Raw genomic sequence first — 72,089 nt, 5'->3', positions numbered from 1 at the left:
GGTGCAGCAAAGTGGCCCAATCCCTTTTGTAGCAAGGGACAAGCATGGACAAAGTCTTATAGGAGGAAAAACGCTCCCGAGGACACACGGGAATTTCTGTCATGCTAGTTTTTATCATGTTCATATGATTCATGTTCATTACTTTGATAGTTTGATATGTGGGTGGACCGACGCTTGGGTACTCCCCTTACTTATACAAGCATCCCACTTATGATTAACCCCTCTCGCAAGCATCCGCAACTACGAAAGCAGAATTAAGACAAAGTCTAACCATAGCATTAAACTAGTGGATCCAAATCATCCCCTTACGAAGCAACGCATAAACTAGGGTTTAAGCTTCTGTCACTCTAGCAACCCATCATCTACTTACTACTTCCCAATGCCTTCCTCTAGGCCCAAATAATGGTGAAGTGTTATGTAGTCGACATTCACATAACACCACTAGAGGAAAAACAACATACAACACTGTTGGAATTATGCCCTAGAGGCAATAATAAATATAGTTATTATTATAATTCCTGTATCAAGATAATCGTTTATTATCCATGCTATAATTGTATTGAATGAAGACTTATATGCATGTGTGGATACATAGACAAAACACTGTCCCTAGCAAGCCTCTAGTTGGCTAGCCAGTTGATCAAAGATAGTCAGGGTCTCCTGATTATGAACAAGGTGTTGTTGCTTGATAACTGGATCACGTCATTAGGAGAATCACATGATGGACTAGACCCAAACTAATAGACGTAGCATATTGATCATGTCATTTTGTTTCTACTGTTTTCTGCGTGTCAAGTATTTGTTCCTATGACCATGAGATCATATAACTCACTGACACCGGAGGAATGTTTGTGTGTATCAAACGTCGTAACGTAATTGGGTGACTATAAAGATGCTCTACAGGTATCTCCAAAGGTGTTCGTTGAGTTAGTATGGACCGATACTGGGATTTGTCACTCCGTGTGATGGAGAGGTATCTCGGGGCCCACTCGGTAATACAACATCACACACAAGCCTTGCAAGCAATGTGACTTAGTGTAAGTTGCGGGATCTTGTATTACGGAACGAGTAAAGAGACTTGCCGGTAAACGAGATTGAAATAGGTATGCGGATACTGACGATCGAATCTCGGGCAAGTAACATACCGAAGGACAAAGGGAATGACATACGGGATTATATGAATCCTTGGCACTGAGGTTCAAATGATAAGATCTTCGTAGAATATGTAGGATCCAATATGGGCATCCAGGTCCCGCTATTGGATATTGACCGAGGAGTTTCTCGGGTCATGTCTACATAGTTCTCGAACCCGCAGGATCTGCACACTTAAGGTTTGACGTTGTTTTATGCGTATTTGAGTTATATGGTTGGTTACCGAATGTTGTTCAGAGTCCCGGATGAGATCACGGACGTCACGAGGGTTTCCGGAATGGTCCGGAAACGAAGATTGATATATAGGATGACCTCATTAGATTACCGGAAGGTTTACGGAGTTACCGGGAATGACGAATGGGTTCCGGGTGTTCACCGGGGGGGGGGGGCAACCGACCCCGGGGAAGCCCATAGGCCTTGGGGGTGGCACACCAGCCCTTAGTGGGCTGGTGGGACAGCCCAAGAAGGCCCTATGCGCCATAGGAAGAAAATCAAAGAGAAAAGAAAAAAAGGAGAGGAGGTGGGAAAAGGGGGAAGGACTCCTCCTTCCAAACCAAGTTGGACTCGGTTTGGAAGGGGAGGGTTGCCCTACTTGGCTCGGCCGAACCCCTTGGGGGTCCTTGGACCCTAAGGCAAGGCTCCCCCTCTTCCCCCTATATATACGGAGGTTTTATGGCTGATTTGAGACAACTTTTGCCACGGCAGCCCGACCACATATCTCCACGGTTTCACCTCTAGATCACGTTTCTGCGGAGCTCGGGCGGAGCCCTGCTGAGATAAGATCATCACCAACCTCCGGAGCGCCGTCACGTTGCCGGAGAACTCATCTACCTATCCGTCTCTCTTGCTGGATCAAGAAGGCCGAGATCATCGTCGAGCTGTACGTGTGCTGAACGCGGAGGTGCCGTCCGTTCGGCACTAGATCGTGGGACTGATCGCGGGACGGTTTGCGGGGCGGATGAGGGACGTGAGGACGTTCCACTACATCAACCGCGTTACTTAACGCTTCTGCTGTGCGGTCTACAAGGGTACATAGATCGAATATCCCCTCTCGTAGATGGACATCACCATGATAGGTCTTCGTGCGCGTAGGAATTTTTTTGTCCCATGCGACATTCCCCAACAGTGGCATCATGAGCTAGGTTCATGCGTAGATGTCTTCTCGAGTCGAACACAAAAGTTTTTGTGGGCGGTGATGTGCGTTTTGCTGCCCTCCTTAGTCTTTTCTTGATTCCGCGGTATTGTTGGATTGAAGCCGCTTGGACCGACATTACTCGTACGCTTACGAGAGACTGGTTTCATCGCTACAAGTAACCCCGTTGCTCAAAGATGACTGGCAAGTGTCAGTTTCTCCAACTTTAGTTGAATCGGATTTGACCGAGGAGGTCCTTGTATAAGGTTAAATAGCAATTCATATATCTCCATTGTGGTGTTTGCGTAAGTAAGATGCGATCCTACTAGATACCCATGGTCACCACGTAAAACATGCAACAACAAAATTAGAGGACGTCTAACTTGTTTTTGCAGGGTATGCTTCTGATGTGATATGGCCAACGATGTGATGTGATATATTGGATGTATGAGATGATCATGTTGTAATAGATAATATCGACTTGCACGTCGATGGTACGGCAACCGGCAGGAGCCATAGGGTTGTCTTTAAACTAACGTTTGTGCTTGCAGATGTGTTTACTATTTTGCTAGGATGTAGCTTTAGTAGTAATAGCATGAGTAGCACGACAACCCCAATGGCGACACGTTGATGGAGATCATGGTGTGGCGCCGGTGACAAGAAGATCGTGCCGGTGCTTTGGTGATGGAGATCAAGGAGCACGTGATGATGGCCATATCATGTCACTTATGAATTGCATGTGATGTTAATCCTTTTATGCACCTTATTTTGCTTAGAACGACGGTAGCATTATAAGGTGATCTCTCACTAAAATTTCAAGACGAAATTGTGTTCTCCCCGACTGTGCACCGTTGCTACAGTTCGTCGTTTCGAGACACCACGTGATGATCGGGTGTGATAGACTCAACGTTCACATACAACGGGTGCAAAACAGTTGCACACGCGGAACACTCGGGTTAAGCTTGACGAGCCTAGCATGTGCAGACATGGCCTCAGAACACATGAGACCGAAAGGTCGATCATGAATCATATAGATGATATGATTAGCATAGGGATGCTTACCACTGAAACCATACTCAACTCACGTGATGATCGGACTTGAGCTAGTGTAAGTGGATCATGAACCACTTAAATGACTAGAGAGATGTACTTTTTGAGTGGGAGTTTAGCGAGTAATTTGATTAAGTTAAACTCTAATTATCTTGAACATAGTCTAAGTCCACTTTGAATATATTTGTGTTGTAGATCATGGCTCACGCGACAGTCACCCTGAATTTTAATACGTTCCTAGAGAAAGCTAAGTTGAAAGATGATGGAAGCAACTTTGTAGACTGGGCTCGTAATCTTAAGCTAATCTTACAAGCTGGGAAGAAGGATTATGTCCTTAATGCTGCGCTAGGAGATGAACCACCCGCTACGGCTGACCAGGATGTTAAGAACGCTTGGTTAACACGTAAGGAGGACTACTCCGTAGTTCAATGTGCAGTCTTGTATGGCTTAGAACCGGGACTTCAACGTTGCTTTGAGCGTCATGGAGCATTTGAGATGTTCCAGGAGTTGAAGTTCATCTTTCAGAAGAACGCCCGGATCGAGAGGTATGAGACCTCCGATAAATTCTATGCTTGCAAGATGGAGGAGAACTCGTCTGTCAGTGAACATGTGCTCAAAATGTCTGGGTACTCAAACCGTCTAGCTGAGCTCGGGATTGAACTCCCGCAAGAGGCTATCACTGACAGAATCCTTCAATCACTGCCGCCAAGCTATAAAGGCTTTGTGTTGAGCTACAACATGCAAGGGATGAACAAGTCACCCGGCGAGTTGTTTGCGATGCTGAAAGTCGCAGAGTCTGAACTCCGTAAAGAGCATCAAGTGTTGATGGTGAATAAGACCACTAGTTTCAAGAGAAACGGCAAAGGCAAGAAGGGTAATTCAAAGAAGAGCGGCAAGCCTATTGCCAATCCGACGAAAAAACCCAAAGTTGGACCTAAGCCTGAAACAGAGTGTTACTATTGCAAGGGTATGGGTCACTGGAAGTGCAACTGCCCCAAGTATCTGGCTGATAAGAAGGCGGCCAAAGAAAAATCAGGTATATTTGATATACATGTTATTGATGTGTACTTAACCGGCTCTCGTAGTAGTGCCTGGGTATTCGATACCGGTTCTGTTGCTCATATTTGCAACTCGAAACAGGAACTGCGGAATAGACGAAGGCTGGCGAAAGATGAAGTGACGATGCGCGTGGGAAATGGTTCCAATGTTGATGCAATCGCAGTCGGCACAGTTTCACTTTAGTTACCATCAGGATTAGTTATGAACTTGAATCATTGTTATTTAGTGCCTGCGTTGAGCATGAACATTATATCTGGATCTTGTTTATTGCGAGACAGTTACTCTTTTAAGTCAGAGAATAATGGTTGTTCTATTTCTATGAGTAACATCTTTTATGGTCATGCACCCAATGTGAGAGGATTGTTCATATTGAATCTTGATAGTGATACACACATACATAACATTAAGACCAAAAGAGTTAGAGTTAACAATGATAGCACCATATTTTTGTGGCACTGCCGCTTAGGTCATATTGGTGTAAAGCGCATGAAGAAACTCCATGCCGATGGACTTTTGGAGTCACTTGACTTTGATTCACTTGACACGTGCGAACCATGCCTCATGGGCAAGATGACTAAAACTCCATTCTCCGGAACAATGGAGCGTGCAAGTGACTTGTTGGAAATCATACATACCGATGTGTGCGGTCCGATGAGCGTAGAGGCACGCGGTGGATATCGTTATTTTCTCACCTTCACTGACGATTTCAGTAGATATGTTTATGTCTACTTGATGAAGCACAAGTCTGAAACATTTGAAAGGTTCAAGCAATTTCAGAGTGAAGTTGAAAATCATCGCAAGAAGATCAAGTTCCTACGGTCTGATCGTGGGGGTGAATATCTGAGTTTCGAGTTTGCTGCTCACTTAAGACAATGTGGAATTGTTTCGCAATTGACACCGCCTGGAACACCACAACGTAATGGTGTGTCCGAACGTCGTAATCGTACTTTATTAGAGATGATGCGATCTATGATGTCTCTTACCGATTTGCCGTTATCGTTTTGGGGTTATGCATTAGAAACAGCTGCATTCACTTTAAATAGGGCACCATCAAAATCCGTTGAGACGACACCATACAAACTGTGGTATGGCAAAAGGCCAAATTTGTCGTTTCTTAAAGTTTGGGGATGTGATGCTTATGTCAAAAAGCTTCAGCCTGAAAAGATGTAACCCAAAGCGGAAAAGTGCATCTTCATAGGTTACCCAAAAGAGACAGTTGGGTACACCTTCTATCTCAAATCGGAGGGAAAAGTGTTTGTTGCTAAAAATGGAGCTTTTCTCGAGAAGGAGTTTCTCTCAAGAGAATTGAGTGGGAGGAAGATAGAACTTGATGAGGTTGTCGAACCTCTTGTCCCTCTAGATGGTGGCGCAGGGCAAGGGGAAACCTCTGTCATTGCGACGCCGGTTGAGGAGGAAGTTAATGATGATGATCATGAAACTCTGGTTCAAGTTCCTATCGAACCACGCAGGTCGACGAGACCACGTGCTGCTCCAGAGTGGTACGGTAATCCCGTCATGTCAATCATGTTGTTAGACAACAATGAACCTACAAATTATGAAGAAGCAATGGTGGGCCCAGATTCCAACAAATGGCTAGAGGCCATGAAGTCCGAGATAGGATCCATGTATGAGAACAAAGTATGGACTTTGGAAGTACTACATGAGGGCTGCAAGGCTATTCAGAACAAATGGATCTTTAAGAAGAAGACGGACGCTGACGGCAATGTGACCGTTTATAAAGCTCGACTTGTGGCAAAGGGTTTTTCACAAGTTCAAGGAGTTGACTACGATGAGACATTCTCACCCGTAGCGATGCTTAAGTCCGTCAGAATCATGTTAGCAATAGCTGCATTTTTCGATTATGAAATCTGACAGATGGATGTCAAAACGGCGTTCCTTAACGGTTTCCTTAAGGAAGAGTTGTATATGATGCAACCCGAAGGTTTTGTCGATCCTAAGAATGCTAACAAGTTGTGCAAGCTCCAGCGATCCATTTATGGGCTGGTGCAAGCATCTCGGAGTTGGAACAAACGCTTTGATGAGGTGATCAAAGCATTTGGGTTTATACAAGTGGTTGGAGAATCTTGTATTTACAAGAAAGTGAGTGGGAGCTCTGTGGCGTTTCTAATATTATATGTGGATGACATATTGCTGATTGAAAACAACGTAGAGTTTTTGGAGAGCCTAAAGGATTACTTGAATAAAATTTTCTCTATGAAGGACCTAGGAGAAGCTGCTTACATTCTAGGCATTAAGATCTACAGGGATAGATCGAAACGCCTGATAGGACTTTCACAAAGCACATACCTTGATAAAGTTTTGAAGAGGTTCAAAATGGAACAGTCCAAGAAAGGGTTCTTGCCAATTTTATAAGGTACGAGATTGAGTAAGACTCAGTGCCCAACAACTGATGAGGATAGAGAGCATATGAGCACCGTCCTCTATACTTCAGCCATAGGCTCTATCATGTATGCAATGCTGTGCACTAGACCGGACGTTAGCTTGGCCATAAGTATGGCAGGCAGGTTCCAGAGTAATCCAGGAGCGGATCACTGGACGGCGGTCAAGAATATCCTGAGGTACCTGAAAAGGACTAAGGAGATGTTTCTCGTGTATGGAGGTGACGAAGAGCTCGCCGTAAAGGGTTACGTCGATGCAAGCTTTGACACAAATCCGGACGACTCTAAGTCGCAGACCGGATACGTATTTATTCTTAATGGGGGTGCAGTAAGCTGGTGCAGTTCCAAGCAAAGCGTCATAGCAGATTCTACATGTGAAGCGGAGTACATGGCTGCCTCGGAGGCGGCTAAGGAGGGTGTCTGGATGAAGCAGTTCATGACGGATCTTGGAGTAGTGCCAAGCGCACTGAATCCAATAACCTTGTTCTGTGACAACACGGGTGCCATTGCCCTAGCAAAGGAACCACGGTTTCACAATAAGTCCAGACACATCAAACGACGCTTCAACCTCATCCGCGACTACGTCGAAGGGGAGGATGTAAATATATGCAAAGTGCACACGGATCTGAATGTAGCAGACCCGCTGACTAAACCTCTTCCACGGGCAAAGCATGATCAACACCAGAACTGTATGGGTGTTAGATTTATTACAATGTAATTCACATGATGATGTGAGGGCTAGATTATTGACTCTAGTGCAAGTGGGAGACTGTTGGAATTATGCCCTAGAGGCAATAATAAATATAGTTATTATTATAATTCCTATATCAAGATAATCTTTTATTATCCATGCTATAATTGTATTGAATGAAGACTTATATACATGTGTGGATACATAGACAAAACACTGTCCCTAGCAAGCCTCTAGTTGGCTAGCCAGTTGGTCAAAGATAGTCACGGTCTTCTGATTATGAACAAGGTGTTGTTGCTTGATAACTGGATCACGTCATTAGGAGAATCACGTGATGAACTAGACCCAAACTAATAGATGTAGCATATTGATCGTGTCATTTAGTTGCTACTGTTTTCTGCGTGTCAAGTATTTGCTCCTAGGACCATGAGATCATATAACTCATTGACACCGGAGGAATGCTTTGTGTGTATCAAATGTCGCAACGTAACTGGGTGACTATAAAGATGCTCTACAGGTATCTCCAAAGGTGTTCGTTGAGTTAGTATGGATCGAGACTGGGATTTGTCACTCCGTGTGACGGAGAGGTATCTCGGGGCCCACTCGGTAGTACAACATCACACACAAGCCTTGCAAGCAATGTGACTTTGTGTAAGTTGCGGGATCTTGTATTACGGAACGAGTAAAGAGACTTGCCGGTAAACGAGATTAAAATAGGTATGCGGATACTGACGATCGAATCTCGGGCAAGTAACATACCGAAGGACAAAGGAATGACATACGGGATTATATGAATCCTTGGCACTGAGGTTCAAACGATAAGATCTTCGTAGCATATGTAGGATCCAATATGGGCATCCAGGTCCCGCTATTGGATATTGACCGAGGAGTCTCTTGGGTCATGTCTACATAGTTCTCGAACCCGCAGGGTCTGCACACTTAAGGTTCGACGTTGTTTATGCGTATTTGAGTTATATGGTTGGTTACCGAATGTTGTTCGGAGTCTCGGATGAAATCACGGACGTCACGAGGGTTTCCGGAATGGTCCGGAAACAAAGATTGATATATAGGATGACGTCATTTGATTACCGGAAGGTTTTCGGAGTTACCGGGAATGTACCGGGAATGACGAATGGGTTCCGGGTGTTCACCGGGGGGGGCAACCCACCCCGGGGAATCCCATAGGATTTGGGGGTGGCGCACCAGCCCTTAGTGGGCTGGTGGGACAGCCCAAGAAGGCCCTATGCGCCATAGGAAGAAAATCAAAGAGAAAAGAAAAGAAAAAAGGAGAGGAGGTGGGAAAAGGGGGAAGGACTTCTCCTTCCAAACCTAGTTGGACTCGGTTTGGAAGGGGAGGGTTGCCCTCCTTGGCTCGGCCGAACCCCTTGGGGGTCCTTGGACCCCAAGGCAAGGCTCCCCCTCTTCCCCCTATATATACGGAGGTTTTAGGGCTGATTTGAGACAACTTTTGCCACGGCAGCCCGACCACATATCTCCACGGTTTCACCTCTAGATCATGTTTCTGCGGAGCTCGGGTGGAGCCCTGCTGAGATAAGATCATCACCAACCTCCGGAGCGCCGTCACGCTACCAGAGAACTCATCTACCTCTCCGTCTCTCTTGCTGGATCAAGAAGGCCGAGATCATCGTCGAGCTGTACGTGTGCTGAACGCGGAGGTGCCGTCCGTTCAGCACTAGATCGTGGGACTGATCGAGGGACGGTTCGCGGGGCGGATGGAGGGATGTGAGGACGTTCCACTACATCAACCGCGTTACTTAACGCTTCTGCTGTGCGGTCTACAAGGGTACGTAGATCGAATATCCCCTCTCGTAGATGGACATCACCATGATAGGTCTTCGTGCGCGTAGGAAATTTTTTGTTTCCCATGCGACATTCCCCAACAAACACATCAAAATATCGAACGAATACCAAATTCATATCACTACTATTAGCATGACTTATCCCATGTCCTCAGGAACAAAAGTAACAACTCACAAAGCATAATCATATTCATGACAAGAGAGGAAATGAGTAGCATCAAGGATCTGAACATAAACTCTTCCACCAAATAATTCCAACTAGCATCAACTACAAAGAGTAATTAACACTACTAGCAACCTTACAAGTACCAATCAGAGTCGCGAGACGGAGATTGGTGCTACGCCAACAAAAGTCCTTCCCCGGCAACGCCAGGAATTCTTCTTGCTACTTCTCTTGTTTGTGTCGGTTTTCCCTTGCAGAGGAAAGGGTGATGCAGCACATGAGCAGTAAGTATTTCCTTCAGTTTGAGAACTAAGGTATCAATCCAGTAGGAGAATCTCGTCAAGTCCAGAGTACCTGCGCAAACACAAAAGAGCTTGCACCCAACGCTTTAAAGGGGTTGTCAATCCCTTCAAGATTGATTGCAAAGTGAGATCTGAAGGCGGAAAGTGCAACGAAGTAAAAAGTGTAAGGCTGAAAATATGGTGTGGAGTAGACCCGGGGGCCATAGTGTTCACTAGAGGCTTCTCTCAAAATAGCAAGTATTACGGTGGGTGAACAAATTACTGTCGAGCAATTGATAGAACCGCACAAAGTCATGACGATATCTAAGGTAATGATCATGCATATAGGCATCACGTTTGAGACAAGTAGACCGATACTTTCTGCATCTACTACTATTACTCCACACTTCGACGGCTATCCAACATGCATCTAGTGTATTGAGTTCATGACGAACAGAGTAACGCCTTAAGCAAGATGACATGATGTAGAGGGATAATCTCAAACCAATGATGAAAACCCCATCTTTTTACCCTTGATGGCAACAACACGGTGCGTGCCTCGCTACCCCTTCTGTCACTGGGTGAGGTCATCGCACGGTATGAACCCAAAACCAAGCACTTCTCCCATTGCAAGAATCATAGATCTAGTTGGCCAAACAAAACCCACAACTCGAAGAGAATTACAAGGATACGAAATCATGCATAAGAGAGACCAGAACAAACTCAAATAAGATTCATAGATAATCTGATCATAAATCCACAATTCATCAGATCTCGACAAACACACCGCAAAAGAAGATTACATCGGATAGATCTCCATGAAGATCATGGAGAACTTTGTATTGAAGATCCAAGAGAGAGAAGAAACCATCTAGTTACTAGCTATGGACCCGTAGGTCTATGGTGAACTATTCACGCATCATTGGAGAGGTCATGGTGTTGATGAAGAAGCCCTCCGTATCCGAATCCCCCCTCCGGCAGGGCACCAGAACGTGCCCCTGATGGGATCTTGCGGAGACAGAAGCTTGCGGCGGCGGAAAAGTACTTTTGATGATCTCCTGATTTTTTATGGAACTTTAGGGAAAATATAGGCGCAAAACCTAGGGCAAAGGAGCCTCAGGGAGCCCACAAGCCAGGCGGCGCGGGCTCCCCCCTGGCCACGGCATGAGGGCTTGTGGCCTCCCTGGTGTCCCCTACCCTGATTCTCCAGTTTTCCGATCTTTTTCTGTTCCGGAAAAAATGTTTTTGGCAGTTTCATTCCGTTTGGACTCGAGTTAATAAGTTAGTCCCAAAAAAATATATAAAAGGCATACAAAACATCCAAAGTTTGACAAGATAATAGCATGAAACCATCAAAAATTATAGATACGTTGGAGATGTATCAAGCGTCCCCAAGCTTAACTCCTGCTCGTCCTCGAGTAGGGAAGTGATAAAGATTGAATTTTTGATGTGGAATGCTACCTAGCGTAGTTGTCCTTTGCAACTTCTTTCACGTGACATGAATGTTCAGATCCGTAAGATTCAAAACAATAGTTTGCTATTGACATGAAAACAATAATACCTCAAGCAAACTAGCAAGGTAATCATGAACTTTCAAAATAACAAGGCCAAAGAAAGTTATCCCTACAAAATCATATAGTCTGGCTATGCTCCATCATCCTCACACAACTAATGTAAATCATGCACAACCCCGGTATTGGCCAAGTAATTGTTTTCGCACTCTTACTTTCTCAAACTTTTTATAACTATCACGCAATACATGAGCGTGAGCCATGGATATAGCACTATAGGTGGAATAGAGTGTGGTGGTGGTTGTGAGACAAAAAGGAGGAGATGGTCACGTTGACTCGTCGTATCAAAGGGCTATGGAGATGCCCATTAATAGATATCAATGTGAATGAGTAGGTATTGCCATACAAAGGATGCCCTAGAGCTATAAGTATGTGAAAGCTCAAAAGGAGAACTAGTGGGTGTGCATCCAACTTGCTTGCTCATGAAGACCTAGGGCAATTTTGTGGAAGCCCATCATTGGAATATACTAGTCGTGAACCCGTGCAATAGCACGGGCTAATTATATAGTCCATCCATTTCTAAATATAAGTCTTTCTAAAAATTCCAATAAGGACTACATATTGATGTATATATACATGTTTTAGAATGTAAATTCATTAATTCTGTTCCATATGTAGTTTGTAGTAGAGAATCTCTGAAAAAACTTATATTTTTGAATGGAGGGACTAAGAATGTACAGTGCATAATGTACTTTCTCTTATGATTTTGGAAGTTTTTTATTTGAAACGTAGTTCGTGCTACCATACACCGAGATAACATTTTAATTCCCTTTAAAAGCTCGATAGTGTTATTTTGTTGCCCCAAATAACATTTTAATTTAGAAGCTTGATTATTTTATTTGACATGTGTGAAACCCTCACGCGGGAAGAAAAATTATATGTTAAAGTTCAAGTAAGATGTTCCACTGCGGTTATCTTTACTGACGCACCATTGTAACATCCCGCGCATTCACATGCAGGCAACCAACAAAGATTAATAATGAAATTCCATCATTTTTGAATATCCCCGAGAAACAATTTTATAATTCTTATTCCTTGAAATCGTTATAGTCGTACCTCAACTTGAAGATTTGGGCAGTTATCTATTTCATTATAGATAAATAAAAACATCCCGGCTTGACTACGATTTCAGGTGGCCCCAACTACAATTTGAATCAAACAAATGACATCAGCCAACTCAAACCATACGAAATGGCTCACACCATGCCAGAGGGCTAACCTAAGATCATCAAGACTGATGCTGGAGCTGAGTAGGGCATGCGACCAACTGTGAGAGGTAGGTGACTATGCGTTCCCTTGCCCTAGGAGTCTCGCTTCTCCATGATACGCTGGCATAACACAGACCAATTCGGGCAGGTCGGGCCCCGAGAGGACAGTAGTCTCATCCCCGTCAGATTAAGGAGGAAGCATAGATGTTACAGGAGGACAACGTAGTGGCATTCTGACAAAGGGATAATAACTATGCCACATTACTGGGCTAAATCTGTTTCTGCCAGCCATGTTGCATCACTGACGGGTGTTTACAGCAGGGCATAATTTGTCCCTATTAAAAAGCAAAAATGTATATTTTAAATAGCACTAAACAGATATTACACTTAAATTAATCAATTACAAATTAACTATATTCTTTTGCTGAATGCAGCCTCACCTTGCAAAAATGAAAAGACGGCAACCTCGCCTATAAAATATAACGACTTCCATTGAAATCGAGTCATGACATCATGGAACAGAAACTGCACCTTAATGGTTTGTAGCACTTAATTTGTTGACTTATGAACATTGATCATGCTGTTAATTTGGTACTTACAAAGGGAAAAGTTTAAGATTATACTGTCTATGGAAAAGTTCTGGAAAAAATAAAGGGAAACTAACATTGTTTCATATAAGAATAATACTCCCTCCGTGAACTAATATAAGAGCATTTAGAACACTATTTTAGTAATCTAAACGCTCTTATATTAGTTTACACAGGGAGTACATCGCAGCATAATAGTGCAGTATTGGAGTTAAATTTATAAATTTGGGCACATGGTTTTTATTTGCTGCTCCCTAATCGTCTGTAGTGCACCTTGTGTCGTATAAACAATCATGTTTTGATAAAATAGTTGTATAAAAGGTAATAGATTAGTGGGCTAATGAATAACTGCACCATAGTTTTCCGTATTCATCAGTAAGCCTAGTCGCAGGCCTATAGCAAGCAACTTTAGATGCCAGAGAATCAACTTATCAAGTACCTGGCGTGAAGCAAACAACCACGATCCATCTAACTGAACATTATTGCCAACAGTCGTGTATAGGGCAGCTACAGAACTGGATCTTGACCAAAGACTGATGGATGCGGCTGTTGTACACAGAGCCAGACCCTTTCTTATCATACTTGCATATCATGGCCACATACCATTTACTGTTACAACCCGCGACCTTTATTTGGCTGCTGCAGGTATTGCATCTTCATTGGATTTCCTCGATGACGCTTTTTCTTTCGGCTTCTTTTAGTCTGAATTGTGAGGCTGTAAAGGGAGGCTTGGGAGGGGGAAGATAGATAGCAATCCAAAATCGTTCCCTTTGTGCATACGTTTTTAGGTTTATATGCACATGGGGCAAGGAGGATTGATCTCGTTTTGTGCGTCTGCAGCCAAAGAGAATTGTTCAAGCTAGCTCTATGCACTTGCAGGTCTTGCCGAAAGATGTATCAATTGTGTCTCGCCCGAGAGTAATCGGCAATAACATCACGAGCGCGTCCCACGGTTTGAATCCGATTGAGGGTGGAGCTGGAGAGCATACTTGAGAGGAGGGCCAGATTAAGAAGATTTTCATAGAATTAGGGATATCGTAGTTTTTTCCTTTTATACAGAGAGATTTAATGATGTGAGATTTATATTGTTTTTTATTAGAAGATTGTTACATGTTAGTTGTTTTAGGTACGTAGCTTTTTTTCTAGGGACTATATGCCATGGTTTTTTAGGGGAGTGTATATACCAAGGTAATGTTTCTCAACGTGTGTTTTGATTCTGCGCTTCTTCTATGGGCTACCGTATGCAAGAGGCCCATGTCAAAGGCTAAATGGGAGAGTGGTTTCTGTTTGTACTACCGTGATAGGATTGTAGGCCTATGTTTTCTTTGCTTAGGATTATAAGAATCAATCTACACCGTAATAATTTGGTCCCACTGAATTAACGGTTAGTATTTTCTGATTAACGTGGGAATTTTCTCGGAGTCTCTAATTAGTATAAGTATAGACAAGCCAAGTTATATAATGAAGATTCCCACTAGCATATGGTAGTGACAAAGCAACACTAGTGGAATGGGCCTTTGGCCGGGACCATTTAGTCCCGGCCTGCCTCTGGGCCGGGACTAAAGGCCCGGCCACGTCGCCCCAATTCTCAATGCCTCCCTCGAGGCTTTAGTCCCGGCCCATAAGGAGCCTTTAGTCCCGGTTCGTGTCCCAAACCGGGACTAAAGGGCTACGCGGTGGGCAGTGGTGGTGGCAACCGTTCGTATCCCCCTTTAGTCCCGGTTGGTGGCTCAACCCAGGACTAAAGGACTAACACGTGGCACGCCGTAGTGGTGGCGACCGTTGGTATACCTCTTTAGTCCCGGTTGGTGGCTCAACCCAGGACTAAAGACCCAAACGGTTTGCATCCCGCGTCGTTTCGGGCGATGAAAAGCACGAACCGAAGCGTACAGTCGCCATTTCTCTGCTTCTTCTTCTCTCTCGCTCTCCCTCTCTGTTCTTCTCCTCTCTTCTTCCCTTCTCTTCTTCCACCATGCCAACTAGCTTTCATGAGGTGCTCGCACATGGCACGACCAAGCTCCATGTCGTGTACACGAACCTGAGCAGGGAGGTGCCGTTTTTTCTTCAACAGTTGAAGGGACGATGGTTTGACAACGCAGTGGATCATGAAAAGTTCTTGGGGCTTGATCTGGAGTACACGACCGATCAACGCGGTGTTGCCGTCATCCAACTATGCTTCGCACGCCATGTCTTGATCTTCCAATGGGCGAGGTAAGTTTTGAGGCTTTCTTTGATCCAAGATAATGACATTGTAAGTTTATTTGTTTCAATCATAGTTGGTTCCCTTCAAATAGTTGTAGTGAAACAATTTTGATTAGTTGAAGGGGAGCACAATCTAATTGGAATAGTGTTCCATAATCTGAAAAATCGTATTAGAATCAACTAGTGTTTAATATGTTCCATTGGAATCATAGTTGGTTCCCTTCAAATAGTTGTAGTGAAACAATTTTGATTAGTTGAAGGAGAACACAATCTGATTGGAATAGTGTTCCATAATCTGAAAAATCGTATTAGAATCAACTAGTGTTTAATATGTTCCATTGGAATCATAGTTGGTTCGCTTCAAATAGTTGTAGTGAAACAATTTTGATTAGTTGAAGGGAACACAATCTGATTGGAATAGTGTTCCACAATCTGAAAAATCGTATTAGAATCAACTAGTGTTTAATATGTTCCATTGGAATCATAGTTGGTTCGCTTCAAATAGTTGTAGTGAAACAATTTTGATTAGTTGAAGGGAACACAATCTGATTGGAATAGTGTTCCACAATCTGAAAAATCTGATTGGTTCAATATGTTCCATTGACATCATAGTTGTAGTGATACAATTTTATGCGGTGTTCTTTGATCCAAGGTTATGAAAATTGAATATAGCTAGTGATCTCTCTAGGTTCCATTGGATAGCAATATGATATGTCATAGTCATGAAAATTGCATATAGCTAGTGATCTCTCTAGGTTCCAGTGGATAGCTATAGTGATCTCTCTAGGTTCCATTGCATATGTTCTATTTGAATCCTAAAGATAATTTTCTCTTTAGTTGTAGTGAAACATGTTTCCTTATTGCAGCAGTATGTAACATTTGTTCCATTTTAATTTGTTTCTGTTGCAGGAGTGACAAGCATTGTCGAGAACTCATGGACTTCCTTCGCAGCGGCATCACTTTTGCTTCCGTTGACATAAGGAACGACAAGCTGAAGATGAGGCACAGCTTCAGTATTGAGATACCACCTGGTTGCCTCGTTGATCTCCAAACGATATTCAGGCTTCGACATGACAGGACTTCGATGGCTCATATGGCAGTTGCCTTGGTCGACGATTCATATGCTGATATGAAGACCAGTTTCCCAAAGTCTCAGCACAAACTTTGGGAGAAGGGCCCACTTGATGATATCAACATTGAGTATGCAGCAAAAGATGCATACATTTCATACGAGTTGTACCGCAAGATTCGAGTCGTCCACTATGGCCAGCGTCACCTCGAGGAAGGTGGAAATTCTGATTTAGATGATTCAGACGAGTAGTGTTCTGAACGTCGAACACTTGTATATATATATATCTATGGTAGCTATTATTATGTACTGTTTGGACTAGTATCATGTACTTCTTGGACCAATTTATATATGTCTAGTTTCTGTTTGTGCCATTCTAGTTTCCAAATTTGAATGGTTTAGCCCTTTCTAACTTCATTTGCTACTTTTGAATGGTTTAGCCCTTTCTAACTTCATGGTATCATGCATTTCGACCACATATATATACAAAAAGTCTTCAGTTCTAATAAGTTCAAAAAATGAAATCCCTTTTGTAACAGATCTGTTTTTGATAAAAACAGTCATTTAAAAATGAAAGACCATTAGTCCCACGTGGCGTGCAGCGGAACCACGTGGCGTGCAGCGGAACCACGTGGCGTGCCGCGGAACCACTTTTGTTGTGGGGGTCGCTTCTCCTTCTTTTCCTTGTGCTAGATATTGGTTATGCACTAGGAGAAGTAGGAGTAGCGACCATCATCGACGGTTGAAAAATCAGGTGAGCTAGTGTCCACCATATATGAGAGAAGAAGAATGTCGTCTCTTATTGTGGGGGTCGCTTCTACTTCGAGAGAGATTGTACATTTTGTGATGTGCCTTTGAATGGTGCATTTTGAACACACAAAAAGTATGGCGTTCAAATAAGTTCAAAAAAATGAAATCCCTTTGTAAGAGATGAGTTCTCGTTCGAAACCCTGCTACTTCGAGAGAGATTGTCCGTTCTGTACACAAACTGCATCCAGTTTTTGTCGTAGCCCTCTCAACTTTTTAACACATGCTATGTGGGTGAAATGATGATAGCATGCCAACTTTCAACATTTTCAGAGTTCATTTGTAGTACTTTTCAATTTCAGGTTCAACTAGCTCAAAAAAAATAAGTAAATGCACGAAATATACCAAATGAAGTCAGAAATTGTTGAAATTTTGTGATGTGCCTTTGAATGGTGCATTTTGAACACACAAAAACTATGGAGTTCAAATAAGTTCAAAAAAATGAAATCCCTTTGTAAGAGATGAGTTCTCGTTCGAAACGCTGCTACTTCGAGAGAGATTGTTCGTTTTGTACACGAACTGCATCCAGTTTTTGTCGTAGGCCTCTCAACTTTTTAACACATGCTATGTGGGTGAAATGATGATAGCATGCCAACTTTCAACATTTTCAGAGTTCATTTGTAGTGCTTTTCAATTTCAGGATCAACTAGCTCAAAAAAAATAAGTAAATGCACGAAGAATACCAAATGAAGTCAGAAATTGTTGAAATTTTGTGATGTGCCTTTGAATGGTGCATTTTGAACACACAAAAAGTATGGAGTTCAAATAAGTTCAAAAAAATGAAATCCCTTTGTAAGAGATGAGTTCTCGTTCGAAATGCTGCTACTTCGAGAGAGATTGTCCGTTTTGTACACGAACAGCATCCAGTTTTTGTCGTAGGCCTCTCAACTTTTTAAAACATGCTACGTGGGTGAATTGATGATAGCATGCCAACTTTCAACATTTTCAGAGTTCATTTGTAGTGCTTTTCAATTTCAGAGTCAACTAGCTCAAAAAAAATAAGTAAATGCACGAAATATACCAAATGAAGTCAGAAATTGTTGAAATTTTGTGATGTGCCTTTGAATGGTGCATTTTGAACACACAAAAAGTATGGAGTTCAAATAAGTTCAGAAAAATGAAATCCCTTTGTAAGAGATGAGTTCTCGTTCGAAACGCTGCTACTTCGAGAGAGATTGTCCGTTTTGTACACGAACTGCATCCAGTTTTTGTCGTAGCCCTCTCAACTTTTTAACACATGCTATGTGGGTTAAATGATGATAGCATGCCAACTTTCAACATTTTCAGAGTTCATTTGTAGTGCTTTTCAATTTCAGGGTCAACTAGCTCCAAAAAAATAAGTAAATGCACGAAATATACCAAACGTAGTCAGATATTGTTGAAATTTTGTGATGTGCCTTTGAATGGTGCATTTTGAACACACAAAAAGTATGGAGTTCAAATAAGTTCAAAAAAATGAAATCCCTTTGTAAGAGATGAGTTCTCGTTCGAAACGCTGCTACTTCGAGAGAGATTGTCCGTTTTGTACACGGACTGCATCCAGTTTTTGTCGTAGCCCTCTCAACTTTTTAACACGTTCTATGTGGGTGAAATGATGATAGCATGCGAACTTCCAATATTTTCAGAGTTCATTTGTAGTGCTTTTCAATTTCAGGGTCAACTAGCTCAAAAAAAATAAGTAAATGCACGAAATAAACCAAATGAAGTCAGAAATTGTTGAAATTTTGTGATGTGCCTTTGAATGGTGCATTTTGAACACACAAAAAGTATGGAGTTCAAATAAGGTCAAAAAAATAAAATCCCTTTGTAAGAGATGAGTTCTCGTTCGAAACGCTGCTACTTCGAGAGAGATTGTCCGTTTTGTACATGAACTGCATCCAGTTTTTGTCATAGCCCTCTCAACTTTTTAACACATGCTATGTGGGTGAAATGATGATAGCATGCCAACTTTCAACATTTTCAAAGTTCATTTGTAGTGCTTTTCAATTTCAGGATCAACTAGCTCAAAAAAAATAAGTAAATGCACGAAATATACCAAATGAAGTCAGAAATTGTTGAAATTTTGTGATGTGCCTTTGAATGGTGCATTTTGAACACACAAAAAGTATGGAGTTCAAATAAGTTAAAAAAATGAAATCCCTTTGTAAGAGATGAGTTCTCGTTCGAAACGCTGCTACTTCGAGAGAGATTGTCCGTTTTGTACACGAACTGCATCCAGTTTTTGTCGTAGCCCTCTCAACTTTTTAACACATGCTATGTGGGTGAAATGATGATAGCATGCCAACTTTCAACATTTTCAGAGTTCATTTGTAGTGCTTTTCAATTTCAGGGTCAACTAGCTCAAAAAAATAAGTAAATGCACGAAATATACCAAATATAGTGAGAAATTGTTGAAATTTTGTGATGTGCCTTTGAATGGTGCATTTTGAACACACAAAAAGTATGGAGTTCAAATAAGTTCAAGAAAATGAAATCCCTTTGTAAGAGATGAGTTCTCGTTCGAAACGCTGCTACTTCGAGAAAGATTGTCCGTTTTGTACACCAACTACATCCAGTTTTTGTCGTAGCCCTCTAATAAAAGTTTGGATAGTCTAAATTATTAATTATGAAAATAACAAAATAGTTGTTGCTAAGAATTTTTAATACACATAGTTTTTAATTTAAAATAACAAAATTGATAATAGTTCGGATAGTCAAAATTATTAATTATGAAAATAAATAATAGTTTTGCATTATTTATTCAATTTGAAACACTTTTCATTATCATAGTTTTGTCAAATTCTCAAATATGCAAAAAGAATTTTTAATAAACATAGTTTTTAATTGAAAACAACAAAATAGATAATAGTTTGGATAGTCAAAATTATTAATTATGAAAATAAGAAATAGTTTTGCATTATTTATTCAATTTGAAACACTTTTCATTATCATAGTTTTGTCAAATTCTCAAATATGCAAAAAGAATTTTTAATAAACATAGTTTTTAATTGAAAATAACAAAATAGATAATAGTTTGGATAGTCAAAATTATTAATTATCAAAATAAAAAATAGTTTTGCATTATTTATTCAATTTGAAACACTTTTCATTATCATAGTTTTGTCAAATTCTCAAATATGCAAAAAGAATTTTTAATAAACATAGTTTTTAATTGAAAATAACAAAATAGATAATAGTTTGGATAGTCAAAATTATTAATTATGAAAATAGAAAAAATTGAAACTATATTCGAAATCATAGAGAAGATTCAATCTAAATTCTCATTTGTATTTAGATTGAATTCTCCCTATAATTTCTAATATAGTTAAAATTTTCAGTGAGTTTAGGCCCGTAAGCCTGCTTTAGAGAGGAGCTCGATGGAGAAGCTGCGACGGGGCTTATAAACAAGTGTTAGTCCCCCTCGCTGGGCGAGGTGGGACTAAACTTATCATACAGCCGAGGAGGGGCTTTAGTCCCGGTTGGAGCCACGCCCCGGGACTACAGACCACCTTTAGTCCCGGTTGGAGCCACGCCCCGGGACAAGAGACCCCTTTTCGGCAGGCGAGGAGGCGGGAAACGAGGGGCTTTAGTCCCGGGACGTGGCTCTACCCGGGACTAAAGGGGGTCTTTAGTCCCGGTTCGAGCCACGCACCGGGACTAAAGATCCACCTATATAAGTGGGACTTCGAAAAATTCCAACCCAAATCGTCCATTTCTCTTCTTCTGCCCGGCGCGGCACATCGTCGAACTCGACGACGCCGTCAGGCTGCCCGACGTCCTCCTCGCCACCGCCTGCCATCCTCCTCGCCGTCGTCGTCGTCCTCCTCGCCGCCGCCGTCCTCCTTGCCGCACGCCGCCCTCCTCCTCGTCGCGCATCGTCGACACCTCCGGCCGGTAAGCCCCCCGCCCCCTCCTCCCCAACACTCCGGCCAGTAGAAGAAAAGAAGAAAAAGGAGAAGATAAGAAGAAAAAGGAGAAGAAAGGAAGAAAAAGGAGAAGAAAAGAAGAAAAAGGAGAAGAAAAGAAGAAAAAGAAAAAGATTTTTTTGTCATTTAATTCCTATTGTTATTAGGTTTGTGATAGATTATTAGGGTTAGTAATATTTAGAATTAGGTTAGGGTTACAAGAAGAAGAAATATGAACAAAAATAAGAAAATAAGATTAGGAAAAGTGAAAATAAGAAGAGGAGGAGAAGAAAAGAAGAAAAAGGAGAATAAGAAGAGGAGGAGAGGAGAAGAAGAGGAAAAATAGAAGAAGAGGAGAAGTAGAAGAAGAGAAAAAATTAGAAGAGGAGAGGAGAAGTAGAAGAAGAGAAGAGGAGAAGTACTACAAGAAGAGGAGAAGTAGAAGTAGAAGAAGAAGTAGAAGAAGAGGAGAAATAGAAGAAGAGGAAAATTTAGTTTAGGGTTACAAGAAGAAGAAATATTTTGCTATTGTATAGTGTATATGCTTAAGTGTTAATAGTGTTTCTTAGATTATTGCTTAATTTTGCTATTGTATAGTGTATATGCTTAAGTGTTAATAGTGTTTCTTAGATTATTGCTTAACTTTGCTATTGTATATGCTTAAGTGTTAATAGTTTAATTTTGCTATTGTATATGCTTAAGTGTTAATAGTTTATTTTTAGCAAGAAAATTAATAGAACTAGTTTATTTTTTCAGTTCATTTTACGATGCCTATCCCGCATCCTCGTCGTCGACTCGGCGAAGGACACCTGCTTGATCAGAGGGGCCCTGTCCAGGACTGGGCTCCGCCCGGCTGGTATTGGGAGGTGCTACCTTCCAGGGGGCGTAAGTTGGTGAGGAGCCAGCCCGTCGTTGACCCGATCCTTGTTTGGTGGTGGTCGCGTGGGCCAGTGAGGGTGTCGAGGCTTCCGGACACCGCGGAGGTGGTACGTCACCGTGTCAGCGAGGAGGATGAGCACGTCCGTCGCTACATGGTTGCGTTGGAGGGCAGGTTCGAGCATACCTGGCAGGTTCTTCGGGGATCTCACTGGAGCTATGATCCTGTGATGGTTCCTTCTCTTTGGGTGTCCACCGCCCGCGCCGATACCCATCGGGCGCTACGGTTCTAGATGTATTAGTGATGCTATATGTATGATAGTATTCGAGGAGTATTAGTGATAATATTCGACGATGTACGGACAAAAGTGATGATGTATTAGCTTATAATTGAATGCATGCTAATTTGAATACTACTTTATTTTACGATTTGGTTTTGCTTATTGAATGCTCAAATTGGAAAAGTACTCCTACTTTGAATACTATGCAGAAATCTAGGAGTCCCGGGTGGAGCCACGACCCGGGACTTAAGTTGTTTTGGAACGGAGTTCCTGATAGAATAATTCTTTTTTGGTACAAAGGTTAAGAGAATCCGTTTTTTGCAGAACTATGGATCCACATATCAGGAACCTCGAAGAGGAAGAACTTCTCGAAGATATAATCAATGACGGCCCCGACGTTGAACCAGCTGAATCTCCGTCGTCATATCTAAACCAGGACGTTGGAATGGAGGTCGAGCGACACGAAGATGAAGCCGATGGGGAAGGAGATAGGTCCAATGACGGAGAAGGTGATAGCTCCACTGATGGAGAAGCCGGTGAAGAGGAGAAGTCCAGCGAGGTGTACATATGAAGTTCGACAATCAGTTGTAATATGTGAAAAATATTGGAGATAGCTCTATATTTTATACATATACATTCATTTGATGAATGTTTCTCCCTCTTAGGCCTCCACATCGAGCAAAACTACGAAACGAGGCCCGACTAGAAAGTTGGATGCACGGACGCATTACACATTTGAGGTGATATTTCCTACGGGCGAACCCAAGCTTCCTAAGAATGCTGCTGACACATTCAAGAAGCAATGCGGAGTTCTCGTTAGGGATCACGTCCCGATCAGCGTTCGGGAGTGGAACAAGCGCAAAGGGGGCAGCCGATAGTGACTATGTCGCCGAAAGGTACAAAGATAATCTTTGGAATGATCTCATGTCACATTTCAACCTGCCAGAATGTGAGAATGAAGACGCCGCAGACAAACTCAGGGCCAAAGTCAAGCAGTGACTCTGAAGAAGATGGTCGAACTGTTCCGTAGCTGGAAGAAGAAGCTATGGAAAAACTATGTGAAGACAAAGAAAGTGCCAGTATTCGAGGGGTATCTAGCCAAGCAGGCGAATCACTGGAAGGCATTTCAAGAGTACAAGGAGGCAGAAGATGCCCAGACATTATCAGAAAAGAACAAGATGAATGCCTACAAGAAGAAATATCACCACAAGCTGGGGCCAGGGGGCTATGAGACTGCCATCCCAAAGTGGGATAAGAAAGAGCAAGATCTGATAGATAAAGGCATCGTACCTGAACCACTCCGTGATGAGTGGGAATTGAGAGCAAGAAATTGGTTCCTTGCGCATGGTGGGTCGTACGACGAAACAACAGGGGACCTCATCTGCAATGACGATCTTAGGATACCCAGGGAGAATTGGAAAAGGATAGTGAAAGAAATTAAGGAGGGACAAAGAAAGTTCACTGCAGATAGAGATAAAGATTTTCTCACACTGGTCCTCGGCAATGACGAACATGGAGGACGAACGCGAGGCTTCGGTCCTTCTTACCCGTGGTGGCTTGGGTTTGCCAGAGACCAAGACACTTACAGAAGCCGAGAGAGAGCAAAGAAGCGGCAGCAGGATGAGGAGAATGACAAGTTCAACCAGTTTCTTGCCAGGATTAACGAGCAACAGAAGCAGATTGATGAGCTTAGAGGAGTACCGCGCCAGGAAGATCCTGCACTTGATATTACCAGCGCCCCATCTAAGCGGAAAAGTAGCATGGCTGAATCTGAGGCCCCGCCCAATGATGAACGAAGAATGATAGAGGGCGGTCCCGGCTACCCCGTGGATGGAATCAAGGAGTCAACATCATGTGAACTCCATCAGAAATTCAAGAACATATCCATGAAGGTGCCGTCGGACAAGCTTTACCTTCTGGCCCTGATGCACGCTGGCATGGCCGTGAGATTCTAGCTGGCTTTGCTAAAGTCGGGGTGGATGAAATCATGACGGGGTTTAATGATATGGAGCTCGACATAGCTGGACCCGAAGATGAGAGGACACTCGGAGAAGTACTGGGTGGAGTCATCCTATGGGACAAGAACTACATCAAGCTTCCAGGCTCGGCCCCAAGGACAACACCGCCTCCGAGTCATCGCAGGTCACCTACACCTCCATTACCTCCAAGCCCTCCACATGACGTCGGCCAGCACAACACGAGTCCATCTCGATCACCGCCGCCGGACTTGGGTCGTCCGTCTCCGCCGCCGCCCGCACATGATACTAAGCGGAAGCGTGCCAGCAAGAACGCTCCGTCAATGATTTCTCAGCGACGGAGCTCCCCAAAGCGCAAACTGTCGCCCCTCCCAAAGGTACCTCATGCTAATCTTCCTATCAGACCTTATGATCGTACCCCCGAGGAAAACGCCAGGATAGCAAAGGAACAACATGATGCGCAGATGAAAAAGAAGGAACCCGAGCCCTGCCCGGAATACACCGAGATGCAAATAGCATGGGCAAAATACTTCATAACCCTTCCATCACAGTATGACTTACACCATAAGCCTGATGACTATACACGCACATTGCAGAAGGAAGTGAAAAAGAGGAACTCACGTGCAAGTGCAAGTGGGAGCAAATCAAGTTCAACTACAAGCAAGAAAAAATCAGACGTTCCTCAGCTTGGACAACAGGCCAAACAGTCGATCCCACCCCTCAAGGTGTTAACCGAGAACGTTCCCCCTCCGGTGCAGGGGCAAGCTTTTTAAAGAGCAAAGGAGTTGGCGGATGAATGTGGTATCTCGGTTGAAGATTTGCTGGCTTCCCAAGACGACAGGATACCCAAGGCTGTGGTAGCCCCTAAGCCACAGTTTGTCATGGGAGAGCCTTTGGTCAGCAAAGATGATCTCCCAACAAATATGCGTTACTTGCATAAATGGTACTTAAGTGAATCAAAGAATGGGAGAACGATGATCGTGGTGAGTGTCCCATGGGAGTACTTCGGCCGCCCCGAAGAAATCCATATCGACTTTGATGAACTCTTCCAGATGTACAATGGCGACGCCCTCGACAAATCGCTTATGAGTTGCTATTGTCTGTAAGTTTTTCAATTCGTTGTCTACATATAACTTGTTTAGTTATTTCAATTCATTGTCTATATATAACTTGTACTCTATTATGCAGAATGAAGATTCTGGATTGTAAAACTAAGAGCATCCTAAATATTGGGTTTATTGACCCAGATAAAATACATATAGCGACGCTAACTGACCAACCCAAGGAGACGGAGGAAAACCTTCTAAGGTTTCTAATAGATCAAAATTTCTGTGACCACATACTGTTTCCATCCAACTTCAGGTGAGGGTCTTTACTCTGTTGTGTCCATTCACTTATAAGTGTAATTGATAAGTTACTGGCACACACAGACACACAGACACACACACACACACACACACACACACACACACACACACATATATATATATATATATATACACATGTGCAGCTTCCATTGGATTCTGTTGGACATTCAAATTGATAAGGGAAGAGTTGATGCCTTCGACCCATTATCGAGACCCTTGGAATAGTTCCAAAGCGGTTCAAGTGCGTGACTCCCGGTAACTTTCCTGAGAAGCTCACCTTTAGAGCGGCTCAGGTAAGTAGTAGTATGATGTACTTCTATTAATTTTCAATACATTTATGATGCTAGATTATTATTTTGATTATATATATTCTATTCTCGTAAAGTGCGACCAGCAGCCACAGGGAACGCATCTATGCGGATACTATGTTTGCGAGACCATTCGCATGTTTACCTCTGAGTTCAAGGATCATAGATTCGACGTAAGCAATGAACATTCACACCTCTATATTTACCCGTCATTCTTTGTTATCATGATTGATATTCATATTCATCCCCTCTTCTTATATAGCACACGGCCATGAGGACGAAGGTCCTACCAGAGCAACGCGTGATTGCTGTTGCAGAGGAGATTGCGGGATTTCTGAGGACGGAAGCTATAGAAGACAAAGGACGATTTAGTGTAGCTAAGGGCCATTACTGATGTTCTTCCATGTAATCGAATAGACGGGCTCTAGTCCCGATTATTCAGATCTCCATATAATTGTATATATATGATCGCTTGTAAGATAAGTTAATCTTATATATATATATATATATATATATATATATATATATATATATGCATAATTATTTCTATTTAAATTATATGAAAACTAATTCCCGAACACCAAATGAGGCATCACGTTAATCTCCCGAACACCTAAACCCTAAAACCCAAAAATAATTTCATTCAAAAAAAACCCAAAAACCAGCAAAATCTAAAAATCTGTAGTCCCGGTCCGTGTAACGAACCGGGACTAAAGGGCCTGCCCCTGGGGCGCTACGAGGCGCCCACGTGGAGCACCTTTAGTCCCGGCTTGTAAGAGGGTCGGGACGAAAGGTTAGGCCTTTAGTCCCGCCCCTTTAGTCCCGGTTGGCGAACCGGAACTAAAGCCCCTTACGGGCCGGGGCTAAAGGCCCCGTCCCCACTAGTGCAAGAAGCTCTCAATCATGAAGAACATGGTGGTATTATGAAGCACAAGTGTGGAAAAAGATAGTAGCATTGTCCCTTCTCTCTTTTTCTCTCTTCTTTTTTTTATTTGGGCTCTTAGGCCTCTTTTTTTCTCTCTTTTTTGGGCTATTTGGCCTCTTTTTTTCCGCACATGGGACAATGCTCTAATAATGATGATCATCACACTTTTATTTACTCATAGCTCAAAGCTTAGAACGATGATGACTCTATAGGAAATGCCTCCGGTAGTGTACCGGGATGTGCAACGATCTAGCTTGGCATATGACGTTGAAACATCTTGCTAGCTATCTTACGATCATGCAATGGCAATATGAGAGTGACGGCACAAGTCATGAGACTGAACGGTGGGAGTTGCATGTCAATATATCTCGGAATGGCTATGAAAATGCCATAGTAGGTAGGTATGGTGGCAGTTTTGAGGAAGGCATATGGTGGGTTTGTGTACCGGCGAAAGTTGCGCGGCACTAGAGAGGCTAGCAAAGGTGGAAGGTGAAAGTGCATCTATACCATGGAATAACATTAGTCATGAAGAACTCACATACTTGTTCCGAAAGTTTTTATTAGTAATTGAAACAAAGTGCTAGACACATACTCCTAGGGGACGATTTGGTAGGTGTTAACCATCGCGCGATCCCGACCTCAACACAAAGGATGACAATTAATAGATCAATTATGCTCCGACTTCCTAACATAGTGGTTCACCATACGTGAATGCTACGGGAATCACTAACTTCAACACAAGTATTTCTAGATTGACAATACCCTACTAGAATAACTCTTAATATTACCAAATCCATGTCTCAAAACTAATTGAAAGGAATCAAGACTTCTCTTTCTACTCAATGCACATGAAGATGGAGGTTTTTGTATCCTCTTGGGGTACCTATCACCTTTGGGACTACTTTCATAGCATAAGCCAACTACCAAGTCACGCACCGCCGTGATCTAAAAGATATAAGTGAAGCACATAGAGCAAAATTATCTAGCTCAAAAGATATAAGTGAAGCACTATGAGCATTCTAGCAAAATCACAATGAGTGCATGGCTCTCTCTTTGAAAAAGGTGTGCAGCAAGGATGATTGTGACACAACAAAAAGAAAAGACTCCTACGATACAAGACGCTCTAAGCAAAACACATATCATGTGGTGAATAAAAATATAGCTCCAAGTAATGTTACCGATGGATTGAAGACGAAAGAGGGGATGCCTTCCCGGGGCATCCCCAAGCTTAGGCTTTTTGGTGTCCTTGAATTTGGCTTGGGATGCCTTGGGCATCCCCAAGATTGATATCTTTCCACTCCTTATCTCTTTGTCCATGAGAACATCACCCAAAACTGTAAAACTTCACAACACAAAACTTAAACAGAAACTCGTGATGACATTAGCACAAGAAAACAAACTACCACCTCTTTTGGTACTGTAGAAAACTTGAATTCTATTTATATTGGTGTTGGGCTAATGTATTCTCACTTTTCCATGGCTAGTACCCCCCTATACTAAGCATAGTTTCATCAAAACAAGCAACCAACTCAACAAAAACAGAATCTGTCAAAAACAAACCAGTCTGTAGCAATCTGCATACTTTGTATACTTCTCGTACCTCAAAAATTCTGAACAATTACAACTGCGTGGGAAAAATGCATATCAACCAGCAGCAAAAAGAATAAACTCAAAAGCTATTTCTGAATAAAAATGAAAACTCATCTCGTGAGCGAAAAGTTTCTTTCTTTTTCCAGCAGGATCAAACAACCATTACCAAGACTAATCATAAAGGTTTTGCTTGGCTAAAACACAAAAAGAAACACACAAAAGACAACCACAACAGAATTGTGATGGTGTGGACGCAACAAAACAGAAAAAAAAGAAGATAAATTCATTGGGTTGCCTCCGAACAAGCGCTATTGTTTAACGCCCTTAGCTAGGCATTGATAATTCAATGATGCTCACATAAAAGATAGCAATCGGACACGAAGAGAGCATCATGAAACATGTGACAAACATATCTAAGTGTAACATACTTACTATGCATAGGCATTCTATAGGACAACAAATTGGCAAGACAACCAATAGTTACCAAATGCAAGGAAGAAGAAAGAGACAATAGCAATCTCAACATAACGAGACGTAATTTGGTAACATGAAAGTTTCTACCACAATATCTTCCTCTCTCATAGCAATTACATGTGGGATCAAATTCAACAATATAGCTATCACAAAGGATATTCTTTTCATGATCCACATGCATGCAAAGTTGACGCTCTTCAAAAATAGTGGGATTATCATCAACTAAAGTCATGACTTCTCCAAACCCACTTTCAATATTATTGCAAATATCATATTCATCATGAGGCTTAAAAAAAAATTCAAGATCATAAGAAAAATCATCGCCCCAATCATGATTATTGCAACAAGTAGTGGACAAAGCAAAACTAGCATCCCCAAGCTTAGGGTTTTGCATATTTTTAGCATGATTGTCATTAATAGAATTTATAATGAAATCATTTCAATCATGATTTTCATTCAAGGAGCCCTCGTGAATCACTTCATAAATTTCTTCATCACGATTTTCAGATTCACGCATCTCAAGCAAAACTCCATATAGAAAGTCAAGTGCACTCAACTCACTAGCAATTGGATCAACATAATTGGATCTCTTAAAGAGATTAGCAAGTGGATGAGGATCCATTTCACTAGATTTTCAGCAAGCGAATATGCAAGCATATTGAAGGCACATAGCACACAAGCGAAGGAAAGGCAAGCGAAAGAAAAGGGTGAACCAAAAAGGCAAACGAAAAAGGGAAACAAAAAGGCAAATATTTTTGTAAATTTTTGTTTTTCAGAAGTGGGGGAGAGGAAAACGGGAGGTAAAAAAGGTAAATGCAAGAGATAAGTTTGTGACACTTACTTGGATGAGTTCTTGACTTGATCCTCCCCGGCAACGGCGCCAGAAATTCTTCTGCTACGGCAACAAAAGTCCTTCCCCGGAAACGCCAGGAATTCTTCTTGCTACTTGTCTTGTTTGCGTCGGTTTTTCCCTTGAAGAGGAAAGGGTGATGCAGCACAGGAGCAGTAAGTATTTCCCACAGTTTGAGAACCAAGGTATCAATCCAGTAGGAGAATCTCGTCAAGTCCAGAGTACCTGCGCAAACACAAAAGAGCTTGCACCCAACGCTTTAAAGGGGTTGTCAATCCCTTCAAGATTGATTGCAAAGTGAGATCTGAAGGCGGAAAGTGCAACGAAGTAAAAAGTGTAAGGCTGAAAATATGGTGTGGAGTAGACCCGCGGGCCATAGTGTTCACTAGAGGCTTCTCTCAAAATAGCAAGTATTACGGTGGGTGAACAAATTATTGTCGAGCAATTGATAGAACCACGCAAAGTCATGACGATATCTAAGGCAATGATCATACATATAGGCATCACGTCCGAGACAAGTAGACCGATACTTTCTGCATCTACTACTATTACTCCACACATCGACCGCTATCCAGCATGCATCTAGTGTATTGAGTTCATGACGAATAGAGTAACGCCTTATGCAAGATGACATGATGTAGAGGGATAATCTCAAACCAATGATGAAAACCCCATCTTTTTACCCTTGACGGCAACAACACGATGCGTGCCTCGCTACCCCTTCTGTCACTGGGTGAGGTCACCGCACGGTATGAACCCAAAACCAAGCACTTCTCCCATTGCAAGAATCATAGATCTAGTTGGCCAAACAAAACCCACAACTCGAAGAGAATTACATGGATATGAAATCATGCATAAGAGAGATCAGAAGAAACTCAAATAAGATTCATAGATAATCTGATCATAAATCCACAATTCATCGGATCTCGACAAACACACCGCAAAAGAAGATTACATCAGAAAGATCTCCATGAAGATCATGGAGAACTTTGTATTGAAGATCCAAGAGAGAGAAGAAGCCATCTAGTTACTAGCTATGGACCCGTAGGTCTATGGTGAACTACTCACACATCATCGGAGAGGTCATGGTGTTGATGAAGAAGCCCTCCGTATCCGAATCCCCCTCCGGCAGGGCATCAGAACGTGCCCCAGATGGGATGTTGCGAAGACGGAAGCTTGCGGCGGTGGAAAAGTACTTTCGATGATCTCCTGATTTTTATGGAATGGGTATATATAGGCGCAAAACCTAGGGCAAAGGAGCCTGAGGGAGCCCACAAGCCAGGGGGCGCGGGCTCCCCCTGGCCACGCCATGAGAGCTTGTGGGCTCCCTCGTGGCCCCCTGCCCTGATTCTCCGGCTTTCCGATTATTTTCTGTTCCAAAAAAAACTTTTTGGCAGTTTCATTCCGTTTGGACTCCGTTCAAAATCCTCCTCTGAAAGGGGTCAAAAACATGGAAAAAACAGGAACTGGCACTTGGCACTGAGTCAATAAGTTAGTCCCAAAAAAATAAATAAAAGCCATACAAAACATCCAAAGTTTGACAAGATAATAGCATGAAACCATCAAAAGTTATAGATACGTTGAAGACGTATCAATTGTTTACAAGATATGAACTAGGGTTTGGAGATGAGATGGTGTTGATGAACATGTTGATGGTGATGAGTCCCCTCCGATGAGAGGAGTGTTGGTGATGACGATGGCGATGATTTTCCCCTCCGGGAGGGAAGTTCGCCCGGCACGATCATCCTGCCGGAGCTCTAGATTGGTTTTGCTCAAGTTCCGCCTCGTGGCGGCGGCGAATCCTCCGAAAAGCCTCCTCCTGAATGTTTTCAGAACGAAACCCTTCATATAGCAGAAGAGGGGAGCCAGTGGGCTAGCAGGGAGCCCACAAGCCCCCTAGGCGCGGCTAGGGGGGTGGTCGCGCCTAGCAGGCTTGTGGCCACCTGCTGGCGCCCGTGTGGCAGTTCTTCGGCCCAGTATTTTTTATATATTCCCAAAAAAATCCACGTTGATTTTCACGGCTTTTGCAGTTGCGCAGAATAGGCATCTCAAACTTGCTCCTTTTTCAGGCCAGAATTCCAGCTGCCGGCATTCTCCCTCTTCATGTAAACCTTGCAAAATAAGAGAGAAAAGGCATAAGTATTGTACCGTGAAGTGAAATAACAGCCCAAAAAAAAAATATCAACATGAAAGCCTGATGCAAAATGGACGTATCAACTCCCCCAAGCTTAGACCTCGCTTGTCCTCAAGCGAAAGCTCAGCTCAATAAATATGCCCACATGTTTAGGGAGAGAGGTGTTGACAAAACAAGATACGAACATGCAGGCATCATGATCATGACCAAAACAGCAATACCAACATATAGTCTCTCATGCTAAAGTGACAATTCCTTCACAAAGTAAAGTATGGATCAAGAACCTTACTGAGAATTAGCAATCGATAGCCTTTAGTCATTGAAGCAATTGCAATTTATCACAACATCAGAAAGAGTCAAATAAGAGCTTGTAAAGCAAATCCACATACTCAATCATCTTTTCGTTCTCTACAATTGCTACAACTCACGTGGTACTCATGAGATCGAATTTCAGCTGAACACACAGAAAGATAGGGGATTATAGTTTTGCCTCCCAACTGCTTACCTCAAGGGTAATGTCAACAATAATAATTCATGGATGCTTACCTCCAAGTTGACATATGAATATAGATCTTTCCCTAGCATATGACGTTAGCCAAGATAAAGGCGAGACAAGAAATTGGTGAAGATCACCATGACTCTTTCAAGGGCAAAAAGTAAAGGTACAAGATAGGCCCTTCGCATAGGGAAGCAGAGGTTGTCATGCACTTTTGAGGTTGGGATGCGTGTCCTCTTAGTGCGGAGGAACGTCACTTTATATTACCTCCTGTGATAAAGAACTTTATTATGCAGTCTGTCGCTTTTATGTCTTCCTCATCACAGGTTCGTACAAAGCTTACTTTCCACACACAAATAGATCATACATATTAGGGAGCAATTTTTATTGCTTGCACCGATGACAATTGACTTGAGGGATCTTATTCAATCCATAGGTAGGTATGGTGGACTCTCATGGCAAAACTGAGTTGAAGGTTTATGGATGCACAAGTGGTATCTCTACTTGGTGCGGGAGTTTTGGCTAATATGAGGTGGAAGCAATCGTCACATGCTAAGGGATCTCTAATCATATAACATTTTTCGGAACCAAGCAAACACAATTCATTATGTTGTCTTCCTTGTCCAACGTCTACTTCTAAGCATGCAATAGTTTAGTGAGTGTTCACAATAAGAGATGGTGTTAAAGATGATATATTTATATGTGAACCTCTCCTTCTTTATCACTTCCTATTAATTGCAACAATGACCAAGGTCTACGTTTGTCTACCCTCAAAAAGTTTCAATCAACATTCTTTTTATATGTGAAGCCATCACTTCCCATAAGATCATTACATGATCTTTCATGCATTTGTTCTTTTCTCAATCTTTTGATCATGGCAAGAGGCAAAGCCCTCAACTAAGACACTCTTTATTATATGGCTCACGAGCTCGAATACATCGGGGGTGACACAAAGAAAAACTCAAGCCTAAAACACAAAGACCTTTATTCTACTAGAGAAAGAGAAAACTGAAAAGGAACAAACTAAAACAAAGGTAAAGGCAAAAGATGTGATGGTGATACGATACCGGGGCAACTCCCCCAAGCTTGGCATAAGCCAAGGGGATTGCCCATACCCATGCTTAGTTGTCTTCCTTTGGAGGTGATGGTGGTGGAGTTGTTGCAACATGAGTTTGATCCTCCGTCTTCCAAGGCATAGGTGCTCCATCATGGAAAGATGAACGAGTCTTCGGAATCCTCAAATCTGCAGCCAACCGTATTGATTTAAATCTATACTCATACTCACAGTTTTGGTTCTGCATGTCATAGATCTGGGCTTGGAGGTGATCAATCCTGTCATAGAGCCTGGAGAGGTGCTTCCCAATGTCATTGGCATCGATCCTGTGCTTGCTAGTGAACTCCGTGATCATCATGTGGTTGGCGTTGAGTCCACGCTCCACCATCCCTTGGCACTTGAAGACCTGTTGCTCCATTGCTTCGAGCCTCGCCTCCACGCTTCCGGTCTTCTTGGGCCCCTCAACATCACGGATGTGCAACATCCACTACTGGAAAAACATAATTTGCCGACAGCTTTAAGCTTTGCCGTCAGCAATTTCACGGGGCTAACGGCAAAGAGACTTTGCCCTCAGCCAAAAGATGCTGACGGCATAGGAGGGGCTGACGGCAAAGAAAATCTATGTCGTCCTCTTTATCTAAGTCGGTAGCCAGCTGACGGCAAAGGACAAAAAAGCTGTCGGCATAGGAAGGCTGACGGCATAGGGGGCTAACCCGGTCGCCGCCTCGACCAGTGCTTAACGGGGGTCGTCTTTGCCGACAGCCAGCTGAGGGCAAAGACTAACGGCTGTCTTTGCCGACAGCTGGCTGAGGGCAAAGACTAACGCCTTATCCCCCCGTGCCACGACCTCTTCTCTCTCTCACGTACCTCTCCCACCCTGCTCTCCCGACCCGCCCTGCGCCGCCCCGCCCCGCGCCCGCCCCGCCCTGCGCCGCCCCGCGGCCGCCCCGCCCTGCGCCACCCCGCGCCGCCCCGCCCCGCCGCCGCCCCGCGCCAGCCGTCGGTGGACTCGCCGGTGAGCTCCTGCTCCCCCTTTTTTGTTTTTTTTGTTTATTTTTTCTATGTTAGGGCCTCTTAGATCCTATGAAACGTTTGAAATGGAAACCTTAGTTAGCATTAGTTAGTATTAGCTTTAGTTAGATTTAGTTAGCAATACATGTTAGTACATGTAAGTATTAGTATTAGTTATCATTAGTTAGTATTAGCTTTAGTTAGATTTTTAGTTAGATTTAGTTAGCAATACATGTTAGTACATGTAAGTATTAGCATTAGTTAGCATTAGTTAGTATTAGCTTTAGTTAGATTTAGTTAGCAATACATGTTAGTACATGTAAGTATTAGTATTAGTTAGCATTAGTTAGTATTAGCTTTAGTTAGTATTAGTTAGCATTAGTTAGTATTAGTTAGCATTAGTAAGTATTAGTTAGCATTAGTTAGTATTAGTTAGTAAGTGCAATAGAAAGAAAATAATAAGACGAAAAGAAATAGAAGAAGAGAAGAGTAACAAAACTTGAATAATAAATTATTAATAATAGATATTAGTATTAGTTAGCTTAATTACCGCGAGTGCGTATTTGTGTTGATTGAGTGCATTTAAATGTGCAGTAGCTTCTCCGCGAGGGATTGGTTTTCGACGACCTCCCCTGCATTCGGAAGTGAGCACATTTGTTAACTCCTCCTCCACCCCCTTTATTTTGCTCTGTTCCGGCCTTCGTGCTGATGACACTATCTAGCTAGGTATTTTTAGTATTAAAATGCAAAGGTGTTGCGTAACCAATATGTGTCTCCCATTCGAAAGGGTTCCTGTCATAAATATGCATGCATTTGCATATTTATAATGGTGATTCTTTCGAATTGTCCAACGTTATCCATGGACAGCCCGGGTATGTGTAGATTGGGTCGTTTCCCACGCTTTGCTCCGGATCCCATGCAGAGTTTCGACAGCTCCTCCTTGTTGTTCTCCGGGTACACATCCTCTCGGTTAGTTGCCGAGACGTGTATCAGGAGAACAGCGGGGAGGTGCTGCCGAAATTTTGCGTTGGGTCGGGAGTAGAGCAGTGGGAAATGACCCAATCTACACATACTCGGGTGGGATTAGGACCCATCTTTACCTAGTAGCTGGTAGGTGTGCATGTCGTGCATCCCAATGTATTAACCATGATTAAAAAATGGCCATAATTAATTTAACATACTTGATGAATTGATAATTTATATTGTTTTATATGTGGATACTATGTAGCTAGCTTGCCAGAATGACTGATCGTGAATGGATGTACACCGGTCACCATAGTCAGAGAGATATGACCGATGAATGGTTGAGCAAAACCTATGAATTCATGGAAACGGCGTTTTCTAAAGGCTAGCCAAAAACATGGTGCCCCTGCACTAAGTGCAAGAATTATTCGCGACAGACAAAGAATGTAATGGGTAAACACCTGCAGATGCGTGGTTTTACTCCCGGCTATACCTTGTGGACATTACATGGTGAGTCGGCCCAACGTAACAGAGACGAGGTGTTGCGTCGGCGCACCGATGATCATGGTACAGGGATTGAAGACATGGTGAATGACTTTGATGATGCTCGGAACAAGGACGAAGAGATGGAGGAATCCGCAAAAGCCTTCTATGCCACGTTGGAGTCTTCAAAACGTCCTCTTCACGAGCACACTAAGATTTCTCAGCTAGATGCCATCGCACAAGTAATGTCTTTGAAAGCCCAGTTCAACATTGGAAGAGATCTGTTTGACTCAGTGATGACCCTATTTGGGCGCTTTCTACCAGAAGGTCATATTATGCCTTCAAACCTATATGAGTCAGACAAAATCCTTAGTGCACTAAAGATGCCGTATGAGCAGATACATGCTTGTGAGAAGGGATGTGCCTTATTTAGGAAAGAGTATGCGGACGAAACATATTGTCCATTTTGCAAGTCCTCCAGATATGCTAAGGTAGAAAACGGTGAAGGTGAGAAGAAGCAGAGAAAAATCCCCGTGAGTGTCCTACGGTATCTGCCGATCCTACCAAGACTTCAACGACTTTACATGCTCGAAGAAACAGCAAAACAGATGACATGGCACAAACATGGAATTAGGAAAGAATTAGATGAACACGGAGTTCCGATGTTGGTACACCCTTCAGATGGTGACGCATGGAAGGCATTCGATAGTATACATAAGGAAAAAGCTAAAGAACCAAGGAATTGTCGAATCGCCATCAGCCTCGATGGGTTCAATCCTTTTGGTATGACGGCTACCCAATATAGTTGCTGGCCTGTATTTGTCATTCCCCTCAATCTTCCACCATCATCCATTATGCAAAGAAAGCACATATTTCTGACGTTGATAGTTCCAGGGCCAAAATACCCAGGGAAGAATATGAGTGTGTACATGCAACCGCTGATGGATGACTTGAAAGAAGCTTCGGTGAATGGGGTCAACACATATGACGCAGCTAAGAAAGAGAACTTTCAAATGTATGTTTGGTACCAATACTCGTTGCATGATCTGCCAGCATTTGCGCTTTTCGTTGCCTGGTGTGTGCATGGAAGGTTCCCATGCCCACAATGCAAGGCAGCTCTTAAGTTTCATTGGTTGCCGGCAGGTGGGAAGTATTCTTGCTTTGACTTGCATAGACAGTTCTTGCCTATGGACCATCCATTCAGAAAAGACAAGAAGAATTTCATGAAAGGTAAAGTTGTCAAACACTCTGCACCACCTGCGTTGACGGGGCACAAATTAATGAACAGTTAAAATCTATGGAGCCTGATCCAAACCGTCTAGGGTATTTCTTGGGTTATAATGAGGAACACACCTGGACCCACAAGCCATGCATCTGGGATCTCCCCTACTTCGAAGACCTCTTACTTCCACACAACATTGACATGATGCACACTGAAAAGAATATCGCCGAGGCCCTTCTTGGCACATTTTTCGGCACTGATAAGGGCAAAGATAATACAAAGGCTAGAGTTGACCAGGAGACTCTGTGTGATAGGCCATCACTAAACATGCGAGAATCGAAAGGAAGAAAAAATTGGTCCAAACCACCTGCCTGGTACAATCTTGAGAAGGGAGCAATAAGGGAAATCCTCTTGTGGGTGCAAAATAAGTTGTTGTTCCCCGATGGGTATGCTGCGAATCTAGCGAGGGGAGCGAGCATTGAAAAAATGAAAATTTTTGGGCTCAAGAGTCATGATTGGCACATATGGCTTGAGCGGATAATGCCGGTGATGTTGCGTGGATATATCCCCGAGGCTGAATGGCTAGTATTGGCCGAGTTGAGCTATTTCTTCCGTGTTCTTTGTGCTAAAGAGTTGTCGCGTGCCTTGATAGATGACATGAAAGAGTTGGCGCCTGAGTTGCTCTGCAAGTTAGAGAAGATTTTTCCACCAGGCTTCTTTAATCCGATGCAACACATGATTTTGCATCTCCCAACCGAGGCAAGATTGGGTGGCCCTGTGCAAAATCGTTGGTGCTACACAACTGAAAGAATGCAGAAGACACTTCGAGGAAAATGTAAAAATAAACGTAGAATTGAAGCATCGATGGCCGAGGCGTTCATTACCGAGGAGGCGGCAAACTTCGTAACAGCACACTATGATGCCACTATGCACAACTTGCATAATCCAAAGCCTCGGTACAATCTGGGCGACCCCAAACGACGTGAATCCAATCTCAGCCTTTTCAAAGGGAAGCTCGCACCTTCTGGTGTGGGAAAACCAAAGTTGCTGTGCGTCGAGGAGTGGCACACACTAACGATGTATATATTGAACAATTTAATAGAAGTTCGGCCATACATCGAGTAAGTGCTCTGTACATTGTTTCGCAACTTTTAACAAGTTTTGTGTCTAACAACTATTATTAATTGATACAGTCGATACGTCGAACAATTCTCGAATGTTGTTGCAATCGAAAAAGAATCCATTCTCGAGTATGAACTTCTTGAAAAGACAGGAGGCGGCTATCCCGGTTTCATCTCTTGGTTCAAAAAATCGGTACCTCCCTTATATATAATAAGTGATTTCCTTTGTTGCTATTACTCATGAGTAACACACCAAACTCTATCTTTTCTTAACTTCTAGGCTAATTCAGATGAGCAAGTCGACGATGAATTGAGACAAATAGCTAATGGTTTTGACTTTAAGGTCCGTACATTTCAGAAGTACGACATCAACGGGTATCGCTTTCGTAGTGCTAGCAAAGAGCTTTCCATGCCCTGTCGAAAAACAAACAATTCCGGTGTCTCTGCTATAGGCGAGGGAGGTGTCGAGTATTATGGAAGACTTGAAGAAGTCTACGAACTTCATTATTATGGTGAAAATCCTCCAAACGTTGTTGTGTTCAAATGTCATTGGTTCGATCCTACTAAGACAAGACGGACTCATGAACATCTTGGGATTGTCGAAATTCGACAAGACAGGCAGTTAAGCGGTGTCGATGTCTATATTGTGGCTCAACAGGCCACCCAAGTTTTCTATCTGCCATACTGTCATCAAAGTGTTAAGAACCTAGAAGGTTGGTATGTCGTGTTCGATGTGCCGCCACATCTTAGACCACCTCCCCCAAATGAAGATGATTATGAACCTCAAATTGACCCAATAACATATGATGGAGAATTTTTCCAAGAATCACGTGGTGTCAGACGTCGTACCCGAAACTGCTCTACGTCCACCGTGAACACGGAGGAACAAGACTCACGTGATGATGAGGAAGAAGTGGAAGTAGAAGAAGTTACCAATGCCGATGAGCTATCAATGCTTGATCGGTTACAAAAAGGCCTTCCACATGATGTCCCTGAACCCGATGACGATATCAGTCATGACGACACGTGTGATACTGATGATGGTTTTGCTTCAATTGACCATGGAGAAGAGACAGATGATCCAGACTAATAGTACTTTGTATGCATCCAAACATTGTTGTTTAATTATTCAATTATTAGTTGAATTATTCATTTATTTATTATTGTTCATTTAATTATTGTCCTTGAATTTGTACTAATTATTTAACAATTTATCGTTACAGGTGGTGAGACATGGCAGGCGGGGATAAGTTGAGGATAGCACCTGGGCAGCTACGGAGAACTTTGTTGCAGAGCTTTGCCGAGGAGCCCCGTGGGAGAGGCGTAGGAAAGAAGAGAGGCAGAGGACGTGGTCGTGGGAGAGGGAGGCTGCATGATAGGAGCCAGTCGCCACCACCCTCGGCTACTTCTGTCTCAGCCACTTCACCCTTGCAGACGAGGGTGTCACCGGTGCGGGATCCTACTGTCCAGGAGCAGACACCGATGCAGGGGGCTGAGGCGGAGGCTGAGGCGGAGGGTGCTGAGGCGAAGGCTGAGGCGGAGGGGGCTGAGGCGGAGGGTGCTGAGGCGGAGGGTGCTGAGGCGGAGGCTGAGGCGGAGGCTGAGGCGGAGGGGGCTGAGGCAGAGGCTGAGGGGGCTGCCAGCAAGTCGGTCTACCAACGTGGTATGACACGAGTTCCAGACCGATTCGACTTGCAGCACAGGCCGTTAATTAAGCCAGATGGCGAGAAGTAAGTTGATATATATTGTGTACCTTATATCATTATATTTCACCAAGTAGCTAATGTCTTTGCCTTATCATTATGTAGGGGGTGGGATTACCCGCAGAATACCCGGAATCCAAACTGCCTCCTTGGTGCTTTACTTAGGGAGCACTTCCCCGGGATAGTGCAGTTGCCCAGTGAGGGTATGGTTCCCGAGCCAGGAATCAAGTGGGAGCACTACCAAGCCGCTCTGCTCCCGGAAAACACACATGTCAATGGTGTTGTTTGCGTGAGCGTGGCCGACAAGGTGTTGGCTGATTTTTGGGTAACTATTATTTTACCCAATAAAAAGTATACAATGTTATATATTGTTATTTCCTTCCAAATCATTTCACTATTCATCTGTGCATCTATTTGGCATAATTGCAGAGTTACTTTAGGGTCGAGGAGGGGACGGAGGAGGCGGCCAAGAAGAACCTCGTGAAAGAGTGCAAGAGTTTATTGAATAACACGAGGCACGAGCTGCGTGTTCAGGTTGTTCGAGATTGGTACGCCAAGCAAGGGGAGCCGAAGACAAAGACTGAATGCCGAAAGATTTTCCTTGATAAGACCGAGTACATGGAGGTATGTACATTCCAAAGATCAATTCTTAGGGCTAGTTAGGTCTATTTAGTTATAATACTTAGTTTCATTCTTCATTAACTTACATTCATAGGTGCCCCCGAGATGGTTGGCCGATAAGATGGATTGTTGGGAGATGATAGCGGACAGGTGGTGCACAGAGGCTTGGTTGAGCACCCACACTATGGCCAAGGACCGTCGTGCCCAATTGGTTCGTGTGCCACACCACCAAGGCAATGCCAACATCAAGCAATACGCCAAAAAATGGGTATGTGTGCCTTGTTTTGTTTCATCAATAATTCGTTCGTTCATGATTTTTGTTGTAATAATTCTTTGTCTTTTCATGTAGGCCAAACACAATAACCAGCCCGAGCCTGAGGGATACGCCGCGTTTAGCATGGCCCATAAGGGCTCGTACAAGACGGCGAAGGCATATTCTGAGGGGGACGGGCCGTCGGCGTACACAAGCCTGTCCGCCTACAACAAGATGACGTCTTATTCTGAGGTGGTCAAACAGCTGCGCGGGCCTGACTTTGACCCGAGCCAGAATCCTATCGATCCGGAGGCGTTAATGATCTCTGGTGGCGGTAAGAGTCATGGCACGCTGGCCATGTGTGATGGCTTCGTCCCTATCACTGAGACTCTATCTCAGATCAAGTCGAGGCAAACGAGCTCCGCTCCTGCAATACGGCAACGCGCGAGGCCAGTTGATCTTGCCATCAAGGTTAGTTTTCTTCATTATTTCTTTCGTTCTTTTGTCCCTAGATGGATGATGAAAATTCCTTTTGAGGAGTGGTTGCAGGCCACACTTATGAAGGAGAGGGAGGCCACCAGGCACTTGTTGGAGGAGAGGGACCGGAATACGCAGAGGTTGCTTGACGAGGAGAGGGCACGCAATAATGCCCATGCGAAGGCCATGCATGACTTCGTTGCGGTAAGTCAGTTGTGTGAGAAGCAAGGCTATGTGTGAGACGCAACAAGGCTATTTCTTTGACCCCTCGAAAACTAATTTGCAAGCTATGTGTGAGCAGCAAGGTTTGCCGCCCCCTCCACCGATGCCTTCTCCAGTGGGAACGGTGAGTTCCCTTTCAATGACCAACCTTGCACGGTCTTATACCATTGTTTGTCGCCGTGCTAACCACATATTTTAACTCTTGCCTTGTTGCAGCATCATTCAAGAGTTGAATCCCACGATCCCTTTACTTCTCCTGGTGAGAGCCCTAGCAACCCAGCGACAAACGGAGATGCAGCTTCTCCTTTGTTTCTTGGCATTCGGTAAGTTATTCCTCTCCTTCTTATTCTTCTTATTGTTTAGATCAACTTAGATTATGCCAGGCTTTAGTTAGCTTAGTAAATTCTAGTTGATATTAGCCATGGTTTAGTTAGCTTAGTAAATTCTAGTTGATATTAGAGCTCAAAAATGACATAATTAGTTTAGAAAGTTTTAAAAGAAACCAGAAGAGAAGAACAAACAAGAGATGAAGAAATAAGAGAAGAAGAAAGAGGAGAAAAAGATAACTTCTCTTCTTTCTTTTTCTCTATCTTCTTCTTCTTCTTCTTCCACTTCTTCCACTTCTTCTTGTTCTTCTTCTTCTTCTTCTTCTTCTTCTTCTTCCACTTCTTCTTCTAATTGCTTAGCTTAATTTAGATAACTTATTTCTTATTGTATTCTTCTTCTAAATTCTTTCTCATTATGCAGATTTAGATAAAGCAGCATAGCATATGGATGGATGCTCGAGACTTTGTAATGCACTTGTGTAGTCCTAGATGAACTTTGTAATGCAATTGTATTTGTGGATGCACTTGTCATGCTTTGTAATACTTTGTGATCTTGTTTGCACTTTAATGACATATATTCGTGCTGTTTGCACTTGTGTTGTGCTGTTTGCACTTTGTGATGCACTTGTGGTGCTGTTTAGGGGCAGATTCAATATATATATGTTGCTGTTTGTATCTATGTTTTGCAAATGTAGGGAATTAACAGAAAACAAATATGAAAAAAAAGCAGAGAGGGTCTTTGCCTACAGCTTACTAACGGCAAAGGCTTTGCCGTCGGTGGACTGACGGCAAAGAAGACACGTGGCGGCAGCCTCTGTATTCTGGCAACTCTGGGAATACCAAATTTTCGGCTTTGCCGTCAGCTGGGCTCCAGCTGTCGGCAAAGAGGCGGCCAAGGGGACCCATGGGTTTCGGCTTTGCCGTCAGCTCTGCTACGGCTGTGGGCAAAGAGGGGAGGCTTTGCCGTCAGCTTTGCTACGGCTATGGGCAAAGCCTGCCGCTAACATTCTAACGGAGCTCGGCCTGGGCCGTTGCCGCCACTGCTCTTTGCCGTCAGCCCGTGCCAGAAAGCTGATGGCAAAGTCTTTGCCATCGGTCGAGCTCCGGCTGTCGGCAAAGAAGGTGATTGCCGATAAAATCTTGGCCGGTACCTTTGCCGACAGCACACTGACAGCAAAGCCTTTGCCATCAGTTAAACTGTTCTTTGCCGTCAGCTCTGGCTGTCGGCAAACCAGCAGATTCCAGTAGTGATCCCCTCATGCATCTCGATAGATTGAGGGTGTTGCAGCACTCCCGCGAGGTTGGGATTGATGACCTTCTTGAAGATCTTGTCCTTCGGAGCTTTTGGGGACGTCGTAGCAATCTAGATCTGCAGCAGGAACAAGCTCGAAACGAAAATAGAGGAAATCTGCGTGATACGAGGGTCAGACCTTACGGGATAATATATAATGATTTTTTCCAGACCAGAAGGAGTACTCCGCACGAAAGCGGAGTCCAGGAGGCGCACGAGGTGGCCACAAGCCCCCCAGGCGCAGCCAGGGCATTGGCCCGCGCCTGGCAGGCTTGTCGCCTCGTCGCGCGCTTTCCGGACTATTTCCAATTTTTATATTTTTTCAAAAATTCCAAAACGGAGAAAAATTCCAACTGGAAAAGTTTTGGAGTCTGTTTTCTAACCGAATCACATACCTCTTCGTTTTCGGAGTCTGAAACAGGCTGATAAATATCCCTTAGGTATTCTTCCGGAGTTATGGTATTGATGATATTGCTTTCAATATTTATGGGAGTACCTGAGCTATAATGCTTGATTCTCTGCCCATTTACAACTCTCGGACAATTACCTTCCGTGTTGTTGATCTTGATAGCACCGGAACGATATACTTCCTCAACAATATAAGGACCTTCCCATTTAGAGAGAAGCTTGCCTGCAAAAAATCTAAAACGAGAATTATATAGCAAGACATAATCACCTACATTGAACTCACGCTTTTGTATCCTCTTATCATGCCACCTCTTAACCTTTTCTTTGAACAACTTGGCATTTTCATATGCCTGAGCTCTCCATTCATCAAGCAAGCTATTGTCAAATAATCTCTTCTCACCAGCAAGTTTGAAATCAAAGTTGAGCTCTTTGATTGCCCAATAAGCTTTATGTTCTAGCTCAAGGTAAATGACATGCTTTACCGTACACCATTTTGTACGGATACATGCCCATGGGATTCTTATAGGCAGTTCTATAAGCCCACAGTGCATCAACGAGCTTCTTAGACCAATTCTTTCTAGACCTGTTGACATTCTTTTGCAGAATTAGTTTAATCTCTCTATTGCTTAGCTCTACTTGACGACTGGACTGAGGGTGATAGGGAGACGCAATTCTACGGTTGACATCGTACTTAGCAAGCGTTTTACGTAAAGCACCATGAATGAAGTGTGAACCACCATCGGTCATTAGGTATCTAGGGACTCCAAACCTTGGGAAGATAACTTCTTGCAGCATCTTGATAGAGGTGTTGTGATCAGCACTACTAGTGGGGATAGCTTCTACCCACTTAGTGATGTAATCAACAACAACTAGGATATGAGTATACCCGTTGGATTTTGGAAAAGGTCCCATATAATCAAAGCCCAAAACATCAAATGGTTCAATGACAAGTGAATAGTTCATAGGCATTTCCTGACGTTTACCGATATTACCTACTCTTTGACATTCATCACAAGACAAAACAATTTTACGGGCATCCTTGAAGAGAGTGGGCCAATAGAAACCTGATTGCAATACCTTGTGTGCAGTTCTATCTCCCGCATGGTGTCCTCCATACGCCTCGGAGTGACACTTCTGTAGGATCTGTCCCTGTTCATGTTCAGGTACACAACGTCTAATAACACCATCTACTCCTTACTTATAAAGGTGAGGATCATCCCAAAAGTAATGTCTAAAGTCAAAGAAGAATTTCTTCTTCTGTTGGTATGTGAAACTAGGTGGTATATATTTGGCAACAATATAATTTGCATAATCAGCATACCACCGTGCACTACGTGAAGCATTGATGACATTCAATTGCTCATCGGGAAAGCTATCATTAATAGGTTGTGGGTCATCAAGAACGTTCTCCAACCTAGACAAGTTATCTACTACTGGGTTATCAGCACCCTTCCTATCGACAACATGCAAATCAAACTCTTGTAGCAAGAGAACCCATCTGATAAGTCTAGGTTTAGCGTCCTTCTTCTCCATGAGGTACTTAATAGCAGCGTGATCAGTGTGAATAGTGACTTTGGAATCAACTATGTAAGACCTGAACTTTTCACATGCAAACACGACTGCTAAAAACTCCTTTCCGTAGTAGCATAGTTTCTTTGGGCACTGTCTAGAGTTTTACTAGCATAGTGAATAACGTTCAACTTCTTATCAACTCTTTGCCCTAGGACAGCACCAACAACATAATTGCTAGCATCACACATGATTTAAAAGGTAAGTTCCAATCAGGTGGTTGAACAATAGGAGCAGTTATCAAAGCCTTCGTAAGTATTTCGAAGGCTTCCTCACAATCATCATCAAAGACAAAAGGAATATCCTTTTGCAAGAGATTGATAAGAGGCCTAGAAATCTTAGAGAAGTCTTTAATGACCCTCCTATAGAAACCAACATGACCAAGGAAACTTCTTATACCTTTGATATCTGTGGGGTATGACATTTTCTCGATCACATCAACTTTAGCCTTATCGACTTCAATACCTTATGTCCTAAGACGATGCCTTCATTAACCATAAAGTGGCACTTCTCCCAATTCAAGACAAGATTGGTGTCTTTACATCTCTGCAAGACTCGATCAAGGTGGCTGAGGCAATCATCAAAGGAAGACCCGTAAACAGAGAAGTCATCGATGAAAACCTCAACAATCTTTTCACAAAAGTCAAAGAATATAGCCATCATACATCTTTGAAAGGTGGCAGGTGCATTACATAAGCCAAAAGGCATACGTCTATAAGCAAAGGTACCGAAAGGGCAGGCGGAAGTGGTTTTCTCCTGATCAGATTGTGCAACTGGTATTTGGGAGAAATCATAATAACCGTCTAGAAAGCAGAAGTGTGTGTGTTTAGACAGTCTTTCTAGCATTTGGTCGATAAAAGGAAAGGTAATGATCTTTCCTAGTGGCTTTATTCAATTTCCTAAAATTGATCACCATCCTATAGCGAGTGATAATCCTCTGTGGGATCAATTCATCCTTATCATTAGGGGCTACGGTAATGCCTCCCTTCTTAGGGACGCAATGCACCGGACTCACCCAATCACTATGAGCAACAATATAGATAATACCTGCTTCCAGGAGCTTTAGTACTTCTTTTCTCAGTACTTCTTTCATCTTAGGTTTTAATCTCCGTTGATGGTCAGCAACTGGTTTGGAATCAGGATCAGTTTTAATCTTGTGTTGGCATAGAGTGGGACTAATGCCCTTAATATCATCAAGAGTATATCCAATAGCAGCATAGTGCTTTCTTAGAGTTTTTAGTAACTTCTTTTCTTCATGCTCTGAGAGGCTAGCACTAATAATAACATGATATATCTCTTTTTCATCAAGATAAGCATACTTAAGAGTATCAGGCAACAGTTTAAGCTCGAACACAGGATCACCCTTTGGTGGGGGTGGATCCCCAAGCAGTTCAACATGCAAAATATTCTTAAGGATAGGATATTGTTCTAGGACAACTCTATCTATCTCATCCCTTTCATCCATATGCATATCATTTTCATGCTCAAGCAAGTATTTCTCTAAGGTATAAGTAGGAGGCATGGAAATAGAAGCTAAGGCAATAGTTTCATCCTTACTGGGCAACTCTTTTTCATGAGGTTGTCTACCAAACTTGGAGAAATTGAACTCATGTGACACACCTTCAAAGCCAACAGTGACAGTTTGCTTCTCACAGTCAATATGAGCATTGGCAGTATTGAGAAAAGGTCTACCAAACATGATGGGACAAAAGCTATCTTGAGTGGTAGAAAGAACGAGGAAATCAGCAGGATACTTCGTTTTACCACACAAGACTTCAACATCCCTAACAATTCCCACACGGCAGATAGTATCTCTATTGGCAAGCTGAATATTGACATCAATAGGTTCTATCTCAATAGGTGCAATCTCGTCTTTAATTTCATCATATAAGGATTGAGGTATTGCACTAACACTAGCACCCATGTCACATAAACCATGATAGCAATGATCTCCTATCTTAACAGAAACAACAGGCGTGCCAACAACAGGCCTATGTTTGTCTCTAGCGTGAGGTTTACAAATTCTAGCAGCATCTTCACAGAAGTGAATATTATGTCCCTCAACATCATCGGACAAGAGATCTTTGATAATAGCAATGCTAGGTTCAACTCTAATTTGCTCACAGGGTGTAGGTGTTCTAATCTAGCCTCTACGTATTACAATTGAAGCTTTAGAATGATCCTTTATCCTAACATGGAAAGGTGGTTTCTCAATGTAAGCACCGGGAACAATAGGATCATTATAGGCAATGACTTTCTCTTCAACTAGATTGGGTTTAACTACATTGACTTCTAAGGGAGGATGATATTTAAACCAATTCTCTTTGGGGAGATCAATATGAGCAGCAAATGATTCACACAATGAAGCTACTATCTCAGAGTCAAGTCCATACTTAGCGCTAAAATCACTAAAGGTATCTGTTTCAACAAAGGATTTAACGCAATCAAACTTGAAATTCATACCTGACTCCTTACCTTCATCAAGCTCCCAATCTTCAGAGTTGCGTTTAATTCTCTCTAATAAATTCCATTTGAAGTCAATATCTCTCTTCATAAAAGAACTGGTACAAGAAGTGTCAAGCATGGTTCGATCATCATGAGAAAGCCAAGCATAGAAGTTCTGAATGATAATTTCTCTCGACAGCTCATGGTTGGGGCATGAATACAACATTTATTTAAGCCTCCCCCAAGCTTGAGCGATGCTTTCTCTGTCACGAGGCCAAAAATTATAAATATTATTCCGATCACGATGTACTAGATGCATAAGATAAAACTTTTGATAAAATTCCAATTTCAACCGATTGTAGTTCCATGATCTAGTATCACCACATAGCCTATACCATGTCAATTCCTTATCCCTCAAAGAAAAGGGAAAGACCTTCTTCTTGACCTCGTCCTCGGGCAAACCTGCAAGCTTAAATAAACCACAAACTTCATCTATATAGATTAGATGCAAGTCTGGATGTGATGTTCCATCTCCTGTAAAAGGATTAGCCAACAGTTTCTCAAGCATACCCGAAGGAAATTCAAAGAAAATATTTTCAGTAGGTGCAGAAGGTTGAGGAGAAACTATTCGTGCTTCCGTTCGATGTGAAGATACCCCGAACAAGCCCCTCAAAGGATTAGTTTCCATAGTGACAAGTGACAATAAATTTCAGCACACTATATGAATGTTTCCTTACCAATTTCCACTTACCAAAGGTGCTTCACTCCCTGGCAACGGCCTAGAAAAGAGTCTTGATGACCCACAAGTATAGGGGATCTATCGTAGTCCTTTTGATAAGTAAGAGTGTCAAACCCAACGAGGAGCAGAAGGATCCGATAAGTGGTTTTCAGCAAGGTAATATCTGCACGCACTGAAATTATCGATAACAAGTGGTTGTGTGGTGAGATGATTCGTAGCAAGCAACAAGTAACAAAAGTAAAAATAGTGCAGCAAAGTGGCCCAATACCTTTTGTAGCAAGGACCAAGCCTGGACAAAGTCTTATAGGAGGTAAAACGCTCCCAAGGACACACGGGAATTTCTGCCATGCTAGTTTTCATCATGTTCATATGATTCGCGTTCGTTACTTTGATAGTTTGATATGTGGGTGGACCGGCGCTTGGGTACTGCCCTTACTTGGACTAGCATCCCACTTATGATTAACCCCTCTCGCAAGCATCCGCAACTACGAAACAAGAATTAAGACAAAGTCTAACAATAGCATTAAACTAGTGGATCCAAATCAGCCCCTTACGAAGCAACGCATAAACTAGGGTTTAAGCTTCTGTCACTCTAGCAACCCATAATCTACTTACTATTTCCCAATGCCTTCCTCTAGGCCCAAATAATGGTGAAGTGTTATGTAGTCGACGTTCACATAACACCACTAGAGGAAAAACAATATACAACACATCAAAATATCGAACGAATACCAAATTCACATGACTACTATTAGCATGACTTATCCCATGTCCTTAGGAACAAAAGTAACTACTCACAAAGCATAATCATATTCATGACCAGAGAGGTAATGAGTAGCATCAAGCATCAACTACAAAGAGTAATTAACACTACTAGCAACCTTACAAGTACCAATCGGAGTCGCGAGACGGAGATTGGTTACAAGAGATGAACTAGGGTTTGGAGATGAGATGGTGCTGATGAAGATGTTGATGGTGATGAGTTCCCTCTGATGAGAGGAGTGTTGGTGATAACGATGTCGACGATTTCCCCCTCCGGGAGGGAAGTTTCCCCGGCAGGATCGTCCTGCCGGAGCTCTAGATTGGTTCGGCTCAAGTTCTGCCTCGTGGCGGCGGCAAATCCTCAGAAAAGCCTCCTCCTGAATTTTTTTCGGAACGAAACCATTCATATAGCAGAAGAGGGGAGCCAGTGGGCCAGCACGGAGCCCACAAGCCCCCTAGGCACGGCCAGGGGGTGGTCGCGCCAAGCAGGCTTGTGGCCACCTGCTGGCGCCCCTCTCGCACTTCTTCGGCCCAGTATTTTTTATATATTCCCAAAAAAATCCACGTTGATTTTCACGGCTTTTGGAGTTGCGCAGAATAGGCATCTCAAACTTGCTCCTTTTTCAGGCCAGAATTCCAGCTACCGGCATTCTCCCTCTTCATGTAAACCTTGCAAAATAAGAGAGAAAAGGCATAAGTATTGTACCGTGAAGTGAAATAACAGACCAAAAAGCAATAAATATCAACATGAAAGCATGATGCAAAATGGGCGTATCATACCTTTGCGATTTCCTAAAAAAAGCTATCGTTACAAGAGTGGACTCCCTGATCCAACTCCTCGGGCTCGGGGGCTTGCTAGCCGACCCGAACTAACTTCCCGATTCGTAGTCGAACATATGCTGAACGTCGAGCCGAAACCTTTACCACCCCGTGCAAGCTGCAGCCCGTCTCCCGGCTGTCCTGTTAGCGGGACTGTGGAACGGAATGCCGGTTGCATGCAAAATTCGGCTACGAAGGGATCGCCGGCTTGGGTTGGTCTGATCGCTTCCGATCTTCATGTCTAGCTGGCCTCTGCTGACTCGCTCCAAGTCTAAGTATATCTGCGGCTTCAAGAAGTCCAAGGTTGATGCATTTGAAGACAGAAGCCCCGTCCTAGTCACAGACCAGCTCCCGGCTGTCGGACTGGCGGGGCGGATGCTCGAAGGGGCAAGCTCTTGGGCAGATAGAAGCCAAGGGGGGACGAAAGACAGAAAAGCGAGTCGGCAAGCAGAGCCTTCGCATGCACAATTAAGGCAAACAAGCATATATTATATCAAAGGCATGCAAAGGCTCACGACCAAGGTTCATTACACTACACCCCCAGTGGGTGGAACTGCTGGATTAACAAAAAATGCAGAAAACAGAAAAACTTCAGTCGGTGGCGGCTTTACCCTTGGCTTCGGCATAGCCAATGGCACCTGAGGTGGAGGCTCCGTCGTCCGCCCGGGCGTCTTCAGCACCGCCCTTCGCGGTGGAGTCAGTATAGGCCCGTCGCTAGAGTCGGCATCCTCGAATGTCGTCTCATCGGAGCTTCCATTGTTGTTGGCAAGGGCTAGCCGGTAGTGGTCCTTCGGGATCGGACCTCCATCACCCCTCTGTTCCACGATGTACTCATTCCATGCAACAAAGGATGCAATACCGCTAGCTTGCACCTGTAGCTCGTCCTCGACGACGGCCAACTCCGCTTCGGTGCCGACGTGTTGCGCTGCAAGTAGGCCCAAGTTCAGGTTGTTATACCATGACTTGGCAAGATGAAGCGCCATATACCCCCCGGCTCGCATAGCCGACGCGCGTCAGGCATCCAGTCGGGACCTTCCTACCTTGAGCCATCGGGACAGCCGGCTCATCAACGCTGGCTCCACCGCGTCCGGCCAAAGGGTGTCTACCATCGCTAGTCCGATGATATGTCTCAAACGTATCTATAATTTTTGATGGTTTCACGCTGTTATCTTGTCTTCTTTGGTTGTTTTATGTACCTTTTATATCTTTTTTGGGACTAACTTATTAATTCAGTGCCAAGTCCAGTTCTTGTTTTTTCCGTGTTTTTGACTCTTTCACATCTGATTTTGGAACGGAGTCTAAACGGAAGAAAAACCCCGAAATGATTTTTTCCCGAACGAAAGAAGACCAGGGGGATTTTGGGCCAAGCCAGGTGGGCTCGAGGGAGCCCACAAGCCCCCACTCCGCCACCAGGGGGAGGCGACGGTGGGCAGGCTTGTGGCCTCCCTGGCCGCCCCCTGACCTAGGTCTTTGGCCTATAAATTCCCTATATTCCGCAAAAAATCAGGGGAGCCTCGAAAATACTTTTCCGGCGCCGCAAGCTTCCGTTTCCGCGAGATCTCATCTGGAGACCCTTCCCGGCGCCCTGCCGGAGGGGGCTTTGGAGTTGGAGGGCTTCTTCATCATCATCATCGCCCCTCCAATGACTCGTGAGTAGTTCACTTCAGACCTACGGGTCCGTAGTTAGTAGCTAGACGGATTCTTCTCTCTCTTGGATCTTCAATACAAAGTTCTCCATGATCTTCATGGAGATCTATCCGATGTAATCTTCTTTGGCGGTGTGTTTGTCGAGATCCGATGAATTGTGGATTTTTGATCAGATTATCTATGATATATATTTGAGTCTTTGCTGATTTCTTATTTGCATGATTTTATATCCTTGTAAGTCTCTCCGAGTCTTGGGTTTTGTTTGGCCAACTAGATTTTTGATTCTTGCAATGGGAGAAGTGCTTGGTTTTGGGTTCTTCCATGTGGTGACCTTTCCCAGTGACAGTAGGGGCATCAAGGCACACATCAAGTAGTTGCCATCAAGGGTAAAAAGATGGGGTTTTATCATTGGTTTGAGATTATCCCTCTACATCATGTCATCTTGCTTAAGGCGTTACCTTGTTCTGATGGACTTAATACACTAGATGCATGCTGGATAGTGGTCGACATGTGGAGTAATAGTAGTAGATGCAGAAAGTATCGGTCTACTTGTTTTGGACGTGATGCCTATAGATATAATCATCGCATAGATATCGTCACGACTTTGCGCGGTTCTATCAATTGCTCGACAGTAATTTTTTCACCCACCGTCTACTTGCTTTCATGAGAGAAGCCACTAGTAAACACTACGGCCCCCGGGTCTATTCACATCCATCGTTTACACCTCCGCTTTTATTTTGCTTTGTTACTTTGTTGCTTTCAGTTCTCACTTGGCAAACAATCTATAAGGTATTGACAACCCCTTCATAACGTTGGGAGCAAGTTTTTGTGTTTGTGCAGGATCTTGAGATACTCCTCCATCGGATTGATACCTTGGTTCTCAAACTGAGGGAAATACTTACCACCGATGTGCTACATCAACCTTTCCGCTTCGAGGGAACACCAACGCAAGGCTCCAAGGCCACGGGGGAAATCCTTTGCATACTTGCCTAGGAAGTCCCTTAAGGCGTAGCCGCTGCTGAAGGATTCCTGGTGCCGTCAACACGACAATTTCCGGCGCCGTTGCCGGAGATCTTTTTGAGGTAGCAGAAGTATATCTGGCGTTGTTGCAAGGGACGCACAGCTGACATCAGAAGTATTTCTGGCACCGCTGCCGGGGAGGATAAATCAAGATCTATCCAAGTAGGTCTCACAAACTCTTCTCTTGCATTTACTTTTGTTGTCAGTTGCCTCTCGTTTTCCTCTCCCCCAATTCACATTTGTCATTTTCATTTGCCTTTCTCCTTTGCCTTTTTCCGTTCGCCCTTCTTCCGCTCGCTTTTTGTTTGCTTGTGTTACCATGTGCCTTCTTTTAGCTTGCATCTTTGCTTGCTAAAAATCCATTGATATGGATCCTCATCCACTAACTAGTCTCTTTAAGAGACCCACTATTCTTGAACGAATTTCTAGTAAGTTGAGGACAATTGACTATTTTTATGGAGTTTTGCTTGAGATGTGTGAATCTAAAAAACGTGATGGAGAAATTCATGAAGTGATTCACGAGGGCTCCTTGGATGAAAAGCATGATTGCAATGGTTTCACTATAAATCTTATTAGTAAAAATCATGCTAAAAATATGCAAAACCCTAAGCTTGGGGATGCTAGTCTTGCTATGACCACTACTTGTTGCAAAGATCATAATTGGATGATGATTTTTCTTTTGATCTTGAAAGTTTGTTCAAGCCTCAAGATGAATATGATATTTGCAATATTATTGAAAGTGGGTTTGGAGACGTCATGACTTTGGTTGATGATAATCCCACTATTTTTGAAGAGCGTCAACTTTGCATGCATGTGGATCATGTAAAGAATATCCTATGGGATAGCTATATTGTTGAATTTGAATATGATCCCACATGTAATTGCTATGAGAGAGGAAAATATTGTGGTAGAAACCTTCATGTTACCAAATCACCTCTCGTGATGTTGAGATTGCTCTTGTCTTTTTCTTCTTCCTTGCATATGGCAGCTATTGGTTGTCTTGACAATTTGTTTTCCTATAAAATGCCTATGCATAGGAAGTATGTTAGACTTAGATGTGATTTTCACATGCTTTAGGATGCTCTCGTTGTGCTTCAATTCTTGTCTTTTGTGAGAGCATCATTGAATGCCTAGCTAAGGGCGTTAAACAAAAGCGCTTATTGGGAGGCAACCCAACGAATCTATCCTTTTTCTTTCTGTTTTGTGTTTTCCACACTTTCATAATTCTGTTATGATTGTGTTTTTGTGTTCCTTTTTTGCGTTTGTGCCAAGCAAAACCGTTATGATTAGTCTTGGGGATGATCGTTTGGTCATGCTGGAAAAGACACAAACTTTCTGCTCACGAAAAGAATTTTCATTTTTTTTCTGTAAGAGCTTTTGAGTTGATTTTTTTGTGCTGATTGCTACGCAAATTCTTCAGACTGTCATAATTTTTCAGAATTTTTGACGTACCAGAGGTATATGAAATATACAAATTTCTACAGACTGGTCTGCTGTTAACAGATTCTGTTTTTGTTGTGTTGGCTGCTTATTTTGATGAAACTATGGATAGTATCGGGGGGTATTAGCCATGGAAGATTGAAATACAGTAACCCAACATCAGCACAAGTAGAATTTAAGTTTGCTACAGTACCTAAGGAAGTGGTGGTTTGCTTTCTTGTACTAATGTTATCACGAGTTTCTGTTTAAGTTTCGTGTTGTGAAGTTTTCAAGTTTTGGGTGAAGTTCTTATGGACAAAGAGATAAAGAGTGGCAAGAGCTCAAGCTTGGGGATGCCCAAGGCACCCCAAGAGATTCAAGTATGCCGTAAAAGCCTAAGCTTGGGGATGCCCTCGGAAGGCATCCCCTCTCTCGTCTTCAATCCATCGGTAACGTTACTTGGGGGCTATATTTTTATTCACCACATGGTATGTGTTTTTGCTTGGAGCGTCTTGTATCGTAGGAGTCTTTTTTTTTCACAATCATCCTTGCTGCACACCTAGAGAGAGAGACATGCACACACCATGATTTTGTTGAGCTTCACTTATATCTTTTGAGTTAGATACTTTTGCTCTGTGTGCTTCACTTATATATTTTAGAGCACAGCGGTGCGTGGCTTGGTAGTTGATCTATGCTTTGAAAGTAGTCTCAAAAGGGGTAGTTATCCAAAGGGATACGAAAAATTCCACCTTCATGTGCATTTAATAGTTAGAGAAGTTTGATTCATCTCAATTAGTTTTGAGTTGTGGTTATGGTAATATTGAAGTCATTACTCCTCCATCGGATTGATACCTTGGTTCTCAAACTGAGGGAAATACTTACCACCGCTGTGCTACATCACCCTTTCCGCTTTGAGGGAACACCAATCCAAGGCTCCAAGGCCACGGGGGAAATCCTTTGCATACTTGCCTAGGAAGTCCCTTAAGGCATAGCCGCAGCTGAAGGATTCCTGGTGCCGTCGACAGGACAATTTCCGGCGCCGTTGCCGGAGATCTTTTTGAGGTAGCAGAAGTATATTTGGCGTCGTTGCAAGGGAAGCACAGCTGACATCATCCGACATCCTGGAGCCGGGTCAGGGACCGCACTAGCTCCCGCAGACGGGCCCTAGCGGCAAGGGCCACCTCATCTACGGTCCAACGGCGTCGGCATTCACCTCTACACCGGTGGCACGTCGTTCTTCATGATGGGCCTCCACAACCGGGTCCCTTGAAAGAGCTCTGGGGAGCAATAGCATGGGCATCGCGTGAGGAAGGGGAAAACGAGGAGTCAACAATAAAAATACAAGATAAGACAGGGATGACTCACGGTTGAGAAGGATGTCGACTTCGCTCGTCTCTTCTTCAAGCTCGTGGTCCCGGGTAGTGTACTCCTGGACCGGCGGGCGTGCTCATCCTGCACGGCCTACACCACCTTGACGTCCTTCGCGAGTTGGGCATCATTGTCCTTCAAGGCGGCGTCCTGCTGCGCCTTCTCGTCAAGGCGCAGCTTCTCCAACCATTCCAGCTCGGCAGCTTGGGAGGACTCCTCCCGCGACAGAGTGTCGTGGTGGGCGGCGCGTAGCTGCTCCAGCTCCGCCAGATGGGCCGCCTTGCGGTCCTTCTTCTCCGTCTAGAGAAGCTCTACTTCCTCGCGCAGCCGGTCGCCATCACCGTGCAAGGCGTCGCGCTCCTGGACGGCTCGGTCTAGCCGGCCTTGGAGGTCGCCTAGTTGCCTCTCGGCCTCTTGGTGTCGGGCAAACAGCGCGTTGTGGGCATGTGCCTAGCCGTTATGGTGGTCCTGCGACGCAAGAAAACAGAAGATTGGTCACCAATGAGATTCGGCCCGGCGGATTCCCAACCGGCCCGATTCTCGGGGGCTACACCCAGTGGGTGCGCTTGCACGCCTCCACTGAAAGAAAAAGAAGAAATAGCTGCCACGAGTAAGACTCGAGCCGGGTAACTCTCAGCCGTCCCGACTCTCGGGGGCTACACCCAGTGGGTGCGCCAGCGCGCCCCCACTGGAACAAACAGAGAAGAAGAAAATTCTCGTCAAAAAGATGTGGGGATTGAAAACATACCGCAACCCATTGCTCAAGGCGTTTCGGATCTTCCCGAGCCACCTGGGCCGCTTGCGCAACCTTCTCGTGGCTGCGATAAAATGTCGGAACAAGCGCGGGAACCCCACTCAACGTAGCACAAGGAGGCAGGTTTGCGCGGATCGATCTGGCCGCGCTCCACGACTCCACGGGTTGGCTCCTAGAGAGAGGGCCGGATCCCGAGGCGGACGGGGTGCGGCTGGAAACGACAATGGTGTCGTCTCCTGGTGGTGCGCTCCTAGTCAGCTGCTTTGACACGTCGGCTCGGTGAGGCGCTTGCGCGGCGGGATCTTCGGTCCTCACAGCCTTGTCCTTCGTCACAAGGGCCAACTCGTCCGAGGCTCGGGCTTCACCACCAGGGACCTCCGTCCTCGACGACGGGATCTCCACTCCCGGCGCATCCATCGGCACCACTGGTGCAATGTCTAGCCCGACGTCGAGCGTTTCGGGCGCCGCATCGAGATTCTCCGGCACGGCGGTAGACTCTGGCTCGGCGGCCTTTGTCGTTTTGGTCGCACTCGCACCGGTACATGCTTTCTCGCTGGTTCGTGCTCCATGTCCGCCCGCGAGGTGGGGTCGTGCATTGTCTTGGACCGCCTCGCTTTGGTTAGCGGCCTCTGAGCGGGGTCGGCTGCTCGCTTTTCAGGGTGGTCCTGGCCTGCGGCTGCCTTTCGGGCCGCCTCCTCCCATGGACGGTGTTCTTCCTCGAGCAGCGCCTTCCTCGCGGCGTCCGCCTCAGCCCAGGCGGCTTCCTCCCCGGCGGCAGCATCGTCCACTATCGCCGTCTGGGCGGCCCTGCTTGTCGTATCCTGATAAGAGAGGGTATCCTGCCAAAGAATCAAGAACGAGGCAAAGAAAAGAGGAGCGCGGCTACTCACGTGACGACGACGAGAACTGACCGTCTGCTGACGCCGGCCGGGCCGACTCGCTGCTTCTTCGAGCCATCGCCACGACCCCTAACAGGGGGTCCTGTCGCGGCTCGCTTGGGAACCGGCTTGGTGGTGGAGACTTGCTTGCCCTTCCGTCGCACTCCCTCACCATCCACGACCGGCTCGTGGGCAGCTCGGCGTTGTCGTCTCCCGGGACGGTTGGAGACGTCCTCTAGCTCTTCCAGGTCTTCCGTGGCGACTGCACCGTGATACGTCCATTTTGCATCATGCTTTCATGTTGATATTTATTGCTTTTTGGGCTGTTATATTACTTTTGGTACCATATTTATGCCTTTTCTCTCTTATTTTGCAAGGTTTATTTGAAGAGGGAGAATTCAGGCAGCTGGAATTCTGGACTGGAAAAGGAGCAAATCTTAGTCCACTATTCTGCACAACTCCAAATGCCCAGAAAATTTACGTGGAATTTTTTGCGATTATATAAAAATTACTGGGCTAAAGAAATACCAGAGGGGAGCTACCAGGGCGCCACAAGCTTGGTAGCCGCCACCCCTCCCCCTTGGTGGCGGCTAGCAAGCTTGTGGGCTCCCTAACGGCCCACTAGCCCCCTCTTTTGCTATATGAAGGGTTTCGTTCCAGAAAAAATCAATCGGGAGCTTTTTCGTGGTTTCGCCGCCGCCACGAGGCGGAACTTGAGCAGATCCAATCTAGAGCTCTGGCAGGATGATCCTGCCGGGGAAACTTCCCTCCCGGAGGGGGAAATCGTCCCCATCGTCATCACCAACACTCCTCTCGTCGGAGGGGAGGCATCTTCATCAACATCTTCATCAGCACCATCTCCTCTCCAATCCCTAGTTCATCTCTTGTAATCAATCTCCGTCTCACGACTCCGATTGGTACTTGTAAGGTTACTAATAGTGTTGATTACTCTTCGTAGTTGATGCTAGTTGGATTACTTGGTGGAAGAGTTTATGTTCAGATCCTTGATGCTATTCATTACACCTCTGATCATGATTATGATTATGCTTTGTGAGTAGTTACTTTTTTTCCTGAGGACATGGGATAAGTCATGCTGATAATAGTCATGTGAATTTGATATTCGTTCGGTATTTTGATATGTTGTATGTTATCTTTTCCTCTAGTGGTGTTATGTGAACGTCGACTACATAACACTTCACCATACTTGGGCCTAGAGGAAGGCATTGGGGAGTAGTAAGTAGATGATGGGTTGCTGGAGTGACACTGAGAAACCACCATACCCTGGTAGGATAAAGGATTATTCTAAAGCTCCAACTGTGATACGTAGGGGTTACATTAGACCACTTGCACCCCCTGAGGAGATTAGAGTTGAATCTAGTGTTGCTATTATCAAAAATCTCCTAGCCGAAGACATAGGTGGGCATGTTATCAAATTCTGTGAGGACTCCGCTAGAATTGCTAAACCTCACGCGAAAGACAAACACGGACCTGTAGTTGGCCTGCCCGTTGTTTCTGTTAAGATAGGAGATCACTGTTACCATGGTTTATGTGATATGGGAGCTAGTGTTAGTGCAATACCCCGTTCTCCATATGATGAAATCAAAGATGAGATTGTACCTGCTGAGTTAGAACCCATGGATGTCACTATTACGCTAGCTAATAGAGACACTATGTGCCCTCTGGGAATTTTGAGAGACGTAGAAGTCATGTGTGGTAAGACGAAGTACCCTACTGATTTCCTCATCCTTGGTACTGCACAAGATAGCTTTTGTCCCATCATATTTGGTAGACCCTTTCTCAACACTGTCAATGCTCACATTGATTGCATTAAGCAGACCGTCACAGTTAGTTTCGAGGGTGTGTCTCATGAATTTAACTTCTCCAAGTTTGGAAGACAACCCCATGAAAGAGAGTCGTCTGGTAGGGATGAAATTATTGCTCTTGCCTCTATTGTCGTACCTCCTACGGATCCTTTAGAGCAATATCTTCTTGAGCATGAAAATGATATGCATATGGAGGAGAGAGATGAGATAGATAAAACTGTCTTAGAATAATATCCTATTCTCAAGAATAATCTGCTTGTTGAACTACTTGGGGATCCTCCCCCACCAAAGGGTGATCCTGTGTTCGAGCTTAAACAGTTGCCCGATACTCTTAAGTATGCCTATCTTGATGAGAAGGAGATATATCCTGTCATTATTAGTGCTCTCCTCTCAGATCACGAAGAGAAGAAGTTATTAAAAACTTTAAGGTAGCACCGTGCTGCTATTGGATATACTCTTGATGATCTTAAGGGTATTAGTCCTACTCTATGTCAGCACAAGATTAAAACCGATCCTGACTTTAAACCAGTTGATGATCATCAAAGGAGATTAAATCCTAAGATGAAAGAGGTCGTTAGAAAAGAAACATTAAAGCTTCTGGAAGCAGGAATCATTTATCCTGTTGCTCATAGTGATTGGGTAAGTCCAGTACATTGCGTACCTAAGAAGGGAGGTATCACCGCCGTTCCTAATGATAAGGATGAACTAATCCCACAAAGGATTATTACCGGCTATAGGATGGTGATAGACTTCCGGAAACTGAACAAGGCAACCAGGAAAGATCATTATCCTTTGTCGTTCATCGACCAAATGCTAGAAAGGCTATCAAAACATACACACTTCTGCTTTCTAGACGGTTATTCAGGTTTCTTGCAAATACATGTTGCACAATCTGATCAAGAGAAAACCACTTTAACCTGCCCTTTCGGTACCTTTGCCTATAGACGTATGCCTTTTGGCTTATGCAATGCACGTGCCACCTTCCAAAGATGTATGATGGCTATATTCTCTAACTTTTGTGAAAAGATTGTCGAGATTTTCATGGATGACTTCTCCGTTTACGGGTCTTCCTTTGATGATTGCCTCAGCGACCTTGATCTAGTCTTACAGAGATGCGAAGAAACCAACCTCGTCTTGAATTGGGAGAAGTGCCACTTTATGGCTAATGAAAGTATCGTCTTAGGACACAAGATCTCTGAAAGAGGCATTGAAGTTGATAAGGCTAAGGTTGATGCAATTGAGAAAATGCCTTGCCCCACAGATATCAGAGGTATACGAAGTTTCCTAGGTCATGCTGGTTTCTATAGAAGGTTCATTAAAGACTTCTCTAAGATTTATAGACCTCTTACCAACCTCTTGCAGAAGGATGTTCCTTTTGTTTTTGATGAGGATTGTGAGGAAGCCTTCGAAATACTTAAGAAGGCTTTGGTAACCTCACCTATTTTTCAACCACCTGACTGGAACTTGCCCTTTGAAATCATGTGCGACGCTAGTGATTATGTTGTTGGTGTTGTTCTAGGACAAAGAGTTTTCAAGAAGTTGAATGTCATTCACTACGCTAGTAAAACTCTAGACAGTGCCCAAAGAAACTATGCCACTACGGAGAAGGAATTTTTAGCAGACGTGTTTGCATGTGAAAAGTTCAGATCTTATATAGTTGACTCCAAAGTCACTATTCACTCTGATCATGCTGCTATTAAGTACCTTATGGAGAAGAAGGACGCTAAGCCTAGGCTGATCAGATGGGTTCTCGTGCTACAGGAATTTGATTTGCACGTCGTTGACCAAAAGGGTGTTGATAACCCTGTAGAAGATAACTTGTCTAGGCTAGAGAATGTCCTTGATGACCCACTACCTATTGATGACAGCTTTCCTAATGAGAAACTAAATGTTATCCGCACTTCACATAGTGCACCATGGTATGCCGATTATGCAAACTATATCGTAGCCAAATACATACCACTCAGTTTCACCTATCAGCAAAAGAAGAAATTCTTCTTTGATTTGAGACACTACTTTTGGGATGATCCTCACCTTTATAAGGAAGGAGTAGATGGTGTTATTAGACGTTGTGTGCCTGAACATGAACCGGGACAGATATTGCAGAAGTGTCATTCCGAAGCCTACGGAGGACACCATGCTGGAGATACAACTGCCCATAAGGTATTACAATCAGGTTTCTATTGGCCCACTCTCTTCAAGGATGCCCGTAAGTTTGTCTTGTCTTGCGACGAATGCCAAAGAATAGGGAATATCAGTAAGCGTCAGGAAATGCCTATGAACTATTCACTTGTCATTGAACCATTTGATGTCTGGGGCTTTGATTATATGGGACCCTTCCCGAGTTCCAATGGGTACACTCACATCTTAGTTGCTGTGGATTACGTTACTAAGTGGGTAGAGGCTATCCCCACTAAAAATGATGATCACCACACCTCTATTAAGATGCTTAAATAAGTCATATTCCCAAGATTTGGAGTCCCTAGATACTTGATGACTGATGGCGGTTCACACTTCATTCATGGTGTTTTACGCAAGATGCTAGCTAAGTATGATGTTGTGACAGCCCGAGACCGACGTTCCAGAAGATTCCCCTCTATTTCCCTTTCCGTCGTCTGGTTATTTTATTTTGTTGCATCGTCATTTAGTTTGAATCGTCGCATCATGCATGTCATCTTGCTTCGTCTATCGCGTGTGGTGTATTGAGTTTTGTGCTTCGCGTGATCACCGAGTCGTAGAGCGATAGTAGTTCCCCCTATCCCCTCTTATTTCGTTTTGCGGTTTGCTAAAGTTTTCTGTTTTAGCCCTTCTAAAAATATGTGTCTTCTTTTAAACCCCCCTTTTTTTAAAGGTGGGGGTAACCCCTTGGGTTTTTCTTTTATTTCTCCTCTTGTGTTATTTTTAAAAACAGTCTCATTTTCTTTTCTTCTGTAAAGAGCTTTTCTTTTATACTTTAAATAAAAGGGGTTTGATTTTATTCTTTAATAAGAAAAGGGTTTAGTTATTTCTTAAAAAAAAGGTTTTAGTTTTATTCGTTTAAAAATGCCCAACTATTTCTTATAGTTGGGGTGTGGTTTTTAAAGGAGCCAAAAGTATTTTCCTATCTTGTTTAATCCTTTTTTTGTGTGTGTTTCTCTGTTTAAAAAAAGGAGGAAAGAAACCCCAAATAGGAAGAGGGACCAAGCCAGGCCGAGGCCCAAGTTTTCCCCTGCCCTAGCGCCAGGAGCCGCTCCCCCCAGCGTCCTCTTCCTCCCGCAGCCGTTTCGTCCCGATCCCCATCTCCTCCCCACGCTCCTCCCATGCTCCCCGATTCCCATGCCCGAGCCGCCCTGGCCGTTGCCGTTCCTCGCGCCTCCTCGCGGCTCCCTCTCAGGCGCCACGCTCCACCCTCGACCTCGCCGCCGTTCGCCTCGCCACGACCTCCTCTCCGCGCCGCCCCATTGTGGACGCTTCCCCGAGCCGCCCTTCGCCGTTCCCCGACCGCTCAACCGCCCACCGTGTTCGTCTGCAGTGTCGTCGTACTGCCCGACCTTGGCCTCGTCTATTCCTCGCCGTTCTCCCTCGCGTGGCCCCCGGGCACGAGGTTCCTGCCGGTTTTCCCCTGCCACAGCTTGGGATGGCACCCGACCTACTCATCCTGCCCCGTGTGTTGTGCCTTGCCGCGCTGGGTGTTGCATTGCTGTGCTAAGTAGCTTGCTGGCGCCTTGCTCTTGCTGCCCTGCTGCTTGTGCCAATGATGTTGCTTGGTGTGTTGTTGCGTAGTGCTGTTGTGGCTGCTGTGTGGAGTTCCTCTTGCTGCCGCTATGCATGCTTCCGATGCATTGTTCTGCTGTGCTGCTCGCCGTGCTTGCTAGCTTGCCTTGCATTGCTAGCTTGCCTGTAGCCGCTGCTGCTAGTTGGCTTAGTGCTATTAGCTGTTAACCGCTGCTGTAGTTTGCATGCTTGCTAGCTCGCTAGTTGCCGTAGCTTACATGCTAGTAGATGTCGTTGCTTGTTTTGCTGTGTTGCCGCTTGCGTCGCCGCGTGCGCCGTTTCCCTCCGTCGTGGAACCGACAAGATCACCATGCACAACGACGACCCCCGACCATCTTCGGAAGACGTGATCGACTACCGACGCCGAAGACCGTGTACCACGACGCCGAGTACGACTACCATCGACGAGACCCGACTTCCACGACGACCGTTGGTCCGCTACGACCCGAACCGCTCCGATTCACACGCTTCGAAGGTATACCGATGAGACGTGACGTATACCGTAATGTTGTGATGTATGAGATGAATGTATGTTTGCGCCGTATATTAGCCCGTTGCACGTTGTCTTCTTTCAATCGCGCCCCGACACATGGGAACCCGATATACGGGATCACCCCATCGTTATTTTAGCGTTCCCGCACACGCTCCCTATATGTTGGCACGATATCTTGTTTCCGCACACGACATCGCATCATTTCCATCGTGCCGCCATGGTTCCCTCTCGCTCGTCGTGCCGACACCTATTTCTTTCTCTTCTTGCCCGTGATGTTTGAACTCGCATGCATGACGCGTGTTACCCGACTATGTTTGAACTCGCATGGCATAATTATCTAGTGTTGCATGTCTCTTGTAACGTAGCTCCGATCTATGTCTCGCGTGTTACCCGACTAGGATGTCATGTAGGATCATCGCTTCACCCCTTGCCATGTTAACAACGAGTTAATATTGCCTTGTAAATAATCGGGAGTGAATTAAATAATCAAACGTGGAGTTCCGTCGGTATGCAACCCGTTGCATATCGAGCTTCACTTAATGTGTAGTGTTTGCGTGAGGTGAATTGCCATGCCATGCCTGCATCATTGAACTGATCATGCATCATATTAGGGTATGCATCATGTCTTGCTTTGTTGTGGTGAATATTTGTGATGATGTTTGTTTCCGGCTTGCTCCATCTCAGTAGAGTTCCGCAAGCGTGTCGGAATGTGAGGACCCGTTCGTCCACGTTGGTTCGCCTGCTTCACCGAGTTGTTCTTCTTCCAAGTGGGATCTCAGGCAAGATGACCATTTCCCCAGATACCATTACTATCATTGCCATGCTAGTTATTTCGATGCTTTCGATTATGTCTCGTTGCCTACCACCTGTTAAATATCAGCCTCTCAACAATGCCATGATAACCTTCAACCTGTTCGACCTAGCAAACCACTGATTGGCTATGTTACCGCTTGCTTAACCATGTTGTTAGCGTTGCTAGTTGCAGGTGCAAATGCTTCCATGTGAAAACATGGGTTCCTTGTTATATCACCCTATTAAATGTTATTTACTTTAATGCACCTATATACTTGGTAAAAGGTGGAAGGCTCGGCCTTTCTAGCCTGGTGTTTTGTTCCACCTTTGCCCCCTAAGTTTCGGCTACCGGTGTTATGTTCCATAAACGAGCGCTCCTAACACGATCGGGGTTGTTATGGGGACCCCCTTGATAATTCGTTTTAGATTAAAGCTGGTCTGGCAAGGCCCAACATTGGTTCTACTTTGGCCAACATAATAACTTGTTAATACTGAAAGCATAGGGCGTCATGAACCCGAGGAGTAATTTCACATAATACAGGGGGGCCAGTGCTGTTGGTGCTAGTCCAATACTAGAGCCGTTTGCGGGGCCAACCCGGGGCAACTCGGGAGATTTCTATCAGGCCACCATACACTGTGCTTATCCGTCGTGTCCTGAGAACGAGATACGCGGCTCCTATCGGGATCGTCGACACGCTGGGCGGCCTTGCTGGATTAGTTTTACCTTTGACGAGATATCTTGTGCATCGGGATTCCGGTGATGCTTTGGGTAATCTCAGAGTTGAGGTTTTCCACTAGGGAATCCGACGAGATCGTGAGCTTCGTGATTGAGGATTTCTATGCGGCTTGTGGTAATTTTTGATGGACTAGTTGGAGCACCCCTGCAGGGTTAAATCTTTCGGAAAGTCGTGCCCGCGGTTATGTGGCAACGTGGAAACTTTGTTTAACACTGGTTCTAGATAACTTGAAGTTAACTTAATTAAAATATGCCAACTGTGTGCGTAACCGTGGCTGTCTCTTTCGTGAGTTCCTTCTCCGATCGAGGACACGGTGGGGTTATGTCCGACGTAGGTAGGTGTTCAGGATCATTCATTTGACCATCAGTAGTTCAGGTCCGTTATGCGTAGATCTTCCCCCCTCTTATTTCTTGTACTCGTAAGTTAGCCACCAAATATATGCTTAGCCGCTGCTGCAACCTCACCACTTAACCATACCTCACCCATTAAGCTTTGCTAGTCTTGATACCTTTGGAAATGAGATTGTTGAGTCCCCTGTGGCTCACAGATTACTACAACACCAGTTGCAGGTACAGGTAAAGGTTACTTGATGCGAGCGCGTTGATTGTTCATTTGGAGTTGCTTCTTCTTCTTCTTCTTCTTCTTCTTCATCGATCTAGGATGGGTTCCAGGCCGGCAGCCTGGGATAGCAAGGATGGACGTCATTCTTCTTTTGTCGTTTGTTTCCGTGCGTAGTCGGACCCTGCTCTTACTCTTGATGAATATGTATTGTCCGCTGTGACTCTGATGTAGCTTGTGGCGAGTGTAAGCCAACTCTGATTATATATCTCTTCTTTTCCGTACATGTACTTGTAACGATATCCATTCTTGCGACACGACGAGATGCGCTTCTATCCCTGACGAGGCCTTCGTGCTAAATTGAGGATAGGGTCGCATCTTGGGCGTGACAAGTTGGTATCAGAGCAGTACCGACCTAGGAGCCCCCTTGATTGATCGAACTTGGCCGAGTCGAGTCTAGTGAAAAACTGCTTTCAGTCTAGTTATATATCGGAGAGTAGGATTCTTTTTTTCTCCTCTTCTATGCTCTGTTCAGGAATCTTGACGTAATAATTTAATTCTACTCCTATTCTCACTCAAATTTTTTTAGGATCACGCGGATATTTTTGGAATCTATATGATGCCGATGTGACGGAGTTCTGTCTTGGTGCCTCCTATCTGCTTTGAGTTTCAGGGGAGTAGAGCTCCAGGGGATTCTTGAGCACATTGTTATCATTCAGATTTCTTAGTATCTCAGAACGAAGGATGTTCGTAATTGCTTCAATACTAGTAGTGGCGAGATAAGCCCGATGTCCCCAGTACTGGTGCAGATTGTTCGGGAGTACTGCCATACTTTGTATCGTTGTGATCACGAGGGTCTGTTGTAGATGAAGGTCCGAGATTCTGGTTGTGTGTTGACGGATGTGATACAGGTGACGGGTTAGTATAGGAGTTGTGTGATATTACTCCTTGTATCCGTGTACCAGATTGCATGACCAGATATTTCGGGAATTCATAGGTGGGAATTCAAGTAGTTACTTATAGGACATTCTTCCAACAAATGCATGATGTTAGGTTGGGCTTCGACATCTAATGTATTCCTGTCCACGAAAATGTCGGACGAAATCTTTCTCATGAGTCTGTTCTAGCTTGTTTCATAAGCCTCACCCTTTGTTTTGTTAGAATATGGTAATTCGTGTTGCTTCGATGTCAAGTGGTGATTTCAAATCTTCTCTAAGAGGTGTTCTCATATTTTTATGAGAGTATTAATTCTTCTGCTCTATCAATTGTCTTATCAATTCCTTTCAACCGGAGTCATCGTATCAATTCCATTCAACCGGTGTGCTTCTCTTCAACTGAATTCAATCTTATCTAATTTTGCAAGATCAGTCTCTCTTTTATGCCGGAGTTCATCTCATCTGTTCCAAGTTGTCTTTGTTTTTCCCCGCCCTCCCACCATTTTCTTCAGTGATTGGATTTCATCCAAGCGCATTCATTTCATTGTGCTTCCGCTATCTCTTCTTCCTTTCGTAGCCGGTCATTCATTGTGAAGATTCTGCGGAGATTCGTGTCATATTTGTTCATTCTTGTCATCCTTACCGGCGAATTTAATTCAGCTATCCGTGTTCATCATATCCTTTTCATCTTTGTTAATTCTTTCCTATGTTGGAGATTCTTATCAGCCTATGTTGTTATCATTTATCTCTTTTTTGTCCGGAGTGGTGAAGACATCTCTGAGTTTCGTGTTTTCAATTCTTTTAATTATTTCGAGGTGCTCAACCTCATCTAGTTCTCTTCATACCGGTGCAATATCTCTCTTCTAAGCAACCTTTTCAACGGTGATTTCTTTGAGTGGGCCCATAACCCACAGGTTTTCGCAGGATCTTATCTGGCTCTTTTAATCTTTCCCGGAGACCATTAATTCTTTTCAACTATGACGTAAGTATGAATTTCATCAGTCATATTCCTTCTTCAAGATTGCTTCTAATTTATTTGTCGTCATTGGCTAAATTTTTCCTTGTTCTTATTCCGGAGTGTCTCAACTATTCTTGGTGTTGTTCCTCGTCATCATTCTCAGCTTGCAATTCTAAGGAGTGTTTCTCTCAGTCTTTTTCCTTTCTTGTGAAGATTGTCATCTCAGCTTCGTGTTATCCTCTCATTTGTTGTCAATCATGAGTAATCCCTTTCTTGCTATCCGGTGCACTTCTGAGTTGTTTTCATTCTCGTTCCTCCGAAGGCCATCATTTTAGAAGATTCTTCATTCTCAGCTTTCAGCTTTCATCCTCAATTCTTCTCAATTGGTGTCTCTTAGTTCGTCTCTCGATTATCCGGTGTCTTGTTTAAGTTTTTATCTTAGGTGGATCATGATCTCTTCATTCTCTTGTATCTCCATTAATTCTTGGTTTTCCCATTCAATTGTGAATTCTTACCGGTGCTTCCTTCAATTTTTGCCTCAAGTGGTGCTTATCTCTCTGCCTCTTCAAGATTCAATTCTAGTAGAATAAGTCATATGCTAAATCCATTGATTGTCATCAATTTAACTTGATGAAGGATTAACATAACATAATTCTTATTCTTGTTTCATCAAATGATTTCAATTCTTCTTCCGGAGTGACTGATGATATCAATTCTTTTCGCAAGTGCTTATCCTTCTTTTCTGGAGTTCCAAGTTCTTTTAGTATCTCTTTATGAAGCTTCATCTAAATCTTGGTAAGGTGATAATCTTATTATTTTCTACCTTCATATCGTTGCATCATCCTTATGGAGGTCCTTCATGGTGGTTCATCAAGGTTTCAATTCACTCTCAAGTGTTCTTCAAGAATCTTATTGGAGAACCTCAAGTTTTCTTCTCTTGCATTTCCAAGTGCATTTGTTCTTCCTTTTCCTTTGAGGTGGTATTATTGCATTCTTGTTAGTGTAGGAGTCTCGAAGAGTTTTCCTTTCAAGAATGAGATAATTAAACCCACCAATTCTATGATCATGAGACATTTTTTTTCAACCCATGATTTCTTCATTGAGCTATCTTGGTTTGGATTTCACCTAAAGCTTTTCCTATGGACTCTGCTATCATGGTGCTTGTCATTAATCCAAGTTCTCAACGTATCCTCTTGGTGTAAGAAGTTTTGATTTCTTTTAGTGGTTGGTTGTCACCTCATATTTGTTCAGATGATTTTCATAAGCCCACTACTATCTTGTTTTTCGTTGGTGGTTTTCCAACCACTACGTCGATTCTCTATCCGGAGGCTCTTCAATCCTATTGTGATGATAGTTGGCATTCTTTCTTCATTCTCTTCTTCCGCTTGAGCTAGTTCATATTCTCTTGTTCCGGAGGCATTGTGATGTTGCTCTTTTGGGTCTATTATGTTGTTCTATCAAGATCATGGTGTTCCCTTGTTCTATTTAGTTGTTTGTAATGAATATTGTCTATTTCTTCCATCTTATCAGAAAAAAAAATTGTCCCATTTTCCTACCGAAATGCTGCCGAAATTTTCCGTGAATTCTTGCTCATATCATTCCTCATCTCTTTGCAATCTTCAAGGATCGTTGGTTTCACTAGTTTCTCAAAGAAGCGACTATGTTTTACCTCTTGTTCTTTCTCATCCTCTCCCCCTTTCATTCTTGGATCTCGGGGCGAGATCCTCTTGTAGTGTAGGAGAGTTGTGACAGCCCGAGACCGACGTTACAGAAGATTCCCCTCTATTTCCCTTTCCGTCGTCTGGTTATTTTATTTTGTTGCATCGTCATTTAGTTTGCATCGTCACATCATGCATGGCATCTTGCATCGTCTATCGCGTGTGGTGTATTGAGTGTTGTGCTTCGAGTGATCACCGAGTCGTAGAGCGATAGTAGTTCCCCCTCTCCCCTCTTATTTCGTTTTGCGGTTTGCTAAAGTTTTCCGTTTTAACCCTTCTAAAAAAATGTGTCTTCTTTTAAAACCCCCTTTTTTTAAAGGTGGGGGTAACCCCTTGGGTTTTTCTTTTATTTCTCCTCTTGTGTTATTTTTAAAAACAGTCTCATTTTCTTTTCTTCTGTAAAGAGCTTTTATTTTATACTTTAAATAAAAGGGGTTCGATTTTATTCTTTAATAAGAAAAGGGTTTAGTTATTTCTTCAAAAAAAAGGTTTTAGTTTTATTCGTTTAAAAATGCCCAACTATTTCTTATAGTTGGGGTGTGGTTTTTAAAGGAGCCAAAAGTATTTTCCTATCTGGTTTAATCCTTTTTTTGTGTGTGTTTCTCTGTTTGAAAAAAAGGAGGAAAGAAACCCCAAATAGGGAGAGGGAGCAAGCCAGGCCCAGGCCCAAGTTTTCCCCTGCCCTAGCGCCACGAGCCGCTCCCCCGAGCGTCCTCTTCCTCCCGCAGCCGTTTCGTCCCGATCCCCATCTCCTCCCCACGCTCCTCCCGTGCTCCCCGATTCCTATGCCCGAGCCGCCCTGGTTGTCGCCGTTCCTCGCGCCTCCTCGCGGCTCCCTCTCAGCCGCCGCGCTCCGCCTTCGACCTCGCCGCCGTTCGCCTCGCCCCGACCTCCTCTCCGCGCCGCCCCGCCGTGGATGCTTCCCCGAGCTGCCCTTCGCTGTTCCCCGACCGCTCAGCCGCCCGCCGTGGTCGTCTGCAGCGCCGCCGTACTGCCCGACCTTGGCCTCGTCCATTCCTCGCTATTCTCCCTCGCGTGGCCCCCGGGCACGAGGTTCCTGCCGGTTTGCCCCTACCGCAGCTTGGGATGGCACCCGACCTCCTCATCCTGCCCCGTGTGTTGTGCCTTGTCGCGCTGGGTGTTGCATTGCTATGCTAAGTAGCTTGCTGGCGCCTCGCTCTTGCTGCCCTGCTGCTTGTGCCAATGATGTTGCTTGGTGTGCTGTTGTGGCTGCTGTGTGGAGTTGCTCTTGCTGCCGCTATGCATGCTTGCCGATGCATTGTTCTGTTGTGCTGCTGGTCGTGCTTGCTAGCTTGCCTTGCTTTGCTAGCTTGCCTGTAGCCGTTGCTGCTAGTTGGCTTAGTGCTATTAGCTCTTAGCTGCTGCTGTAGTTTGCATGCTTGCTAGCTCGCTAGTTGCCGTAGCTTACATGCTAGTAGATGTCGTTGCTTGTTTTGCTGTGTTGCCGCTTGCGTCACCGCGTGCGTCGTTTCCCTCCGCCGTGGAACCGACAAGATCACTGTGCACAACGACGACCCCCGACCATCTTCGGAAGACGTGATCGACTACCGACACCGAAGATCGTGTACCACGACGCCGAGTACGACTACCGTCGACGAGACCCGACTTCCACGACGACCGTTGGTCCGCTACGACCCGAACCGCTCCGATTCGCACGCTTCGAAGGTATACCGATGAGACGTGACGTGTACCGTAATGTTGTGATGTATGAGATGAATGTATGTTTGCGCCGTATATTAGCCCGTTGCACGTTGTCTTCTTTCCGTCACGCCCCGACACATGGGAACCCGATATACGGGATCACCCCATCGTTATTTTAGCGTTCCCGCACACGCTCCCTATATGTTGGCACGATATCTTGTTTCCGAACACGCCATGGCATCGTTTCCGTCGTGCCGCCATGGTTCCCTCTCGCTCGCCGTTGTTAGAGCATATATCTCCATATGTGGTTTTGGTAATTGATGACAATTCCTCTGGACTAATGGTTGCCTTAAGTTATATTTATAGGATTTGTCCATAGGCACTTCTTGAAGTCCATCTGTTGGGTTCAAGGAGTTTATATGATGACCAAGATGGTATTCAAGGTATTATCCAAAGAATGGTCATAGAGACACTAGGTTGATCAAGATCTCAGACAAAGAGTAAATCAAGATGATCAACACACAAAGCGTATAAGATGTACCGAGAGGGATCAAGTGATCCCATGGTATGGTAAGCATTGTCCATTACGTGTTTGTGTACTAACCCATGATCTTTGTGAGACTCCTATGTGGGGGTTAGGTGTGCTTCCATGGGCTTGCGTCAAAAGGAAGATCTCATACAACTCATGAAGGATGACGTCAAGTGGTGATCGTCATCAAGATTGTGGTGTGCAAGTTCAAGTGGAGCAGCACGAATATATCATTGAAACTATTGTTAATGATCATGTGTTGATAAGGACAAGCTCATGTGCTAACCAGGACAAGATCAAGATAAGCATTCCTGAACAGTACATGCTTGATTCTTTTGGATGTTCACATGGTGGTCAAATGAAGATGAATACATAAGCTAGGCTTTCCACATTGTGTATGGGAGAGCTGCTTGAAGACTTCATCATGTCTTGCTTTCAACTTGAGCCAAGAAGGAACAACAACATCAAGATCAAGTGAATGGGCTAACTCAAAGGTATCAGTTCCTTTGATGTTAGTGGTGCGGAGTGATGATCAGCGAATAAAAGTATACACTCAAGTATGGATCATCGGTACCCCTTTTATAATTCTTGAGTCTTTAGGGATCCCGCACTATTAAGAGGGAATCACAGGTTTTGTGATGAACTTGCTCAAACTAGATATCCACTATTCTGCTCTTACCACATCTCCACTGCTCTGCTATTATTAGAAAACAGGACCAGTGCCTCGGACATCCGGCCTCCTCCGGACGTCCGAGGCCCGGACATCCGGCCTCCTCCGGACGTCCGAGGCCCGGACGTCCGACTAGCTTCGGAAAACCGGAACTATGCACCAGAGAAACTTGAGTTCTATAACTCGGATTTCCGGCTCCCTCCGGACATCCGAGCGCCGGACGTCCGACCAGCTTCGGAAATCCGAAGCCCTGCACCAGAAGAACATAAGCTCTATAACTCGGATTTCTGGCTCCCTCCGGACATCCGAGGCCCGGACATCCGTCCCCTTTCGGAAATCCGGAACCTCCCACCAGAAGAAGTTGAGTCGAATAACTCGGATTTCCGGTCTTCTCCGGACGTCCGGTCGCTGTTCAATTCACAGTATTTTCAGTGATATCTACAGGCCTCGGACGACCGACCCCTCGCGGACGCCCGGACTTCCGGAAACTGTCGGAAGTCCGGACCCTGTGTGACTTAAAGTGTCCCCAACGGC

The sequence above is a fragment of the Hordeum vulgare genome, chromosome 6H (assembly GCF_904849725.1).
Source record: "Hordeum vulgare subsp. vulgare chromosome 6H, MorexV3_pseudomolecules_assembly, whole genome shotgun sequence".
Taxonomy (NCBI): domain Eukaryota; kingdom Viridiplantae; phylum Streptophyta; class Magnoliopsida; order Poales; family Poaceae; genus Hordeum; species Hordeum vulgare.
This window is presented reverse-complemented; position numbering follows the sequence as displayed.